Genomic DNA, 72,089 nt, shown 5'->3' on the forward strand with positions numbered 1-72,089 from the left:
TCATCATACACCCATATGCATACTCGTGCGTAACTAAAAAAATTTACTCTCCCTTTCCCTACCACTTCTATATGGTGACTTCAGCAGAAGTGGAGACAGGTTGCTCAGAGCCCCTCTTTGACTCTCTTCATTGCTTTTCCTGTGACCTCTGAGTTTTAGAGCTCTTGAGGGCGCTTTCAAAGATTGCTCCAACTGCACCTGTGCTGGGGCAGGCTCGGCCATCAGAGGACAAAGTAGTTTGTTGGGTACTGACTGAATGGAGGGCAATGGGTGGAAAGAGGAAGCACTTTGAGTGGAGTCCCACTTCCATGGTCCCTTTCAGCATCCTCCCTCCCACGCAGTATTTTACTGCTACCACTGCGCTGGAATGCACTTTGGTGCAGATCAGTTAAAACCAAGGCTAAGGTATCTGTCATCCTATTTAAAATGGCACAGATGTTGTCATCTAGCATCTGCATGGCCATGGCCCAGGCATGCATGAGCTCATCCGATTGCTGTGATTGATGTTCCACAGAACTGGCCTATCTTTTTATAGAAGAACACATCATCGCAATGTTCTGGATGTATACCCTCTACTGCATGCTCCCTGCTGCCGAGCCTACCCCCATCATCTGCTCTTGCTCATTTGTGAAGTGAGTCACCAGGTGAAAACTCAACTAGCTGTCTAAATGATTAAATACATTCCATGATTCCACTGAAGTGTGAGGATCTGAGCTGGTACATGCCCTGAATGAGTTCTATGATGCACACTGAGAACGATTCAGTTACACGTGTTAGGAACTAGAGATAGTTTAATTAAGTTACATGTGTGTTTGTGTGTTAAGGAAAAGGGGAAGATGAGTTTTAGATGAGTTAAAATATGCCTGCATTTTTAATGAGTTTTATGGCCCTTGGAGTGGAGAGCTGTGCTTTCAAGGGGGGTAGTACATTATGAAGGTTAAAACAAAGAAGAAAAGACTGTGCTGTTGCCTAACAGCGGGGGTCCAGAGAGGGCCCCCCCATCACACACACACACACACACACACACACACACACACACACAGAGAAACCAAAAGCAGTTTGAGGACAGTTGGTCAGTGTATGCTCCAAGGTTGAAAGGCGTTGCCAGCAGAAGCAGCACAGCAGAGGGACAGATAACAAATCCCAAACTAAAGTTAAAGCCAGGATTCCAGAGAGGCTGGATACTGGGAGAGGGAATTGCAGAGACAGCAGATTTTCCAAAAGAACTGAAAGGTCCCAAAATCAAGGAGTGAGGCAGAAAGGAGGGGTCCCAAGAAGACCTTCTAGTCATAGAAAGAGCAAGAGTCTGGAAAAGGTCCTGTTCTGTGGAAGTGAAAGCAAGGTGCAGAGAGGAAGCTAGCAAGAAACCGGAAGGTCCAAGGAGACAGTTGAAGATCTGTAACCCTTTACTATGAGCATGTGAAGCAGTGGTGTTCTGTTGGCATCTCTGAGTCAGTGATAGAGAGTGCATGGAAGAAAGCTGGAATGCACTTGGCGATACAGGGGAGAGGAACATCAGAAGAAGAGTTCTAAACCCTGGAGGTGGACCCTTGTGGAAGGCATCTGAGAGAAAGCATCATTTGGGAGAAAATTCCAAAGCGGGCTCTTCAAGAGTGGAGATTGGAAATCCTCATGTGAAAGACAGAGTTCAGTGAGAGCGCGTTTTAGTAAATACCTTGTCAAACAGGTAATTCTGTTTTTGTTTCAGTGAGAGCAGTTGGCTCATGGTGTGACAAGCATCTGGGGGGAGTTGAGGAGGGATCCATAGCATCTGTTTGGGGTGGCATCTGTCACTTGGTTTCAGAGAGTGGTGCCTGACCGCAAGTCGCCTATTGGTTTACCCGGACTGTGTACTTATTGTGAACATTAGAGTATAAGATAGCTTTTGTAACTTGTGTTATCCTTACAAATTTGTATATATCTGTAAAAGCATAGATGCGGGTGAAGGAGTATTGTAATATAGTTCATTCTTTCTTGTTTAATAAATATTTTATTCTTTTGTTAAAAGTTCATCAGCTGACTCCTGTGACTCTGTTCAGTAGCCACTCTTCATGTATCTAAACAAAAAATAAAAGTTAGTATGTATTAAGCCGGGTTCCACTCTGGGATCTGGCTTGTCTAATAGTAACATCAGCTGGGATCATAACACTCTGAGGAAATGTTATCCTCCACCAACTCCTATTGCATACCTGAAGGCCCTATTGGAAATAAAAGACATAAATTAGCACCGGCAAGTGCAACTCATCATAATGAAGATGAAGATTTCACTCACTGTTAAAGTCAAGTCAATGGGTCTGAGTGCCATATGCCATATGGATGCCGAAACTCCAGTTACCTCCAGCAACTCCTATGCATTTGTGACTTGGGAAACGTATGGAGGTGCACCTCTGGTTCTCTCTTTCCTCAATTCTGTACTCTCATCTCAAGAAATGGGAGAAAGAGCAGATCTATGAGTGTCTGAAATGGCAGGTGTTCACCGATGAAAGAAGTACATTTGATGAGGGTGGCAATTGGAGAGAGGGATGAAACGGCATAAGGGTGAGGGTGATCAGCAGCAGTAGGTGGGGATGTGAGGATGTGTATAGAAAGAGAGGAACGGTGCACCTGCAAGGTAAGTGGTTGTGGGGAGTAAGTTTGACAAGGCAGAGTGAGGGGGCGGGGTGATGCACACAGCCGGATGTTCACCCTTTCCTGACCTTGTTGGATCATTAAAGCTCTTCCTACACTGAATCCAGGAGCTTGGATCAATGTTCCTGCTGTACAGTTCCTCAGCCACATCCTGCCTTGCATTCTTAGTTTCAGCAGCAGGTTTCTTCCTTCAGTGCTGGGGAAAAGTATCTCCCTCATCATCTTGCAGCATTTCCAGGGAGGCATCCTTGAAGCGCAGCCTAAATCCGCTTCTCTTCTTCCCAACTCCTCCAAGTTGCATCTTCGGATTTGCCAGTTAATTACACATCATACCTGTTGCCATATAATCAATGTCAAACCAAGAAATAAAATGCAAACAAGCTGGTTCAATTAAAACGTCACTGTCTGATGTGCTTAACTATTTCTGGATTTCCTTTGCGATATTGGACTCCCCCATCCCCAAAGCAACTCCGAGTAAATATCATGGCCGTTGGTCAATTTTAGCCCAGAGGCATGTTCCATGTGGCAGGGTCTGGCGGCCGGGGGTGGGGGGGGGAGGGGTGGCAGGTGCGAGGGGGTTGCTGTTTTGAGGTTGGGAAACACAGAGGAACATGTTCCCCGAATGTCATGCATTATTAACTGCAGGGCTCTTTTAAATGCTTTTCATCAGTTTCCCACTGACAGGCAGCTTGATTGACAGGTTAGAGGTATGTTGGGTGGGGAAAATGGCAGGTTAAGTAGGGGATGGTTCCTAATCATGGGCTAAGGTTCCAATTTCTGAGGTGTGTTCCAATTGGGAGGGGAGTCCGATTGTGAGGCCAGGGCTCTAATGATGGCTGGGGGGCCAATTGTAGATAAATGTCCAATGGTGGTCAGGAAGTCTGATGGTGGGGAGCATCTGATAGTGGGATACAGTAGATGGAAGGGGTGTACTGTTTGCTGGTGATTAGGTGGAGTGAGCAGGCATATCGATGGGGTAGGGTTTGTTGGACCGGGAAGAAACACTCCTGCTCAAAAGCATTGCTGCAAAGGCAGTTACCTCATGGAATCAGCCCTTTTCATCTCCTTTCATCTGCCAGGTTTCCCAAGGCCTATAAAACTCAGCCAATGTGAGGTTAAAAATAGAATGATTGTTAAAAGGAAGGCAAGCAGCCTCATTGTAATATATCAATGCCCAACCTACCTCCTGCAGGCAAATTTGTCAATCCACCCTCATCTTGCCTGTATTAAAACCAAAAGTGGCCAGATTTGTTGGGCTCCTGTCTTAGATTGCTTGCATCTTGACATCTGACCTGACTCCAACTCACCCATTTTTGGGAGTTAAGATTCAACCCATTATTTCTACTGTGAAAGATTGATTTTTAACTGCAAATCAGTAGCAAGGAGGCATAAACTTACGATTATCACCAGACAAAAAAGGGGGAAGTTAGAAGAAATGTTTTCACACAAGGGATTATTTGAATGTAGAATGCATTACTATATATGGCTGTTGAGGCAGACACTGTAACATCATTGAAAAAGGAAGTCATTCATTATTTGAACAGAAGACAATAAAAGGAAAAGGGGAAGGAGAGGAAAGTGGCATTAGAGTAGCTCCAATTGATGCACTGGCACGAGCACAATAAGCTGAATGGCCCCTTTCTATGTTAATTTTCAGGTTCTATTAGAAAATAGCTCTCTGCTTCTTTCTTGACTGATGTTCTTTCTTGCTTGTCTGATAGACAACATCAAAGACACCACCATGAATTCCTTCTGAATGTTGCCGTAGGATGATTGTCTGATTAGTGTCTTTGCTGGATTTTACAGAATGGCTGTAAATGTGATAATCACAGGACTGGGACTTCCTTTAGCTGTAAAATTTCACCCTGGAAGCAGCTGTTCTGCACATGTGCCAATTGCCACTTTTCACCTTCATACACTGTGAACCAACATTTCTCTCCTGGAGAAACCTCAAAAGCCAACTTTCCCTGGGCTAATCTCTTAGTTTATATAGGAATGCAAAAGATTATGTCTTTGGCAGAGCAGATCAAATACTTGTCTCTCCATGGAATACAGTACTCTGAGGAATTCTAATGGGAAGCAAATGTTAAAGTGACTAAATATGGAAATGTAGGCTTTTCCAGAAACTTTTAGATTAAGTGGTCAGTAACATTGCTCAAATAATCTGATAATTTTATGTATTTGCTGCTTATCTATTGAAATAAGGCAAAAACCTTCTATTACTTTGATGTTACTGAGATCTCCATAGCAATATATGAACATGCAAATTAGGAACAGGAGTAGGCCACTCAGCCCCTCGAGCCTGCTCTGCCATTCAATAAGATCATGACTGATCTGATTGTAACCTCAACTCCGCATTCTCAGCTAGCCTCAATAACCTTCCACCCGCTTGCTGATCAAGAATCTATTTACCTCTGGCCTGAAAACATTCAAAGACTATTTCTACCACCTTTTGAGGAAGAGAGTTCCAAAGACTCAGACACTCTGAGAAAAAAAAAATTCTCCTCATCATTGTCTTAAATGGGCGATCCTTTATTTTTAATCAGTGACTCCTGATTCCAAATTCTCCCACAAGAGGAAACATCCTCTTCAAATCCACCTTGTCAAGACCCCTCAGGATATTATTCATTTCAATCAAGTCGCTTCTTACTAATAGTCGTTTGGTAGTACAGAACTTCAGTATTGCAGTAAAAAGAGACATGTCTCTTTTTACAGCAATACCCACCTCTTACTCTCCTAAGCTCCAGCGATACAAGCTTAGCCTCTCCAACCTTCCCTCATAAAACAACCCTCCCATTCCAGGGATTAGTCTGGTAAACCTTCCCTGTACTGCTATTGATATTCATATTTGAGGCTATAGCGATCTCAGCTGTGGGCAGGCAGTGGTCTGTTTGAGTTCCATCCTGAATTGGAGATGGAATATCTGCTCAGCCAAACAAAGAGACAAAGAGAGGTGGAAATGCATTATCGTTAGTTGAGATTTCCCAGTAACATGACTTCACTCCAAAATCTGGACCATTTCCTTCCTTATCTGGAGAAAGTTAGGAAAAATGAGTATGGGAGAGACAGAAATTGCAGAAAAATATTAAAATTAAAAGATGAATTACAGATATTGATTCCTGTGGTGCATTAGGCAGTAATTTTCAGGCACAGGCACGATCCAAATATTCTTAAACTGTTCAGCATTTGCAGTGAGACTGTAAATATTACAGATGCTGCATGATTTATGATAGGTTTGGCTGGCTTCCACAGAGAAGGGTGATGGAAGAAAACAAAACCAATCAATGTCATGCTTATCAAACCAATGCTGCCCATAGCTGAAGCTCTATAAACGCAAGCACTATTATCGTCTTGGAGATCGCAGTAGCTCCAAAGTATGCAGCCTTGTCGTAAAACAAAAGCAGGCAGGATTATTCATAGTCAGGCATAATTTTGATCACATATACTAGTCGGAAAAGGTAAGAGGCATTAAACACAGTTGTAATGATGACCTATAGCTAAAGAACTTCAATTTGTTTCAGAAATCCAATTGCTCCAAATTGATCCTTGTTTTTACATGTAATCCAGCTATGACATGTCACAAGTAAAACATGTGTCTCTAAAGACAAGGATTTCCACTTTAAATATAACACTGTTTTATTTCAATTGCTCAGCTACAGCATGTGCTTGGAAGTGATCAATGTCAAAATTCCAACAAAACATTGAGCAAGTGATTTGAATCTGTCATTTTAATGCATGTGACCAATTCTTACTTTATAATTAATTGCAGAATCTGCTACTTGCAATCTATCTTCAGGGGATGGCCAAGTTCAAAGAGAAAATGAGAGCATTTTTTTTTCTTATTGGCAATGATCTCTATCACTAGCCCAAAGAAGAAGAGGCTGGGGTTTTCCCAGCATGGGGCGGGTCTCAATTTCAGCACCATCTACAAGTCTCAAGCCTATGCAGGTAGCCAGCAGGGCCAATTGAGAGGCTGTTGCCAGAACTGCCAACCAATTAAGGACAGCAGGCTGGCCCTCAATATTTACTGCCCAATCAGAGGGTTCTGCAGCCTCTGCAGCACCACCAGGAGAGGCGGCTGATGCTGAGGATGCAAGGAGAACAAAATGGCACCTCCATTTTGAGGTGACCTCACAGGGGAGATAAAAACCTTGTTCCTGTGCCAAGGCCAGACAGGTAGGCCCTGGCATTCGGAGGGGAAACCCTTTCAGTTGTGATGCAGAGGCAACCATTGCCCCGGGAGCCCCTTTTTGGGGGCTCAGGATATGATGCTCCACACCCCCATCCCCTGGGAAGTTCCTGGGAGGCTGCCTCCATGCAGCTGGAAGCCTACCGCTAGCAAAATGCTGCACTTCTATATGCTTCAGAAGCCTGGTCAACCAACAGCAGGCACCTCAAAGCACTGGAAAAATACCACCAGTGGTGCCTTCTTAATATCCTTAAAATCCAGTGGCAAGAAAGGCGATCCAACAGCAGCGCCTTCTCCCAAGCCAACATGCCCAGCTCACCCAAAACCAACTCCGCTGGGCAGGGCATGTAGTTTGTATGCCAGACTTCCAAAGCAACTGCTCTACTTAGAACTCAGTCGTGGCAGGCATCTCCTATAAAGTGAGCAGAAATACTTTAGGGATATCCTCAAAGCGCCCCTAAAGAGGTCAAACATCCCTTCCAACTCATGGGAGTCCCTGGCTTGTGGCTGACCACAATTTGCTTAGAAAAGCACTGAATGCATCACGAGACTTCATCGGGAACATACAGAGATGAAGTCGAGGCACCGGAGGGAGCGCACAAACCTCCAAACAAACCACCTACCCAATCTGCCAAGCACGTGGCAGAGTCTGCAGATTGTGCATTGGATCTCAGAACCCATCAAATTGGAGTAGAAGCAAGTCATTCTCAATCCCAAGGAACTGCCTAAGAAGAAGAAGCAAAATGCCAGCGGCCTGGGAAAATCACCGTCACTTGGCCCTTTAAATTGGCCACCCGCCTCCTGTCAGTGGGCAACTGAACCACTGCCATTCCTGCCACCATAAAAAATGTCCCAGTGGTGAGACTGCATCTCTCCTCATGTAGTTCCCTGGCATTTTACTAGCCACCCCTGCCTCATAGCTTGCCAGCCAGGAGCTGGAATATCCAGGATATCATTACAATTCAAGCTGTGAGTCTTCATGAGAAAGTTACCAAGCATTGAGGAGATCAGATGCTGGATGACTGTTCAGTTGCAGGAATGTTACGCTCTGCAAAGTAATCAATAATGTGAGCACTTTAGATTTGGGTGAATGCCAGTTTTTGCATTTGCCAAGTTCTGATGCCAACTGTGATGTAGCAGTTATTTATCTATAAGGGAATTGTGCTTTCCTTCATTGTTACTGTGTTTGGTTACTTTACTATGGCTCTTCATATAATTTAAATTTACATTGTTGTACGTTAAACCTAATCATGTGATGAATTTGCTCCATCTTTGCAATCAAATATGACTTACAGAAGAATATGTATCACCTAAGAGATCTGTTGCAATGACATAATTTCAGAGATGTTGTTATTTATGCAGGGTGTACCATGTATTACCATGAGCTGTGTCAATTATTACAGCATCAAATGTAATGGGAATGTTTAAGAACAGCACTTTTCTGCAGCTCAGTAGCCTGATGCCCTCAGCATTAAATCACTGAAGTGCACGTGGATGATTTGAAGTTGTAATCAAAAACCTACATTTTTTTTAATGCTGGATACGTGCAGTACTTGGTAATAAGATACTGTGTAAACTTTAAAACAAAGGTGCCCTTAATGCCAACAAAACTCTCCACATCACACTCCTTTCTCTTTTGCCTGGAAATTACCCAGTATATGTGAAAAATGAACTACTTGCCATCTTAAGGTGTTGCTTCCAATGCTGAGATTATACCCGCTTTCAGGTTTCTTCATTACACCATGTGGTTCTTCCAATTCCAATCATGAAATTCTCAGCAGTCAATCTGAATGCTACTTTACTGAAGCCCTATAACTGACTCTTAAACTTATACATTGGAAGATGTTGGGAGAAGATAAAGTGTAGTTTGTCATTCAAATCTGTGCTTCCATAAACAATGGGACAGATTTTCAGCTTCACCCCCCTGGTTGTCTTCTAATGGAAATCAATGGCTTGAAAGCCAGCCGACTTCTACAAAGAATGGGCAATCCCTTCCACCAGAAATCTTGACTGCGCAGTTGTCTTCATGTGTCATACCTCTTATGTTTGTACAAATTATGCAGTTGGGGTACTTTTCATGGAGGGCGTCCTATTATTTTTGAGATACCGGGAGAATAAAATCCAGGATGCTATTGCCGTTGCTTTAGCAGATTTAGAAATGATTTGTGGAAAATATTTGCCAATTATCTCGAGACATTATGAAAATGCAGCGCTCCATGCTTACAGAGCAACATACTGAATCAATCTCAATGGCAATACTGCCATTCATGAAGTAGAAGAATAGGCATCTGCTTCTCAACTTTGTGCTAGGCCTGTGCCATCAGCAGGCTCTTTACAAATAGTACAAGACATACCTAAGTGTAGTGTTATCCCAAGGTCTATAATACAGGACATTGCTAGACCAGCTGCTGGCTCTTAAAAAAATAAGCACAGGTCAAGTGCCAACACAAATTCTAAAATCTTACTTAGGACACCACACAGGCATCTTTCATGTTCGTCTCTTCTATTAGAAATGGTTTACAGTATAGAACGTGTGGTAGGTAATGTCACAGCAATGCATCATATTGCACATACCAGCGATGTTTACTTTTCCACCAATAAACAATCCTTCACTGAATCCTTGCAGTACCATATTTATTTACCGTTTATTTAGTCTGTCTCAGCTTTTGTACTGAAGATAGTCTTTCTGCACTACAACATTTGCAGTCAATAAATGCAAGACTGGTGTAGAATATCAGGTGTTCTGCTGCTCATCCACAGGTTGGGCCTGGTGCTGCCTCCACTGATTAACCAGTGATCACAACCGGGTCAGCATTTCCTGTTGAGAGAACTCAACCCAGTACTGACATGTCTGATGTTCCCGTAGGAGTTGACGATACAGAACTGCAGGTGCCCACCGAAGCAACTGATGTTCAGGCAACTCCAGAAAAGGAGGTTCCTGCCAAAGCATTCGAAGTTGTAGAGCTGAGATGCTCTACACACATAAGGAAACTGCCAGAAAGGCTGAACTTGTAAATTACTTACCAGTGTAAATATTTTGCTGTCTTGAGGAAATTGTAATTGTAAATATAACATGTATATCCGAGTAAAAAGGGAGGGATGTGGTAATTATGGTTTTATTTAGTGTGTAATATACCTTTAAGAATAATGCTTGTTAAGGAAGGTCACATGATCTTTAGTACCCAATAGGAGAGTAGCGCGGGCTACCTCTGTAATTAGTAGTCAGTAGTGTAGAGACAGAGTTTGAGTAGAAAGCACACGTGTAGTTGCTTTCTAAAACGAAAAGTTTCCACCTAAGCTGTGTCTACTGATCAACTCTATCAATAGTACCAACTCGGCCACCTCTCACAACAATGCTGCTCTTTGTCAAGTTCTGAAAAATGCCTAAAAAGGGGTTTATATTGTAAATTGTACAGTTGCATTGTAGAAGCATTCAGCATAATTACTTTACCAATTCTTTCTGAGGTTTACTGTAAGGTTCCACCATAACAGTCCAAATAGTCAAAGGTCTACTGGATGACTTATAGTAATGGTTCTCATCGGGTTCTGAAATCTCTGCAGTTGTCTTAGAAGGTAAGTCAGTTCTCTGAACAGAATAACTGACTCTCTAAAGGCCCTATTCTAACAGATGGTATATGGCAGTGACACCCTTTCTTAGCCTGAGCTGTCATTGGCACTTTTCCATTGAGAGTCTAGGATAGTTGGCCTTGGGCCAGTACACTCCATGCTCCCAGGCTGTTGTCTGCTCCACTTTTGCCAACTCTTAAGTGACATTAGGACTGGCTGCTTCCCCCATGTTCTGTGATCAAGAAAAACAAACTGTGACTTAAACTGACTTGCCAGTTGGATCGGTAACCAGCACAGTTCTTGGTGCCAACTCTTATTTGAAAAGAAATACAAAGTAGCCATGATCAAAGAAAGGCCACTGAATGTACCTAGATTTCCCGTTAATTAACACTTCATGGGAATTTAACAATCATAAGAAGGTTGACGAAGCAAACTATTACATTAGGGCTGAGATTTTCCATAACCGCCGGCGTTGGGCGTGTTTGATGGTGAGAGCGGACAATATGGCATGATCAGTTTCACGATGGCGTGCAACCAGTTCGCGATTGTCTGCACAGCCCACCGATGGCGGGCTGTGTTCTCCACCATCGGACATCGGGAACCTCATTGTAATACATCAGCATATCCTTATTAGGCTTGCTCACTGTAATCGTTCCCCTGCCCCCACCACCACACCCCCACCCTGCTTGTTGGATCATCCACCCATTTGGGTGGGAAAACACGCCAGTGTAAAACATGTCTTGACAAGTGAGACGTACAGAAGTTGAGACTTACCCCAGGGTCTTGCTCACATCGCGAACATCCAAGGAGCAGAAGATGCTGGACCCCGACAGCAACGGCACACTGGAGGAGCACCAATGGCATGCTGGGCGGATTCTCATTCTCATGGACATGTCTCTGCTGCTCACGGAAGTTGGATAGTCATCACTGACGCTCACAATCGAAGGCGTGAGAGAAGAAGGTCTAGAATTGGCTGGGAGAGGAAGAGGTGTCGGGATGAGTGAGGTTGGCAGGGGGGAGTGAAAGTCTCAGGAGGGGTGAGGTTGGGAGGGAGGAATGAATGTGTCGGGGGGTGAGTTTGGGAGGGGGGAATGAATGTGTCAGTGGGGTGAGGTTGAGAGGGGGGAATGAAGGTGTCGGGGGGAGGTTGGGATGGGGGAGGGAGAATGGGGGTGGAGGGGGTAATGGGGGAGAAGACAGCAACTGGACAGTTAGGTGTAAGGGGGGGTGTGGAAGGTGGAAGGGAAGAAGTGCAGCGAGGGGAAGGAGTGTAGAGAGGGGAGGGTGTCCAGGAGGAGGAAGGAGTGCAAAGAAGGGAGGGTATCCAGGGGGAGGTAGAAGTGGGGAGAGTGGAGGATGTAAGAGTGGAGGAAGGAGTGTGGAAAGGACATAAGGATGGTGGAAGAAGTAAGGGTGGAGGAAGGAGTCAGGTAAGGGGTAGGAGTAAGGCTGGAGGAAGATGTGAGGCTGGAGGAAGAGCTAAGGGTGGAGGAAGGAGTTGGGAGGGGGAAAGGACTAAGGGTGGTGGAAGATGTAAGGGTGTCTGAGGGAGTCAGGAAGGGGGAGGGACTAGAGCGGGGGGTTGTCTTGGGGGGGCGGGCATGGGAGGGCTAAGGGAAGGGTGCGAAGGGAGGAAGGGGTTGCAGGGGGGTAGGGGTGTATAGGTGAATGTGCACGGGAGGGGTCGGATAGGTTGATGTCAGCTGGACCAGGGTCTCCATGGCATCCACCATCCTCCCCATGGAGACTTCCATGCGCAAACATGTGAGCACCACAGGAGCAGGCAGATGCACTCCTCCAACTCACATGACACACTGTTGAGGGCTTTCAACAGATCTGCATGATGTTCCCCCGCCTTCTGCTGACTCTCCAGGATTAGTTATTGTTTATAGTTTAAGGTCTTTTTTGTGGTTTAGTTATTGCTTATAATTTAAGACCTTTTTTGTGGTTCACAGTATGTATATTCTGTAGTAACAAGGATCAGGAAAGAAGGGCCCCAGAGTAATTGATTTAAAAGGTTTAATTTAAAGGGATAAGTCATGGCAGGAGAGCTCAAAGCCGTGGTGTGCTCTTTGTGCTCCATGTGGGAAGCCGGGAACATTTCCAGTGCCCAGGACCAGCATGTGTGCAGGAAGTGTGTCCAGATGCAGCTCCTGGAAGCTCGGGTTTCAGAGCTGGAACGGCGGCTGGCGAGTCTGAGAACATCGTGGATAGCACATTTAGAGAGGTGGTCACACCGCAGCTGAAGGGATGTGAGGAAGGAAGGGAACAGGTGACCACCAGACAGTCCAAGAGAAACAGGCAGGTAGTTCAGTAGTCCCCTGGGGTCCCGCTCGCAAATCGGTATTCCATTTTGGAGGCTGATGAGGGTGCTGGTTCCTCCAGGGAGTGCAGACAGAGCCAAGCTTCTTGCACCACAAGCAACCTGTCTGTACAGGAGGGGAGGAAGAGAGTAAAAGCAATAGTAATAGGTGACTCTATAGTCAGGGGAACAGATAGGCGCTACTGTGGCCGTCTACATAACTCCAGGATGGTGTGTTGCCTCCCTGGTGCCAGGGTCCAGGATGTCACTGAACGGCTGCAGGGCACCCTGAAGGTGGAGGGTGATAAGGCAGAGGTCATGGTACATGTTGGTACCAATGACATAGGTAGAAAGAGGGATGAGGTCTTGCATCAAGAATTCAGGGAGTTAGGCAGTAGACTGAAAAGCAGGACCTCTCATGTTATAATCTCTGGATTACTCCCAGTGCCACGTGCTAGCAAGCACAGAAATAGGAGAATAGTGCAGACGAATACGTGGCTTAAGAGTTGGTGCAGGATGGAGGGTTTTAGATTTCTGGATCACTGGGACCCTTTCTGGGGAAGGTGGGACCTGTACAAGCAGGATGGTCTACATCTAAACCAGAGCGGGACTAACATCCTTGTGGGTGGGTTTGCTAGTGCTGTTGGGAGGAGTTCAAACTAATTTGGCAGGGGGAGGGGACACAGAATGTTAGCAGAATAGGGACACATCATAATATAGTAAAACAATCAAGTCAGAGGGAGTACAGCTGCATTAAGTTTCAAGGGAGTAAGGCAAGGTTGGACGGCCTCTACTTTAATGCCAGGAGTATTACAGGTAAAATCGATGAGTTAAGGGTGAGGATTGACACGTGGAATTGTGATATAGTAGCCATCACAGAGATGTGGTTGAGGGAAGGGCAGGATTGGCAGCTCAACATTCCAGGATATAGAATCTTCAGGTGAGACAGGGGAGGAGGTAAAAGAGGAGGGGGCACTGCATTATTAGTTAAGGAGTCAGTTACTGCAGTAGGGAGAGATTATATCTTGGAGGGGACATTGAATGAAGCTTTATGGGTAGAGCTTAGGAATAAAAAAGGGGCAGCCACATTGTTAGGTGTTTATTATAGACCCCTCAGATAGTCAGCAGGAAATTGAGGAGCAAATATGTGCACAATTTGCGGAGGTGTGTAAAAACAATAACAATAGGGTAATTATATTAGGTGATTTCAACTTTCCCAACATTAATTGGGATAGACATAGTGTTAAGGGCTTGGATGGAGTGGATTTCTTGAAATATGTACAAGAGAACTTTTTAGGTCAACATGTATAGGGTCCAACAAGGGACGGTGCATTGCTGGACCTAATTCTGGGGAATGAAGCCAGACAGGCGGCTGAGATGGTGGTGGGGGAGAATTTTAGTGATAGCGACCACAACACGGTACAATTTAAGCTTGTTATGGACAAAGAAATAGACTAGTTGCATAAAAATGTTTTGGATTGGGCGAGAGCCGATTTTAGTTAAATAAGGCAGGATCTGGCCAAGGTAGACTGGGAAAAGCTACTTGTGGGGAAATCCACAGAAGAGCAGTGGGGGGCGTTCAAAAAGGAAATGGGGAGGGTACAGGCTCAACATGTTCCCTCTAGGGTGATAGGAAGTAGCAACAAGCTCAGAGAACCATGGATGACCAGAGATATTCAGGATACGATGAGAAGGAAAAGAGAGGCTTTTAGCAGATACAAGGGGAGCAAATCAGCAGAGGCATTAGTGGAGTACAGAAAGTGCAGGGTGGAGCTTAAGAAAGCAATTAGGAGAGTAAAGAGTGGATATGAGAAAGCTCTGGCTGGTAAAAGTAGAGAAAATCCCAATATATTCTATAAGTATATCAAAGGGAAGAGGATAACCAGGGAAAGAGTAGGGCCCATTACGGACCAAGGGGGTAGTCTATGGGTGGAGCCAGAGGACATGGGTAGAGTGTTGAATGAATAGTTCACACCCGCCTTCACCCAAGAGAATGAGGATGAAGGTATCAAACTCGGGGAGAGAGATTGCAAGGTTCTTGAGTACATTGATATAGGGAGTGACAAGATATTGGAGGTGTTGGCAGGCTTAACAGTGGACAAATCTCCAGTTCTGGATGATTTGTGTTCCAGACTGCTGTGGGGGGCAAGGGAGGAGATCGCAGGGGCTCTGTCCCAAATTTTTAATTCCTCTCTGGCCATGGGGAGGTGCCAGAGGACTGGAGAACAGCTAATGTGGTTCCACTATTTAAGGAGGGTTGTAGAGATAAGCCAGGGAACTATAGACCAGTGAGTCTCACATCAGTGGTAGGGAAACTATTGGAGAAAATTCTGAAGGAGAGAATCTATCTCCATTTGGAGAAGCAAGGCTTGATCAGGGATAGTCAGCATGGCTTTGTCAGAGGGAGGTCATGCCTAACAAATTTGATTGAATTTTTTGAGGAGGTGACCAGGTATGTAGATGAGGGTAGTGCAGTTGATGTAGTTTATTCGGATTTTAGCAAAGCCTTTGACAAGGTCCCACATGGAAGACTGATAAAGAAGGCAAATGCACATGGGATACAGGGTAATTTAATAAGGTGGATTCAAAATTGGCTTAGTTGTAGGAGACAGCGGGTGAGGACAGAAGGATGCTTTAGTGACTGAAAGCCCGTGTCCAGTGGCGTACCACAGGGATCTGTGCTGGGTTCCCTATTATTCGTCATTTATATAAATGATATAGATGACCATGTGGGGGGTAGGATTAGTAAGTTTGTGGATGACACAAAGATTGGCCAGGTGGTTAACAGTGAGGTTGAGTGTCTTGGGCTACAGGAAGATATAGACGGGATGGTCAAATGGGCAGATAAGTGGCAGATGGAATTTAACCCTGAAAAGTGTGAGGTGATACACTTTGGAAAGAGTAATTTGACAAGGAAGTATTCAATGAATGGCAAGACACTAGGAATTCTGAGGAACAAAGGGATCTTGACATGTGTGTCCATAGATCTCTGAAGGTGGAGGGGCATGTTAGTGGGGTGGTGAAAAAGGCATTTGGGACACTTGCCTTTATCAATCGAGGCATAGAGTACAAAAGTAGGGAGGTCATGTTGGAGTTGTATAGAGCCTTGGTGAGGCCACAGCTGGAGTATTGTGTGCAGTCCTGATCGCCACATTATAGGAAGGATGTGATTGCACTGGAGATGGTGCAGAGGAGATTCACCAGGATGTTGCCTGGGATGAAACACTTAAGTTATGACGAGAGGTTGGATAGACTTGGGTTGTTTTCTTTGGAGCAGAGAAGATTGAGGGGCGACCTGATCGAGATGTACAAGATTATGAGGGGCATGGACAGGGTGGATAGGGAGCAGCTGTTCCCCTTAGTTGAAGGGTCAGTCACGAGGGGACAGAAGTTCAAGGTGAGGGGCAGGAGGTTTAGGGGGGATGTGAGGAAAAGCTTTTTTACCCAGAAGGTGGTGACAGCCTGGAATGCGCTGCCTGGGAGGGTGGTGGAGGCGGGTTGCCTCACATCCTTTAAAAAGTACCTGGATGAGCATTTGGCATTTCATAATATTCAAGGCTATGGGCCAAGTGCTGGTAAATGGGATTAGGTAGGTAGGTCAGGTGTTTCTCACGCGTCGGTGCAGACTCGATGGGCCGAAGCGCCTCTTCTGCACTGTGAGATTCTGTGATTCTGAGTTAGAAGGCTGAATCCAGAGGCTCATCATCTGACTTGGACCTCACGGATGCCTCCTCTCCAGCAGTCCTCCGAGTGCGGTACAGCTCGGCTGAACCTGCCTCCCCCTGCTGCGGACACTTGTCCGTGTGGTGACCTCCAGATTGTGAACCCAAACCTGCTCTAGATCTAGGTCCCGCCAACGTGTGGGACTTTACGCTAGTGGTAGGTGTGGGTAAGCGCTCTGACGGTTCTTCCAGGCTGCTTATTTCCAGCTCTTCAATGAGGAGGTGTCTCCTTGGCTGGAAGTGAGGACATGGATGGAGCTGATGGACTGACTGACTGAGGGTGTCGGTCCCTTGGCAGAGCTCCCTGTGAACCAACATAGAGATCACTAGTACATGGCAGCAGAGTCAAAAGCAGGAGAGAGAGCACTCACATTTGTGTTGAGAGTGGGATAATATGATGCAGGATCCTCAGATGGGTGTTCGCCGCCGACCTCACCATCGTCACAGGCAAGTTCCACATCCTCAGCAGTCAGCACAATGGCATGCTCCTCAAAGTGAGTGAGGGGCCTAATGTGGGCTACCCCACCCTCGGTCTGGGACCTCTCCCTGCTGTTGTGAGCCCGCTTCTCCTGTTTGGGAACAGATGGAAAGAGTGTGAGCAGGACACCTGGCATTGCATGGAATGTTTGTGTGGTGAGTGGAGCCATGGACAGGAATGAGCATGTGAGTTTGAGAGGATATGAGCCTGAGAAAGATGTGAGTGCGTGTGTGAAAGTTCGTGGTGTTGTCCCTTGAAGTGTGAGATCCCTGTGGATGTGTGATGGGCTTGTGAGTGTGAGAGTGATGAGAAGAGCGAGTTACCCTGGTGGAAGGGATGAGAGCATTCATCCTGTAGCGGCACTGGGTGGCTGCCCTCTTTTGTACAGTATTGGCACTGGCCATCGCTGCCACCACCTGCCATGCTGGATTGGTGATGCCGTTGCCCATCCTGTGGCCAGGGCGAGGGTAGAGGACATCGCAGTAGGCCTCCACGGTGTCCAAATAATTTCCAGTAACGCGTAGCTAAACCTGGGAGCTGGAGTCTTTTTGCCCATCATGGACATCTTCCCTGTAATAGTCGTGGGCTGGAAGCACTGAGATATGTGCGCATGGCTGGACTTTAAATATGGCGCCTGGTGTGATGAAGCGGCGAGGTGATGGCGCGGCGGGCAATGAGAGCCCGCCCACCATGGAAACGGTGTGTTTCCCAGGAATGCAGAAGTAATGTGAGGGGTTTGGGACGATATGGCATGAAAAGCCACCATCGCAGCTGGCGGTTAAAACATCGTTTTACCCACCCACCACCACACTTAGTACAAATCTGGGATGATTCCACCCGAGGAAAAAGACTTCAACAACATTAATATTTATGTTATGAATAAGATCAACTTTACGCTGTTACAAAATCTTAACATTATGTAGATGTAATGCTGAAATGTTTTGTTAAGTGTAATAAGAATAATTTCTAGTCCTCAATCTTTTGTTCTCACGTGTTCCCATTCAAACTATTCAAGCCTGGAAATTAGTTGTTTGCCATATTAGCATTTGAATGCTCAACACGTTCATGTGACATTCCTTTGTCTTCAACTTTAGCCAAAGCCTTCATTTTAAATGAGTTAATACCTGTATTAAAATAACACATAAAGGAACACTGCAAGAACTCTTCAAGCGCTCATGCACTAATGCGACAAACTAATTTCTACTTTTCTAAGGTCTCTCTTTTTATTACCTGATATTCTTTCCATCATTTCTACTTCATGCTTCAAATTAACTGATTTCAGTCATCCCAGTTATTGTTCATGCCGCCTCTTTATTAACTTTCCTAATTCCCCCCCTTCAGAACAGTCTTTTCCTCAAATGGTCAGCATGGTGGGCCTTTCAATGAATCTCCCTTATTGAATTTCAGTCTTCCTCTTTCATTCTACTCCAACTAATGCATTTCTGAGATCACTGCAAAAAGCAACGTTTCCCTGTGGTTAAGGTACGTTGGCATTATCCTCTGGCCAATGGAAATCCAACCTGTCATCTGTCTGGGGTTGTCATTCCGAATGAAGGCCTCAGGAACCAATCATAATAATGTGCCACTGCAACAGAGTTGCAATAAAACAATACTGCAATTTTGTGGCAAAGCCCCTTTACAATCAATGCACTATCAATAAGCTAGTATTCAGTATTCATTTGATTGCATTGCCCACCCACACTGGCAAGAGAACACCTGAGCAAAAATTGGAAGACAACCATTAGGGCTGTCATTACTAAAACAGAGGTAGTATATATGGCAGCATCTGCGGAGAGGAACACAGTTAACGTTTCGAGTCTGTGTGACCCTTCAACAGAACTAAGTAAAAATAGAAGAGAGGTGAAATATTGCCTTAAACCAGCTTATATTTCACCTCTCTTCTATTTTAGTTCTGTTGAAGGGTCATTCGGACTCGAAACGTTAACTGTGTTCCTCTCCGCAGATGCTGCCAGACCTGCTGAGTTTTTCCAGGTATTTTTGTTTTTGTTTTGGATTTCCAGCATCCGCAGTTTTTTGCTTCTATTATAGAGGTAGTATATATGTTTGTTAGATCCAAGGAAATTACACAAGTTTTTGTCTATTTTTCACCAGCAAAAGAGCTGGCTACAGTAAAGAGTGCAGTGTTAGACCCAAAAAAAATGAATATATTTTAAAAAACTAAGTATACTAAGTCTAAAAAGTCAAAGATATAAATTTTCCACCATGCAGGTGAAGAATGTTCATTATGCATATTCCAACCTGGCCTACAACTGTAAAATGCAGAAGCTCATTGTTTGGATCTAAAAGTATTCATCACTGACTGCTAACATTAGTTAAATTCATAATTTGGTTTTTGTTTCATGTTCCCGACACAAAGGCTTTGAACTTGTAGTCTGTGATACAGTTAATAACATATATAACATGTTTATCATGTTTTTAAAGAATGCACTCAGAATATATCTAACAGCGAGAGCATTGGATATGATTCCACCTCTACTAGTGAATAGCTGTATCAGTAATGGTCATTATTATTGCTAAAGAGATAAGAAACATTCCAGAACTTTTATCTTCAAAATAAAATATATACTAAAAAGATGTTGAGTACCAGAAATACGCCACTCATGACCTTCATAGCATAACTTTACAGAGGTAAATCAATGAATATTTCGTGTACTCAGTGCTTCAATGAGACAAATTCTTGAACACCAAGAAAATGTGGCATTAATTGTTTAGACATATCACTCAGTGTTTTAAAATTTACGACTTTTTCAGGTCTAATTGGAGAAGAGATCAAACAAAATTCATGTACCACTGTCTGCATTATATGGAGCAGCCTTCTGAATTAGAGGCCAAACACATCAAAGAAAGATTCAGCTTTAAATTTAAAAGTAAAGTCTTGATGGAGCACAAATGGTTGTCAGTCATGAGAGAGCTGAAGTTCAGATTTATCTTGTCTCTTTTGGTGACTGATCCATAGGCCTTTGGTGTGCTGTGCTGATTCAGTGCATTTGGCAATCACAGGGTGATCACAGACAAAAGCCGGTGCTAAAATTTTCAGTAATGCTTAAAGTTCATTTTTCTGATACTGAAGAGGTGAGTTTAACTTCCCCTTCAGCCCAATGGGATCAGCACTGTAGCTGAGTTAAAACTTGGGGAATTATCACCCCATTCCCACTTGATTTCTTCTCTAGCTGCCATCTTACCTACATGATTCTTTTAAGTGTCCAAGGTGCCCAGCAGAAGCAGGTAGGAGCCTCATGAATACTTCCAAATCAGGATGTTTAGACCCTGATGCAATTTCAAAATGTGCAAACAGAGGACAAACCCAGCACCAAATCCACTGAGTGAAGCCTAATAGTATTTGTTTCCAAAGGGTCATTGGAAGCAGTATTTAAAGAGGTGTTCACATGCCAGCATTCAGACTATGGCTATCTGTTTCCTGTTGCTTTTTTTGAGAGACTCCCAGCAAACAGTTTGCCATTGCTTCTTCCAAATTCACCTGCTTCCATATCCTCAATAAGCACTCAGGTTCTGAGAGATGTCAATGCTGGAATTTCGCTTTGATCACATGAAGAGGATGAGCAGCAGTGGTAGTACATTCCCCTACCACAGGGAGCAGCAGTTGGCCTGTTAAAAATCAATGGCTCCCCCAGCCCATAGGGTGCTTAGGCCTAGAATGAGTTAACTAAATTTGTCTGAGGAGGAGTGCATGATGAGGCGGCAATTGTCCAGACAGTTATCCAGACACTTCCACAATCATCTATTGCATGCTGTGGCAGGTTGCCATGCTTTTTCAGTGGCAGTGCAAGGCACCACAATACTCATTTTTTTGCTTCAGGATGCATTTTGTGAATCTTTCAACCTGCAATTCATAAATACTGTATATCAAACAGGACGTCAATGCTTTCTTTGCCAGGTCCAAAACCTACTTTCATTTCTCAGTAGCCAGAATGAAATTGCTATATGGATTCACTCTATAGTTGGTTGTTTCCCTTTGAAATCAGTTAAAACTAATTGAAATTTTCAGCTGGTTTGATCTGTTTTTTTTTCCTTGAGGCATGTAGCTATTAGGGCACCAGACAATGAACAAGAAGCATTTAACAGGTAAGGATTTTATTGTGGCGCAGTTGGTCACTGAGCATTGTCACAGAATAATTTAAATCGGTGCCAGGTTTCCAGCTACTGTCATGATTGCTTCATTCTACAGCAGCCAACCATTCCCTCACTATAATTTACCCATCATGAACATTACATGATGGCTGCTAGGGAACAAGAGTTATCCCCACAACATGTGGCTTTAGCCACTACTCCACAATCCCAGCGTGAGTTGATACACAAGGAGAGCTATGGGAGCTCCTGTATCTTCATTGAATACATAATTGGACTCCTGTAACATCAGTTTAGGTGCCTGGTTAGGTCTATGGGCTCACTTAAGTACAAGAATTAATGCCTTCTGAGCTGCATATTCCAACATTTGTTTTCTGTGAATTTCTAAATTCCTAACATATGTCAGTTGCAGAAGCCTTACACAGAATCTTAGTATGGCCTTTCGACCTCCAGGTATCCAATTTAATCTAATAGAATTGTTTCTAAGTAAAGGAATTGCTGAGTAACACAGTATTGGAAACAGGTGAATATAACAAGGATCTGTCTGTAAGGAAAGTCGAGACTAGTGAGTTTCACAAAGTACAGTAATGCCAGATTAGATTTGAACTATTTGTCAATTAAGAAGTTTAACTCAGTGGTTCCCAAACGGTGGGCCATAGAGACTTTCCACAGGGCCCACAAAATAACATGCTTGTGAAATTGATAGACTTTTGTTAACTAAAGGATATGGGGCAAGGGTGGGTGTGTATATGGAGTTAGGTGGTAGATCAGCCACGATCTAATTGAATCATGGTACAGGCTTTAGGATCTCAATGTCCTTACTCCTCTTCTTCTGTTCCTAACATGAGTATCAAGTGAAGATGTGGCGGCTGCACTGCCTCCTGCCTCCCGGCTCACACCAAACCTACCTCCGGCCTATATAACACATGCATCTAAAATATATACAAGTCAGACGAGCAGTTTGTTCATTTTTTCTGTGCATTTTTTCTGTGACAGTGAACAGAGCACTCTGACAAATAGCGAGAGACAGCAGGTAGCCTGATTAATCACACATTTTAAAGTACAGCTGGAAATGGTTTTGAACTTAATTTTATATCCTATCTTATATAATATGGCTATAGAGTGGAACCTCAATTATCTGCATTTCAATTATCTGCCTTCATGATTGACTGCCAAAATTTTAATGCAGAAAAAACTTTACATGATGCATCAAAATTACAATATTTTTCAAATTTGTCTTATAATTGGCTTTACTTTCTTGTATAGGGGATTGATATACCTTATGTGTAAGGTTACAATATGGAGATTCAACATTCTGCCAATTTGAAGTTAAGAGCAGATAAAGAACATTACACTGGATGTATGGGTATAATATGAAATATTTTCCTCACATTATGTGTGAATTAAATGTATGCATGTTATATATGTATAATTATATGTGTACAATTAGTCTATGTCCAAATACAGCAAGACCTGGACAATATCCAGGCTTGGGCTGACAAGTGGCAAGTAACATTCACAACACACAATTGCCAGGCAATGACCATCTCCAACAAGAGAGAACCCATCCATCGTCCCTTGACATTCAATGGCATTATCATTGCTTAACCCCCCCACCAACAACAACCTGGGGGTTACCATTGACCGGAAACTGAACTGGACTAGCCATATAAACACTGTGGTTACAAGGGCAGGTCAGAGGCTAGGAATCCTGTGGTGAGTAACTCACCTCCTGACTCCCCAAAAAGGTATAAGTCAAGTGTGTGATGGAATGCTCTCCACTTGCCTGGATGAGTGTAGCTCCAACAACATTCAAGAAGCTCAACACCATCCAGGACAAAGCAGCCCGCTTGATTGGCACCCCATCCACAAACATTCACTCCCTCCACCACCCATGCACAGTGGCAGCAGTGTTACAAGATGCACTGCAGGAACTCACTAAGGCTCCTTAGACAGCACCTCCCAAAACCCACAACTACTACCATCTAGAAGGACAAGGGCAGCAGACACATGGGAACACCACCACCTGGAAGTTTCCCTCCAAGCTACACACCAAACTGACTTGGAAATATATTGCCATTCCTTCACTGTCACTGGGTCAAAATCCTAGAACTCCCTCCCTAACAGCACTGTGGGTGTACCTACACTACATGGACTGCAGCAGTTCAAAAAGGTAGCTCACCACCACCTTCCCAAGGGCAGTTAGGGATGGGCAATAAATGCTGGCCTAGCCATGTGCGCCCACTGTCCCATGAATGAATTTAAAAAATCAACACTTAAAACAGTGTTTTGTTTTTGAATTTTCACATTTTATTTTGCAACTACTGCACATGAAGGCAGTTACACAACAAACCAATGTATAAGATCTTCTCATGACCAGCATCTGAAGTGCCTCTAAATTGTTGGTCTTAGAAAAAGATGTATAAACAGAAGTGTCAGAGTCCATTTGCCATGTAAGATTCGACAAAGCCTGAGGTATTGCATCTTCAGCAGTTGTTCACCTGGACCTGTATCTCATCTTTCATCTTTTACGCTTCAGCCTGCACAAACGCTTCTTCCGCCACTTAGCTCTCATGCCGACAAGGATCTCAAAATCCCAGAACTGAAGTGTTAATGGATCCAACACAAAGGGCACATTTATTAGCACCTGCTGTTTAATTCAGAAAGACTTGTTTAGTGAAGGGGTACTTTAAACCAATGAGTCCATTATTCACTGTGCATGGATAAACGCTTTCTGGACCTGTGTAAGAGATGAATAAATTTACATGAACATAGAATATGTCTTAGCCAACATGTCGCATTGGCAGAACAGAAGTTCAAAGTGACTAACCCATTATATGCAAGTAAAAATACAGATTACAAGTTTGTGAAAAACAACTCCATGTGTTCTACAGTTTGTATAAGTCCTAAGTAGCATTATGATTTATATGGTGCAGGTGGGACAGGGTGGGGGGGTGGGGGTCATTGTTGGGGGGTCCATGGTTACCAATCATTTGAAAAGGGAAAAGGGGTCCTTCGACCAAAAACTGTGAGCACCACTGGTTTAACTAGTAGTGTTATGAAAACCTGTGTCAACATGCTGTAACATTTAATTTTCTTCCCAGCTGTACCTGTATCAGATCAGATTACTATGCTTTCATCTAGTTATTGACAAAGCCTTCAATTTGAACCAAAGGACATAACCAAATCTCCTTTAAAGCTGTATTCCATTTCATAACTGAAAAGTGAGTGCAGAACAGTGAAACATAAACTGACACTGTATGCATAGTAACATATTATTTTGCCTGAAGTGATTGCTGTAATCCTTCTGATCCTCGTGGAACTCTCAGCCACTGGAAACAATTGCACTGTCTCTAGAAATCCTTTGAATATACACATAGAACATAACTCATAAGATTTAATCAATGGCAGGTTTCTCTTGAGAACAAATGATTCTTATTTTGAGTTTGTTTTGTAAAAATGCTGCTCACTTTTAACAGATTAGGAGAATATCCACTAGGACTTCCATGAATCTTGAAATTCCCAGAATATATGGGCTAGAAGAGGATCTCAGCAAATTGATCCCATTCTGATTAATGTCATAGGAACATAGGAACAGGAGTAGGCCATTCAGCCGTTCGAACCTGCTCCACCACTCAGTTAGGTCATGGCTGATCATCTACATCACTACCTTACTTTCCCGCACTACCTCTTGATATCATTGGTCACCAGAAACCTATCAATTTCTGTTTTGAACATGCTGAATGACTGAACCTCCAGAGCTGTTTGGGGTAGAGAATTCCAAAGATTCACCACCCTCTAAGTGAAGAAATTCCTCCTATCTCAGTCTTAAATGGTCTACCTCTTATCCTGAAATTATGTCCCCTGGTTTTAGACTCACCAGTCAGGGGAAACATCTTATCTACATCCACCCTGTCGTGCTTGTAAGAATTTTGGTAAGTTTCAATAAGATCACCCCTCCTTCTGCAAAACTCTAGGAAATACTGACCCAGTCTCCTCAATCGCTCCTCATAAGAAAACCCCGCCATCCCAGGGATTAATCTGGTGAACCTCCATTGCACATCTTCTATGGCAAGTATATCCCTCCTTAGATAAGGGGACGAAGCTGTACACAATACTCCAGGTGAGGTCTCACCAAGGCTCTATACAACTGCAGCAAAACATCTTTACTCCTGTACTCAAATCCCCTTGTGATAAAGGCCAACATACCATTTGCCTTCCTAATTGCTTGCTGCACCATGAACAAGAACGTCCAGGTCCCTTTGGTCACCCGCACTTCCCACCCTCTCACCATCTAAGAAATACTCTGGCTTCTTGTTTTTTCTACCAAATTGAATAACTTCAGACTTATTCATATTATATTCCATCTGCCATGTTCTAGCCCAGCCACTTAGCCTGTGCAAGTCTTCTTGAAGCCTCCTTGCATCCTCCTCACAACTTGCGTTCCCACCCAGTTTGGTGTCATCAGCAAATTTGGAAATATTACAATTGGTCCCCACATCCAAATCATTTATATAGTTGTGAACAGCTGTGGACCTAGCACTGACCCCACTAGTGCCCCACTAATAACAGCCTGCCAACCTGAGAATGATCTGTTTATTCCAACTCAATGCTTTATGTCTGGTAACCAATTCTCAATCCACATGAATATGTTTCCCTCAATCCCATGTGCTCTAATTTTATTTACCAACCTCCTGTGTGGGACCTTATCAAAAGACACCTGAAAATCCAAATGCACCGCTGGTTCTCCATTACCTATGCTACAATTAACATAATCAAAAAACTCCAACAGGCTTGTTAAACATGACTTCTCTTTCATAAATCCATTTTAACTCTGCCTAATTTTACCATTCTTTCCTAAACGTCCAGTTATCACATCCTTAATAATAGATTTTAACATTTTCCTTACTACTGATGTCAAACCAAAAGGTCTATAGTTCTCCATTCTCGTATTCCTCCCTGCTTCAATAGTGGGGGTACATCTGCTACTTTCCAGTCCACAGGAACCTTTTCAGAATTTAAAGACTTTTGAAAGATAACCATTAATGCATCCACTATCTCCCTAGCCACCTCCTTCAACACTCTCAGATAAAGCTCATCTGGTCCAGGAGATTTATCAACCTTCAATCCAGTTAATTTTGCAAGTACTACCTCTTTCCTAATACAAATTTATTTCAGTTCTTCAGCTGCACAAGTCCCTTGGTTGCCTAGTGTTTCTGGGAGATTTTTTGTATCTTACTCCAGGAAAACAGGCACAAAGTAACTGTTTAGTTTCTCTGTCATTTCCCTGTTCCCCACTATAAATTCTCCCATGCCCACCTGTAATGGGCCCACATTTGTCCTAGCTAATATACCTAAGGAAGCTTTTACAGTCTGCTTTTATGTTCCTTGCTAGTTTGCATTTGTATTCAATTTTCCCTTTCTTAATCATTTTCTTGATCTTCCTTTGCTGGGCTCTAAATTGCTCTCAATCCTCAGGCTTACTATTTTTTCTGGCATCCTTGTAAGCCATTTCCTTTTATCTAATGCAATCTTTAATTTCTCTCATCAACCATGGTTGATTTACCTTTCCCTTTTGGTGTTTGTGCCTTAGAGGAATGTATGTCTGTTGTAGACAGTGTAGTATTTCCTTAAATACTAGCCATTGCCTGTCTACCATCAAATTTTTAGTGTATTTTTCCAAACCATCATAGCCAACTTGCACCCCATACATTCATAGTTTCCTTTCTTCAGATTTAAGACACAAATTTCAGAATGAATTATATTGCATTCAAAGTTAAGACAAAATTCGATCATATTATGGTTACTATTTCCCAAAGGCTCCTTTACAGCAAGGTTATTAATTCGCCCTTTCTCATTACACAACACTAAATCTAAAATTGCTCAATCCTTGGTTGGGTCCTCAATGTACTGCTCCAGAAACTCAATTTGTACACACTCCAAGAATTCCTTCTCCAGAGTATTAGTGCTGATTTGGTTAACCCTGTCAATATATAAATTGAAGTCACCTATGATACTGCATTACCCATGCTACATGCATCTCTAATTTCTTGATTTATACCATGCCCAACATCACCACTATAGTTTGGTGGCCTATAAACAACTCCCACCAATTGTTTACTGCCCTTGCTATTTCTTAACTCCACCCAAAATGATTCTAAATCTTGATCCTTCGATCTAAGATCCTCTCTTTCCAATGTACCGATCTCATCCCTTATTAAGAGCGCCACCCCATCTCCTTTTACTTTTCATCAATCCCTCCTAAATGCCGAATATCATTGGATATTTATTTCCCAATCTTGGTCACCCTATAGCCATGACTCTGTAATGGTAATTATGTCATAGCCATTTACCTCAATTTGTGCATTCAAATCATCAACTTTTTTGCAAATACTACATGCATTCAGATACAGTGCCTTTAATTCTGCTTTTTAAAACGTTATTCTCTATTCCGATCCTATTTGACGCTTGCCTATGCTTCGTCTGTCTTCTATTTTTACTTTCTATTTTTCTACCTCCTTTTATCAGTTTTGCTTCCCTTGAATCTGAGCTCCCTCTCAGGTTCCCATCCCTCTGCCAATCTAGATTAAACCCTCCCCAACAGCACTAGCAAATCTCCCTGCAAGGATATTAGTCCCGGTCCTACAAAGATGCAGGTCGTCCATTTTGCACAGGTCCCACCTGCCCCAGAACTGGTCCCAATGCCTCAGAAATCTGATGCCCTCCCTCCTACACCAGCTCTCCAGCCATGTGTTCAATCACTCAATTCTCATATTTTTATGCTCACCAGCACATGGGACTGGAAGTAATCCTGTGATTGCTGCATTAGAGATCCTACTTTGGAATCTGCTTTCAGGACCTCATCCCCTTCCTACCTAAGTCATTGGTACTGACATAGACCACAATTTCTGGCTGTTCACCCTCCCCTAGAAGAATGTCATCAATAAAAAGATTTAGAAAGGTGCCTGGTTAAAAGTGAACAATGAGGATATCATGGATGATCAATTGGTTTCTGTTCTGTTGGAACCATGGAAATGACACCTACAAAAGGTGACTGGCCAGAACTGGATAATGTAGGGTACGGTACTTTCCCATAGGTGGCAGTTATAGCAAAAGTTTGCAGAACCCATCTTGCTGTAAATATATGCATGTGAGTGGACTCGGGGCATTAAGCAAGCTGGGTCGAGTCCATGACAAAAGTGAATTATGCGTTGGCTGCGGAAGGAATGGTAGTTCAGTTCATTTTGTGTAGTTCATCTGTTTCTGAATAGTTGAATTGCTGTATGCATAGTTAACAGAAACTATATTTTTTCATGTTTTACATGGACTCTGTTTGAAAAGGTAGAATTAGTGTGTTGTGAAGAGACCCATGCTTTGTGGTGATGAATTTACTCCAGAGGTTAACATAAAAATGAAAACAGGATCAATTCTGCATCCCTTCAGTTTATGAAGCTTCACCCTACATCAACATTGTACCATGATCAATGTCTTAAACTAATAACAATGCACTTATGGCAACTACTTTAAATGTCAATGCAAAGGTAGATACTTGGGTATTTCAATCATTTTGCAGCAAACGTTCATGCAATGTGTGCAATATGGGGCTGAAATAATGACATTGTTGTTATGAGTGCTCTTTCAAGATATGCATCAATGCATGGCTTTGTTCTGCAAAAGAAAGACTGCAAAAAGATGAGAAAGGTAAATATCAGGTAAGGTCAAAAAAATCAAAAGAAATATACCATACCATTTATTATCTGTCTAGTAGGTTGGATAAGTAGACACTTCATTTTTACTTGAGGTATGTTTTGTAAAATATGTTCATATGTGTTGGAAAGGAAATATCTCATTCAAAGATGAGTGAAGCCATAACAACTATTTTGAATGGGTGAAAATTGATGAAAACTGGGTAATTGAGCTAGCACTGTGTTGACAAATGGGCTGACAGTTTGGATGTTATCGGTGCAGCTGATGGATCTCAGCCTCAGGTCCTTTTCAGAACTAACCACTTTAAAATGATCTATGGCACCTCCTCAGCAATGTGGAGGCCTGGGTTCATTCCTGCACTCTTTACAGTATACAAATGGTCAGAAAGGTAAAAGCCCAGAAGATCTAAGGGAATGTGGCAAATTGGATCCAAAATTGAGAGGCAGCAAACAAAGGGTAATGGTTAACAGTCACTTCTGTGACTGGAAGGTGGTTTCCAGTGGGTTCCTCAGAGTACAGTACTAGGTCTCTTGCTTTTCATGGTATATAATCAATGATTTAGACATAAGTGTGGATGACATGATTAAGAAGCTTGCAGGTGATACAAAAATTGGCTGTGTAGTTAATTTTGAGGAGGGAGGCTATAGCCTGAAGGAAGGTATGAAGACCTTCACTGATAATTGCACAATTTTCAGTCCCATTCACATCTCCTCAGATAATGAAGCAGCCCATGCCCACATGCAGAAAGACCTGGGCCAGAATTTTACGTTCCACGGGTGGGCGTGCGCCTGACCAGGGCGGGCATAAAATCCATCTAGACAGTATTTAATGCTCACATCAAAGGTCAGTTTATCTTTGATTAAATGAATAGCCACTGTCAAGCAGGTTGTAGATAGCATGGAGGGTATCACACAACATTGTTTGACTCAAGTCCAGGTTTTGAAGGCATCTGTTTCAGATCTCTCACATCTTGTTGGGTGAGCGTCCCAATTTTTGCCGATATTTCGCTTGGTGGGCGCGCGCAAAAGCCGAAGTGCCCGCCGGCAATTAAGCGGGCAATTAAGCCCATTAACGGCCCAATTGTCAGTGATTTTTCGTGGCCCACCCAACCTTACTGTTGATGGATTGGCCTAATCAGCCAGGCGGGCTTTACATTTTTGATGAAACCTCACCCAAGGGCAGGATGAAATCTCTGTTAGGATTTAAAATAAAAAGAAATATCTGGGGACTGTTTTTTATGGGCTCTGCTTTCAGGTGCTTGATTATGCTCCATGGACATTTTTTGCAGCATTTTTGCGCCTAATTTTCTTATTTGCAGGTCTGCAGCTCCCTGAGGCAGCTGCCTGCCTTCAGGGAGCTCCCTTGAAGCATTCACCCGCATCCACAGTGATGTCGGCGCCCGCCCTCTTCTTGCCCCCAGCGGCCGTGCTGAGCCTTTCTCCAGCCGCGTTTCACACTGGCTGGCTGTTAATTAGCCAACCAGCGCACAATTGCGGTTGGGGGCCGATCGCAGGTAAAAGTGCATTTCGCGTCTGCTTCCTGGCCCATCAATTGCACGTGATGAATGAGGGGAAAGTTCAGGCCCTTGACAACATTCAGGCTTGGGCCGTTAAGTGGTAAGCAACATTTGTGCCATGCAAGTGCCAGTCAATGACCATACCCAACAAGAGAGAATCTAACCACATTCCCTTGACATTCAATGGCGTTACCATTCTGAATCTCCCACCATCAATATCCTGCAGTGACCATTGACCAGAAACTGAACTGGACCAGCTATATAAATACTATGGCTTCAAGAGCAGTCCATCGGCTGACTATTCTAGGCGAGTGATTCACCTCCTGACTTCCAAAAGCCTGTCCACCATCTACAAAGCACAAGTCAGGAGTGTGATGCAATACTCCCCACTTGCTTGGCCGAGTGGTCTCCAGCAACACTCAAGAAGCTGAACACCATCCAGGACAAAGCATCCTGCTTAATTAGCATCCCATCCACCAAATTACATTCAATCTCTCCACCACTTGTACAACATGACAGCTGTGTATACCAGCGACAAGATGGGCTGCAGCAGCTCTACAAGGCTCCTTTGACAGCACTTTCCAAACCCACAACCTTTACTACTTAGAAGAAAATGGGCAGCAGACACATGGGAACACCATCTTCTCCAAGTTCCCCTCCAAATCAGATATTATCCTGACTTGAAAATATATTGCCGTTCCTTCACAATGATGGGTCAAAATCCTGAAACTCCCTCGTTCATTGTCATCAGCTATCCCTCGATTTGAGGATGACGTCTACTCTGGGTCACAAGTTTCTGCCATGGGTCTTCACATGGCTGAACAGGCCGATTCTCAACCCACAGACCTTCAGGCTCATGTGGTAGGACATCCCAAAATGTAGTGGGATCTGGGTGCAGGATTTGCTTCTGCTTTTTTTTTTCCTTCTCTACTACCAGAGCAGCATCATTAAGCCTCATCATTAAGATGCTGTGACAAAGTGAGATGCAGCTTGATGGACAAGTTGTCGCCATTCTGAACAATTGATAGCAAGCTCCTCCCAGTCATTAATGTCCATGCTGCCGCACTTCAAGGACAGCTTCAGATTTTCTTTGAAGTATTTTCTTTGTCTTCCCCTGGTATGTTGGCCATTTGAGAATTGAGAAAACAGGGCCTGACAGGCAAGAAATAGTATTCAGCAATCAAGACATTGTTTTGCAGGATTTTGCTTGATTGCTTGTGGAGCTGACTTCAAGAAGGACACCAGTGTTTGTTCGATGGTCCTCCCATTGAATCCAGAGGATGCGGCAGAGACATTGCTGATGGAATTTCTCTAGCACTGTTGTGTGCCCTTGATATATAGTCCAGGTCTCACTGCAGTACTGCTATGTACACTAGGACTTTCATTGACTTGTGAAGGTATTTGTTGTCAAACATTCGCTGCCATAGTCTGTAGAAGGCTGAGCTGGTGCAACTGATCCAGCATTAGATCTCCTCGTCAATGGTGGCCTTTTGAGAGACCTGGCTGCCAAGGTATGGGAAGTGCCCAATATATTCCAGAGTGTCTCCTTCAGCACATGAGAGGGGGGATATTTGTCTGTCCAGGTGTGGGTTGATTTATGAGTTTTGTTTTGACAACATTCAAGGACAGGCCAATACAGTTTCTAGTATGCAGAATTGAAGAGGCTGACAGTAGCTTATAAATCTGGTGCAAAGGGGCAACGACACTGCAGTTAGCCACAAACTGTAGATCGTGTCCATCTATGAAAGGCTGTTTAGTTTTGGTGCGGAGGCAACTGAGGTTAAAGAACTTTCCATCTAGATAGTATTTAATACTCACACCAAAGGACAGTTTATCTTTTATGAAAGGAATAGCCACTATCAAGCAGGTTGTAGATAGCATGGAGGGTATCACACAGCATTGTTTGGCTCCATTCTAGGTTTTGAAGGCATCTGTTTCAGATCTCCCACTCAGGACAGTTGCAGTTATATCATCATGAAGCAATTGCAGGCTTGTGATGAAGTCTGTGATTTACTAAATCATATGCTTTTGTCAGGTCAATGAAAGTAATGAAGATCTTCTGGTGTTGTTCTCAATTTCCTTGGATTTGTCTGGCAACAAGGAGCATATCGGAGGCTGCCCTGGAAGGTCTAAAGCCACACAGTGTCTCTGGAAGGATTTCCTCAGCCACAGGAGGCAAGCCATTCAGAAGAATCCCTGTCAGAATTTTCTCTGTTATGGACAAGAGGGAAATGCCTCGGTAATCTCCAGATCATGATTTGCCTGCTGTCTTGAAGATAGTTACAATTGTCATATTTCTGAAGTCGGGTGGTGGCGGTGAGGGAATTTCACTTTCCTCCCAAATCCGTAAGATGAGTGCGTGGAGTCTTGATGTGAGCAAAAGCCCACCAGCTTTGATTACCTTAGCTGGAATATCATTGGGGCAACATGCTTTGTTGTTTTTCATCCGTTTGATTGCTTGTTGCAACTCTTGATGGTGGTTCACCCATGGATTCTATTAAAGGGTACTGGAGGATAACTTGGAGAGTACCATTTGCCACTGTGGATTCACGATTGAGGAGTTATTCAAATATCTTCCCAGGGTTGACAGATGGCATTGTCATCCTTAGGAAGAGAAATGCCATCATGTAAGTGAAGGGGATTTTGTCCATTTGACTTTGATCTATAGATGGCTCTAGTGGTTTCTAAAAAGCTTTGCATGTCATAATGGTCAGCACATTGTTGGATGTCTCGGGCTTTCTTTTCACACCACATGTCCTTTATTTCCAACAATCACAACCATCTTCCTATGTGCTAGGTATGACTCCAAACAGTGGAGAGTTTTCCCCCTGATTTCCATTGACTCCAGTTTTGCTAGGGCTCCTTGATGCTACACTCGGTCAATTGTGGCCTTGATGTCAAGGGCAGTCACTCTCACCTCACCTCTGGAGTTCAGTTCTTTTGTCCATGTTTGAGCCAAGGCTGCAATGGGGTCAGGAACTAAGTGGTCCTGGCAGAACTCAAACTGAGCACCAGTGAGCAGGTTGTTTCTGAGTAAATGCCGCTTGATAACACTGTTGATGACCCCTTCCATCACTTTGCTGGTGATCAGAGAAGAATGATGGGGCGATAATTGGCTGGGTTGGATTTGTCCTGCTTTTTGTGGACAGTTCATAGCTGGGCAATTTTTCACATTGCTGGGTAGATGCCAGTACTTGTACAGGAACAGCTTGGCTAAAGGTGCTGCTAGTTCTGGAGCACAAGTCTTTAGTACCATTGCTCAAATATTGTCAGGGCCCATAGTCTTTGGAGTATCCAGTGCCTTCAGCCATTTTTTGATATCATGTGGAGTGAATCGAATTGGCTGAAGACCAGCATCTATGATGCTGGGGACCTCAGGAAGAGGCCAACAGGAGCTGTAGGTGAAATGTCATTAGTATTTCATTTCTACAATTGAGAAGTCCTAGTAGTGCATCCAAGGTGCCATTCCAGATGGCAAAACCAACTCCATGGACACAAGGGTAACTGTCAGCCGTTCCTTTCCAGTAGAAGGTGTATCTGCTTGCTTGTCCCTTCAGCTGCCCCCCCTCTCAGAAAGGCAGATCTCACTGAGGACAGCAATATCATTTTGGAGTCTTGGTAGCTCACGCGAGATGATTTGATTTCTTCTTTCTGGATGGTCACTCTTGAGATTATTTGTGAACGTTCTAACATAAGTTGCAAACTTATGTTGCATTATAAATTGCATTATTCCTAACAGCACTGTTAGGATGGGCCTACACCACACAGGCTGCAGCAGTTCAAGCAGGTGACTCAGCACCAATTTCTCAAGGGCAATTAGGGATATGCAGTAAATGCTGGTGTTTCCAACAATGCCCGCATTCCGTGAACGAATTGAAAAAAATCGATGGGCTGGTCAGGTGGACAGAAAAGTGCTAAATGTAATTTAATCTGGAGAGGTGTGAAGTAATGCATTTGAGGAGGGCAACAAGGTAAGGAGTACACAATAAATGACAGAATACTGAGAAGTGTAGAGGAACAGAGGGACATTGGAGTGCATATCCAATGGATATTCCCAGGTCCCTGGTTTATTATCAATGAACTTGCAGTGATTAAAACAACATGATCAATTACAATGAATAATCCTTCAATGATGATTTTAGTCAAAGGGGGTTGAGTGTGCAAATGGCTCAGGCTCATCTATGTTAATATCTTAGAAAGGAGGGCACTATAAAGTTTAAAATGGTAGTCCTTTCTGCAAAATTTAATAAGCTACTGATACACGAGAAAACTATTAAAAGGCTTCAAGACATTTGATTTGAGATCATAAAATTCACCTAGGCAACTGCTCTTAAAGTATTATTGCTTGCAATTAAAGAGGAAGTTATGGATGTGGGAAACCTTGCAACCTTTGATGCTGAAGATTTGGAGGCCCTACTGTAAGGAGTGCAGCCAAAGAAGGGTAAGTCATTTGTCACTGAAGGCCATCCTCCAATATAAGCAAGGTGAAGCCTGCATAGTAGGATGTCACAGACTGAGTCCAAATGGTCAGCAAGTTCTTCTGTATCTTATGCCCCTGTACCTGGCTTCAAATGAACAAAATGTTTGCTGGTACTAGGAAGAAAATGAAGTGAAGTATTTTTCTCATAGAGGTACCTGTTATGAACCGAAAAAAATTACTTTAAGTTTAAATCGGAGTCATTGTTCAGGAACTACAATTCCTGTCGATCCTCAGGACTTCTCAGGAAAGGGCCGCATATGAGCAGTTCATCCATTTTTACATTTTTAGGCCGGGAACCAGCCCTTTGTACATGCGCAGAAGACAAAGAAAAGAAGTGAAATGGCATGAAACTGGGGGTCAGATGACTTGAACAGGAGTGCGATTTGAGAGCAGGGCACAATGAGGCAGACAGGGAGAAGGTACCAAGCAAAGAAGAAGATCCAAAACGAGAGAGTGGGACAGAAACAGGTCCCAGAAGAAGGTCCCAGGTAAGGGACAGGGACAGAGATCAGAAAGAGATCTTGTTAAGTAAAGGTGAGAAAAAGGAGCAGAGCAATAGGCTACACATTAAAGGGAGAGAGTTGCAGGGATCAGACTTGAAGCAAAGCAGGTTCAAGAAAAGTCTAAAGACCCAAGAGGGCAGCCGAAGGTTGGTAACTTGGTGCTGCGGGCCATAAGAGCAAAGATATCCTTTTGGAGCAGTGGTGTTCTACTTGGCACAGCCGAAGATCTGAAAGTATGCTTGGAGTGAAGCTTGAGTGTATGGGGAGATCCAGGGGAAAGAATTTTTGGAGGGTGAGATTGAAATCCTGGAGGTGGATCCTTGTTGAAGCCATCTGAGCAGGAGTGACATTTGGAGAGAATTCCAAGGCGAGTTCTTCAACTGTGGAGAATGGAAACCCTCATGAGAAAGACCAAGTTTCAGTAAGACTGGTTGGCTCACAGTGTGACAAGCCTCTGGGTAGGCTGTTGAGAAATCCTTTGAATCTGCTTTGGTCGCATCTGTCATTTACTTTGGAGTGTGTGTGTTTGTCCACAGTTCAGCAGTTGGTTCACACATACTGCATACATAACCTGAATATTAGATATAAAATAGATATGGTAAATTATTTTATCTTTCCAAATGTGTATGTTTCTGTAAAGACATTGCTAGGGTGAAGAAATAGTGAATATTTGAATCATTTTCTGGTGTTGGTATTGAAATCTTTCCACTTTTTGTTTGGTGCAATATAGTTCATTTTTCTTGTTTAATAAATGTTTTATTCTTTCTGTTAAAAATTCTTTAGCAGAATCCTGTGAATTTGTTCAGTAACTGTCCTCCATGGTTTCTAAAAGATAAGTTAGGATCTATCAAGCCAAATTTCACTCTGGAATCTGACCTGCCTAGTATTGACATCAGCTGCGATCGTAACAGTACCATTTAAACTTTGTACACAATCATTGCTCTTCACACATAAACTACAGTTTTCTTGTAGGTGAAAGTGACAAGGGAGGAAGAATAAATAGATCTGCAGGTTCCCAGGCTCTGCTATTAGGAGGCTTCTCGGTACAGGCAGAAAATATGGATGAAGAGTTAGCCCTGGCCCCTCAGAGTTATATTTCCTTTCTCGCAAGCACTTTGAACTGCTGCAGAATGAAGCCGTGATCATTGCTTCCTGGATAATGTGCATCATATTTTTTTAATGATCAGTTTAACTCTTTCTGTTCACATAGGTCATGGGATTACTATGAGAAACCTGATGTGTTATGTTTGATACCTTGTGCGCAAGGGATTCCTGGCAACTGGTGAAAATCCTGCACTGTGTCTAGCTAATGTCACCTTTCCATAGGTCTCCTGCCGTGACTTTGTCTGGAGAATGACATACACCATTCTGAAGTTACTGACAGATCATCTGCAAGATCTTATGGCCAAAATGTGTAGCGCTTGCTTAATATATTTGTGCACTGAAGACTGCCTGATTTAACAGAAATGTTCTGAAGCATTTTGAAAGTGTTTATTAGTATGAAAGCTTTATGCTATGGTAAACTTCCCTTCCAAAGGAATAACCATCCATGTTACTGAAGTTGTCTGCAGGTTATTATGGAGTAGAGAAGGCAGCAAAGATAACAACAATTTGCATTTAGCATTGATAAATATCCCAAGACACTTCACAGAAGCATAATCATACAAAAATGCACGTCAAACCAAAGTAGGAGATATTTATAAGATGTGGCCAAAAATCTGTTCAATAAGATGTGTTTTAAAGAGGATCTTAAACAAAGAGAGAGATGTAGCAAGTAGAAGAGGTTTATGGAGAGAATTATAGAGCAAATGGCTAAAACAACTGACAGCACAGCTGCCAACAGTGGGGCAATGGTTTCTGGGGTATTTCTTTCTCGTCTAAATCCTGCAGCAGTAAGGAGCCTTTAAGTGAATTCTTCTCCTCAGCATTCTGATGTTATTTAAATGATTGGAGCAACTAAGAACAATAAAGTAAAGCATGGGGTGAAAACTGAAAAACTACGCTGACTATGTCGCAAAATCAACACCGAGAGAAATGTGCAGCACTGTAAATGCAAAAACACAAACACTGGGAGCAGCAATTCAAAATCCTTTGAAGGAGCCGACTTGAACTGGCCAGGTGCTGGGCTTTTGCTTACTTTTTGTAGTGAAGGGGATCCTTCACTAATGAAAGTTATAAAATTTAATGTGCTGCCTAACTTTAGTCCTTCCTTTGATATGCATGTTGTCAGTGCCTATGAAGACAAAGGAAAGAAGCTGCTCATATTGCTCCCGAATGTTTCCCACAATGGTTGATTTGAAAACACATAAGAGTGACTTAGTGAAGACTCTTTGACTTTCTTTCCACCTAATTGTGGGCTACATGGGCCGGAATTTTCCAACCCCTCCCCCCTCTGCAGGTTTCCCTGCGGCGGGGCCGGCGAGCCATTGAAATCTCTGTTCACATCGGGGGGACCGGAAGATCCCACTGGCATGAGGGGCTGGAAAATTCCGGCCATGGTCTGACTTGACACTATGTTACAACAACTTCTGGGTTAAACTTACCTTCCTGCTATTTTCTTGGCCACTGAAAGGCAATGAGAGTGAACCCAACATCTTTTTCCTAGGCTGTACCTCTTACAGTTTGAGAGCAGTTTTAATTCCATATTTTAGTTAATAATATACTATTTTGAAATGGAGACACATCACATCACTGAGAGGAGAGTGCTTCTAGATTTTGGGAAACATTATTTCTCAAGAACCTACTATAGGTTCCCTCACCCAAGCACCTATGGTTCTTACTGAACCATAAAAATATACCACTGTATTCCTACAGGCTTTTTCTGATTCTGGAGCTGCAAGTGAGCAATGGCATATGAAAGCCCACTGTCATTAAATGGTCAAATTTGTGATCATCGATCATTCTGACCGGTTGGGGGGGCTTACACACAAGGATAAACATTTGTGACCCTCGAATGAACTTTACATGCACGTATAGTGAATTGAAAAAATGTGTCTATAGATGTTTCATTTTATTTAACGTTTAACTGAAGTGGAGCTTGAATTACAGATACGATCGCTAGCTATACATGATTGACTTTTATTTAAATCAAAAAACGAATTTTCATGCATTGAAAATGGATTGACGTTTAATGTTTATGAAAATGAAGCTCCCAATTGTTTCCAGTGAGAAAATGATGTATTGAAATGATGAAGTATTGAAATGATGAAGTATTGAAATAATGAAGTATTATCAAGCTTCACTCTTCCAATAAAATGCTCTGAGCTTGAGCATAGGAGGATGGCAGAAAAATATTGTTCAGAATAATATCGGTTTCAAGAGAATGCTTTACAAAAGAAAGTGCTCAACAATTAGCTATTCATTCTACCATCCTCATTCTTTTGGAAGCACTCATGCAAACAGTAATGGATTTTTTTCTAAAGGAAATCCCATGGAGTTCTGTACATGGCACATCATTCTCTATTCCCTTTTTAACACTATGTGCACTGAATTCAGAGTTTTTAAGGCTGTGTTTCTCACCCTTGGCCCTTTTTATCAAATATTAGACAGCAGACCTTCACACTCTATTCAGCTGTATCCTCCACACAAATGTGTGAGACTGCACTTGAACCCACACTGATGAGATCAAGTTTCAATCCAGTTTCAATAAGACAACGGAAATGCTCAGAACCACTTAAACATTGCACTGGTCAGTCAAAATCAAAAAATGATGTGGAGACAGCAGCCTCCAATAGCTCTTCATAAACAAAGCTTTACAAAGTAACACTCAAGACTGTCAGGAGATACTACATCAAGGGAAATTCAGTTAAAGCTGAACCAAACTGTTCCAATGTGACTGCTTTATTTAATCCCTATCAGAATTTCAAGCATGCTGCTGAGTAACAGGGATTATGATATATAGCAGAACTGATACAGTATCAAAACAGATAATGTTTTCTCTTTCAGGTAACATTTGTCAAAACAGCAGAACCAATTTTAATTTGTTCCACCTGCAAAGAACAGCAATGGCCTGAAAATGGAGTTAGGTCACTTATCACTCCTACTAATTTCAATTTCAATTTCAATTCAAAGGTTTATTTATTTAAATATCAATTTCCGTCACAGCTAAGGGCCAAATTAAGGTCAAATTAAGGCAAGCTTTAAAATCGATCATTCCAAGCAAATTAAAAAATACAAAGGGCGGAATTTTCCCAGAATTGAACTAAGCGCGGGAGCGGGGTGGGAGGTATATGGAGTCCCACCCGCCAACAAAAATGACGGGTTTACACATGCCGTATCTTCCCGAGTCCACCTTATTATTTATTCATTCCCGGGAAAAACACAGTTTCCATGGCGGACGGGCTATAAGCTTGCTATACAATAAGAATGACACCTACATCCCATTATCGATCTGCTTGGATATATATACACCCAACAATTTTGACGGTGTTGTGATTTTGGATTATGAAGTCACTCAATGACAAATTTGGAAGGGCAAGTTGTTTTGAGCAAAGTAGATGTCAACAACCTGTCAATAATTTTAGGGTTAAGACTTCCCTACTGACCAGTTGTGAAGTTGTTCAAGAGCAGCTGGAATGCGGGATTCAGTGTGGACACTAAACTTATCGATGACTGTCAGTTGTCAACATATTTAAAGGAGCGAATGCCAGTGTCAACTTCCCTGCAGCCAGCTCGGCTCAGCATTAATGCTGCTGTGATTGCCACTATCTTGGGTAGAATCCTGATAAGGGTGATCAGTTTCAGGTGGGAGGTTACTTGTAACGTACAGATTAGAATTCCATTCATACATTGAATCCTGATTGCAATTGTGCGGCAGAAATGGGTGGACCAGACCCAATATTTTTTATTTATTCTTTCATGGGATGTGGGGGTCACTGGCAGGACCAGCATTTATTGCCCATCCCTAATTTCCCTTGAACTGAGTGGCTTGCTACACCATTTCAGAGGGCAGTTAAGAGTCAACTGCATTGCTGTGTGTCTGGAGTCACACGTCGGCCAGACCAGGTAAGGATGGCAGATTTGCTTCCCTAAAGGACATTAGTGAACCAGATGGGTTTTTAATACAATCAATGATAGCTTCGTGGTTGCCATTACTGAGACTAGCTTTATATTCCAGATTTATTAATTGAATTCAAATTCCACCAGCTGCCATAGTGGGATTTGAACTCGTGTACCCAGAGCATTGGCCTGGGCCTCTGGACCTGGACCACTACATAATCATCTCCCCAATGGGGACTGAGCAGTCTCGACAGCGGTGTTAGAGGGATTGCAGGAAACTGCTCATAAAACAATGCAGGAAACTTCTGATTTTTTTTTTATTGGGGCCAGGAGGAACGGGAGAGCTCTGACTAAGCCCACTAAAAGGCTCCAGGCTGCTGCCGAACTATCCAAGTCGCTACCCTGGAACTGCCTCACCCTCCCAGGACTGAACTATCAACCAGTCAGTTTCTTGCCCTCCCTGAGCTGACAGGTTAGCTGTTTGTTGATGTAGCTTGACTGCACCTAGAGTTGGCAAGAGCAACCCACCTTAACAACAGCCCTTTCTTTGACTGTAATTGTGCATGTTCACAAAATCAGTCAATCTTGTCATGGGAGGATGGTGGGTTCTAGGAGGATGAGGTCAAATACGTTGAATGTAATGACTCAATGGGGCAAACAGGTTTCAACAAGAAACAGCTAAACTTTATCACAGAGAGCTTTTCAGGTGCTACATGCTCGATCAGGACTCTTGTCAGGGAGCCCCACCCCACCTTATGGGTCACTATTCGGAGCCTCCACAGAACGTCACATGACCCCTGATAGACAGCAGGAGGGGCTGTACCCTCAGTTACCACATTTCCTCCGCCTTTGGTTTTTTACAATTTCTATTTACAGGGAAACATTTGAATGTCCAACAACATATACAAATAGGCAACTTCAGGTGATTAAAAGTCAAGTCTCTGAGGTGCTTACACAGCTAAAATGGTATAGCTCTACCACTTGAGCTACCTCAACAGGATTGACAGAATCTGGAACTGCAGCATGAGACACATGATCAGAAAGTGGCAGTTCCAGGGTTTGGGAACTCCACAGAGACATCGGGTATGTCTATTCTAGGTTAATCGGTCACTTCAGGAATTGATAGCTTGATGTCAATCACAAGCAGAATAGTTTGTTGTTGGAATTTCCCTCTAGCACGAATATGGTGTATGTGCTTACAGACGATTCTATCTTCCACTTGTACTTAGAAAGATAATGGACTAGTCTCTGACACAATGGCTCCAGGAACCCAACAAGTTCCACTTCCGAAATTTCACACGAATAGTCTCACCTACACTGAATGTGCGAGCTTTGCTGTGTAAGTCATGGTTAAATTTTTGATGACTCTGATTCTGCTCTACCTTCCTCTCTAAATTTGGAAACACCAGGCTTAACTGTGAATGTAGGTGATATTTCATCAATAATTCAGACAGAGTTGAACCAGTAACTGAATATGGTGTTGTACGATAACTGACAAGAAAGTGGGAAAGTCAAGATTCTAGAGTACCTTCTGATAACCTTTCATACTGGACTTGAAAGTTTGTACAGCTCTCTCAGCTAAACTATTCAATGAGGGATGGTCTTTATACGCCGGATTCCATTCAGATCCATGGATTTCTGATGCTCTGTGCTGGTAAAGGCTGTACCATTATCAGAAATGACAATTTCAGGGAAGCCATCTATGCTGAAACAGTGACGCAACTTTGATAGTTGCGCTTTATGTTGGAGATTTGACTTCGTATGCATCCATCCGTTTTGAATCAACGAAAACATGGTACGTAAGAATGGTCCTACATAATCGATATGCAGTATAACCCAGGGTCGACCAGGCCATTCCTATGGATGCAGGCGAGTTGAAGTAGGCAACTTCTGTTGCTGACAGTGGAGACAGTGCTTGACCATGCTTTCAATGCCACTGTCTATGCCTGTCACCAGACATAGCTGTGCGCAAGCGTTTTCATCTTTGATATGCCTGGATGCGCGCTTTAAACCTCTGTCAAGAGTGTCATAGAGTCATCATAGAGTCGTAGATGTCTACAGCACAGAAAAAGGCCCTTCGGCCCATCGAGTCTGCGCCGGTCAAACAAGTACCTAACTATTCTAATCCCATTTTCCAGCACTAGGCCCATAACCTTGTATGCCATAGCATTGCAAGTGCACATCCAAATGCTTCTTAAATGTTATGAGGGTTTCTGCCTCTACTACCCTTTCAGGCAGTGAGTTCCAGATTCCCATCACCCTCTGGGTGAAAAAATTCTTCCTCACATCCCCTCTGAACCTCCTGCCCCTTACCTTAAATCTATGCCCCCTGGTTATTGATCCCTCCACCAAGAGAAAAAGCTCCTTCCTGTCTGCCCTATCTATGCCCCTCATAATTTTATACACCTCAAACATGTCCCCCCTCAATCTCCTCTGCTCCAGAGAAAATAACCCCAGTCTATCCAATCTCTCCTCATAACTGAAACTCGCCAGCCCAGGCAACATCCTGGTAAATCTCCTCTGCACTCTCTCTAGTGCAATCACGTCCTTCCGATAATGCAGATTCCAGAACTGCATGCAATACTCTAGCTGTGACCAAACCAGCGTTTTATACAGTTCCAGCATAACCTCCCAGCTATTATATTCTATGTCTTGGATAATAAAGGCAAGTATCCCATATGCCTTCTTAACCAACTTATCTATCTGTCCTGCTACCTTAAGGGACCGGTGGACATGCACACCAAGGTCCCTCTAATCTTCGGTACTTCCCAGGGTCCTACCATTCATCGTGTATTCCCATGCCTTGTTTGTCCTGCCCAAGTGCATCACCTCACACTTTTCCAGATTAAATTCCATTTGCCACTGATCAGCCCACCTGACCAACCCATCTATATCCTCCTGTAATCTAAGGCTATCCTCCTCACTATTTACCACTCCACCAATTTTCGTGTCATCCACGAACTTATTGATCAAACCTCCTACATTCAAGCCTAAATCATTTATATATACCAGAAACAGCAAGGGACCCAACACCAATCCTTGTGGAACCCCACTGGACACAGGTATCCAGTCATAAAAACACCCCTCGACCATCACCCTCTGCTTCCTGCCACTCAACCAATTCTGGATCCAATTTGCCAAATTGCCTTGGATCCCATGGCCTCTTACCTTCATTATCAGTCTCCATGTGGGACCTTATCAAAATCCTTGCTGAAGTCCAAGTAGACTACGTCAAATGCATTGCCCTCATCTACACACCTGGTTACCTTGTCAAAAAATTCAATCAAATTGGTCAGACATGACCTCCCCTTAACAAAACCATGCTGACTGTCCTTGATTAATCCCTGCTTCTCCAAGTTTAGATTAATTCTGTCCCTCAGAATTTTTTCGAATAGTTTTCCCACCACTGAGGTTAGACTAGCTGGTGTGTAGTTCCCTGGTTTATCCCTTCCTCCCTTCTTGAATAACGGTACCACATTGGCTGTCCTCCAGTCCTCTGGCACCTCTCCTGTGGCCAAAGAGATATTGAAAATTATTGCCAGCGCCCCTGCTATCTCCTCCCTTGCCTCATTCAACAGCCTGGGATACATTTCATCCGGGCCTGGAGATATATCCATTTTTAAGCCTGCCAGACGACTTAGAACCTCCTCCCTTTCTATGCTGATTTCTTTAATTGTATCACAGTCCTTCTGCCTGCTTTCTCACCTGTGAACACTGACACAAAGTATTCATTTAGAAGCCAACCTACGTCTTCTGTCTCCACACACAAATTACCACTATGGTCCTTAATGGGCCCTACCCTTTCCCTAGTTATCCTCTTACTCTTAATATAATTGTAAAATAACTTTGGATTTTCCTTCATTTTATCTGCAAATGTTTTTTGATGTCCCCTTTTTGTTCTCCTAATTCCCTTTTTAAGTTCCCCCCTACACATTCCATGCTCCTCTATGGCTTCTGCTGTTTTGAGCCCTCGGTATCTGCCATAAGCCTCCCTTTTTCTCTTTATCCAATCCTGTATATCCCTCAACATCCAGGGTTCCCTGGATTTGTTGGTCCCACCCTTTGTCTTTACTGGAATATGTTGGCCCTGTAGTCTCCCTATTTCCTTCTTGAAGGAGTCCCACTGCCCTGATGCAGATTTACCTAAAAGTAGCTGTTTCCATTCCACTCTGGCCAAACCATATTTGATCTTATTAAAATCAGCCTTCCCCCAATTTAGAACTCTGATTTCTGGCCCACCCTTGTCCTTTTCCATAACAACCTTGAATCTAATGGAGTTATGATCACTATGTGCAAAATGCTCCCCCACTGATACCTCTACCACTTATCCGGCTTCATTCCCTAAAATTAAGTCCAAGACCGCCCCCTCTCTTGTAGGACCTTCTATGTACTGGCTTAAAAAGCTCTCCTGGATGCATTTTAAGAATTCCGCTCCCTCTAAACCTATCACACTATGGCTAACCCAGTTAATGTTGGGGAAGTTGAAATCCCCCACTATGACGACCCTATTATTTTTACACTTCTCTGAAATTTGCCTACATATCTGCTCTTTTATTTCTCTCTGACCAATTGGGGGCCTATAGTACACTCCTAGCAATGTGATTGCTTCTTTTTTGTTTTTCAGTTCTACCCATATGGCTTCATTTGAGGAGGCTTCTAAGATGTCATCCCTCCGTACTGCTGTAATTGATTCCTTAATCAATATTGCGATACCCCCTCCTCTTTTACCTCCTTCCCTGTCTCACCTGAAGACCCTATATCCTGGAATAATGAGCTGCCAATCCTGCCCCTCTCTCAACATGTCTCTGTGACATCAATGACATCATACTTCCATGTGTTAATTTGTGCCCTCAACTCATCTGCCTTATTCGTCAGACTCCTTACATTAAAATAAATACCATCCAACCTTTCCAAATTCCCTTGTGCCTTAACTGGCCTATAATTTCTATGCCTTCCAGACTCACTTGCTCTCTCTTCTAATTTTGGCTGTGCATCTCCCACTGCTGAACCTCCTGTCAGGATCCCATCCCCCTGCCAAGTTAGTCTAAACCCTCCCCAACAGCACTAGAAAACCTCCCCACAAGGATGTTGATCCCATTCCGATTCAGATGCAACACTTGAGATGTACCCTTGTACAGGTCCCACTGCCCCCAGAAATGGTCCCAATGTCCCAGAAATCTAAAGCCCTCCCTCCTGCACCATCTCTCCAGCCACACATTCATCTGGACTAACCTCCTATTTCTATACTCATGAGCACGTGGCACCGGAAGTAATCCAGAGATCACAACCTTTGAGGTCTTCTTTTTTAATCTGCTTCCTAGCTCCCTAAATTCTGTTAACAGGACCTCATCCCTTTTTCTACCTATGTCATTGGTACCAATATGTACCACGATCTCTGTCTGTTTGCCCTACCCCTTTAGAATGCCCTGCAGCCGTTCAGCGACATCCTTGACCCTGGCACCAGGGAGGCAACATTCCATCCTGGAGTCACATCTACAGCTGCAGAAACACCTGTCCGTTCCCTTTACTATCGAGTCTCTTAGAACTATTGCTCTTCCCCTCTTTTTCCTCCCTCCCTGTGCAGCTGAGCCATTCACAGTGCCATGAGCTTGGCTGCACTCTCCAGAGGAACCGTCATTCTCACCGTTTTCCAACACACAACAATGGTTCTCAAGCGAGATATACCCTGGGGATTTCCTGCCTGACACCTTTCTTCTGACTGATGGTCACCCATTCCCTCTCTGTCTGCACTTCCGTAAGCTGTGGGGTGACCACGTCTAAAAACGTGCTATCTACGAAACTCTCAGCCTTGCAGATGCTTCAGTGCTTCCAACTGCCGCTCAAGCTCCGAAACCCGGAGCTCAAGTAGCTGCAGCTGGTGGTACTTCCTGCACACGTGGTCAGTCAGAGCACAAGGAGCTTCTAAGACTTCCTACATTTTGCAGGTAGTACATAACATGGGACTGAGCTGCCTTGCCATGCCTCTAGTTGAAAAAAAAACCCTTACTAAAAACATTAAATTATTTATGTACTTTAAATTAAAAATAGAACTCTTATCTTTCCTTCATTTAATCTAATTTTAAACTGGAGAAAAACTGGAGGAAAACACTTACCCACTATTCAGCAATTAGCTCTCTCCTTTGTGCTGACGTCACTTTTTGAAGCTTCCCCGCACTCGCACTGGTTCTGATCTCTCTGCCGCTCTCTTGCACTGTCTTGTGATGTCACTCTTGTTATTTTCAACAAGAACTGACTGCAGGACACTCTTCCCAGAGTGGTTCTCTACCTTGTGATGGGATGACAACTCTTGATCCCCATAACAAAATTCCATCTTAACAGTTTAACTCTGTGGCCATCCTTGCAAAATAAAGTCTCTGACTTTCAACAATATTGGATCTCTGTTCATCCAATTTCTAATTTGCTTCACACATACAGGTGAAGAATCCAAGAAATTCAGTAATAGCACTACTTCTTGTAACAATACTATCTGGTAACGAGTGACGATGGTGTGTGTCTGCATTTGCAATGTATAAACCAGGGCAGTAAATAAAAGTATACCAATACGCAGATAATGTCAGAGCCCAACATTGTATTCTTGCTGATGTTATTGGCCTTATCCTCATTGAATAAAGCCATTACTAGTTTATGGTCCAACACAATGATGAAGTGTCATCCATATCGATGTAGTGGAATTTTTTCACCCTGAATACCACTGATAAATCTTTCTTTCTAGCTGGGAATAACCCTTCCCGGCTGTGGAGAGGGTTCTCAAGACATAGCCATTGGGCCTTTCTGATCCATTTCCCATTCTATGTGATAACTCAGCTCCTACACAATAAGGAGAGGCATCACATGTTAATTTCAACTCTTTTGATGGGTCATAGTGTACCAATAAACACAATGAATGCAACAGTTTTTTTACTTTCACAACTCCCTGTTGTGAATTCAACAACCAACTGTAATACGTTTTTAACAACAATGTAATGGTGCCAACACAGTTGATAAGTTTGGTAAGAAGCAGCTATAGTCGTTGATCATACCCAGGGAGGACTTGAGTTCGGTTACATTGGATAGTGAGGATGCATCTTCTATTGCTCGAACTTTCTCTTCTACCAGATGCAAACCCATGGCGTCCACCCTGTGACATGGGTAAGTGACTTCTGGCACATGAAATGTGCATTTTCCCTTCTTTAACTGTACGCCGGCTCCCATGAGCCTTCTTAGCACCTCCTCCAGTTTGGCTAAGTGTTCGGTCTTGGTTGACCCTGTGATTAGAACATTATCTAGGTATACTACCACTCAAGGAAGCCCTTGCAAAAGACTCCATTGTTCTCTGGAAGATAGCGCATGCAGACGAGACTTTAGTGTACTGATAAAGACCCTTGTGTGTGTTAATAGTCACGTATTCTCTCAATGTGCTATCCAGTTCAAATTGTTGATAGGTATGTCTCATTTCCAATTTTGTATAGGACTTGCCTCCAGCCAGCTTTGCATATAAGTCATCTATCCTTGGAATGGGGTACCTGTCTAGTTTTGCTGCCTTATTCAGTCAATTTATCGTCCCCACAAATGCATATAGTTTAGTCAGGCTTAACCACTGGAACTATGGGTGCTACCAATTCCAAGAATTGGACAGGTTGGATGATGCCCAGCTTTTCTAACCGGCACAGTTCTGCATCCACCTTCTATTTCAACATATAAGGCCCAGGTCTGGCCTTAAAGAAACGTGGTGTCACCTGAAGATCCACATATATCTTGGCATGCTTACCTTTTAACTTCCCTAATTCATTCTGAAAACCATGTTGTATTTCCTTAGAAGTTAAGGAACTCCTGTTTTCAGGTGAAAAATCTCAGATCAATCGAGACTGGGTCCTTCTCCTTTCACTATTATCACAGGCAGCCAGGCTGTTTGTTGCCTATAAGATACTGGCACTGTGGCGATGCCCTTTACCTGAATAGATTCTCCTGTGTATGTTCTTAATTTAGCCGTTGTCTGCTCCAGGTTTATTGGCCACCTACCTTCAGTAAAGTATTTGAAAGTGTGCTGTCCCACCATTGTAGTTGAGGCACCCGTAACCACCTCCATTATTAGTGGCTTCTCATTAACTTGGATTGTGACAGTGATAGGTTCAGTTTACACAGCGGTTGCATTATACAAGGGAATAAATGTCGGTGTCGGCAGCTTCAGGTTCTGCTGCATTCTTTAACTCAATCATGTTGTTTTGCTGTTTTGCAGGCTGCTTCGACTTTACCTGGCATTGCCTTACCACGTGACCTTTCTCATGGTAGTAATCATATTCCGCCTCCTTGAATTTACAGCTGTCCGCTCCGCGGTCACCTCCACATCTATAACAACGTTATCTTGAAGTCGCCTCTACACGGCTTTTTCATGTTTCTCACAGCGGGCACTGCATCTCGCTTCGATGCTTTGGCTCTGGTTTTCGCACCACGGTCGGCGGTAGATTCCTGCCCCACATGAAGAATGCGCCATGTTCTATGTGTTGCAAAGCCTGCGAGTCTCTCACAGCACTTTCCATGGCGAAGGAGATTTCTAGGGCACGCTTAAAGCCAATGTCAACCTCGGCGAGTAAACAGCACTAATTGGTCAGACAACATATCATTGATTGTGTCCCTGAAGTCGCAGTGTTCTGTCAACTGCTTGAGGTGCACTACATAGATTGCGATGGACTCTCCCGGGGCCCTAACTCTGGAATTAATTTAAAATACTGCATTATTACGGATGGCTTCAGCTGGAAGTGCGTTTATACGAGGTCCGCTAATTCATTATAGGACTTAGAATTGGGTGCGGTCAGGACCGTCAGGTTGCGAATGAGATTGTGCGCCTTACTGCCACATACACTCAAAAGGATGGCTTTCTGCTTTTCCTCTGTGGTAATCTCATTCACTACGAAATAAAATCTGAGGCTCGTCTTCCATAGCCACATCATAAGGATCGATTTTGCCGAAGAGTTACATGACTGGTGAGTAGTGTTTTATTTCTTAAGATTCAATGTACTCATGGTAACAGGATGAGGTGCAGAGTTGGAGCTATTTTACCCTCATCGCCAAATGTAATGAGTCGACAGAGCAGGCAAGTTTCAACAAGAAACAGCTAAACTTTATTACAGAGAGCTTTTCAGTGCTACACGCTCGATCAGGACTCTCATCAAGAAGCCCCACCCCCAGGTTGCCCACGCTTAGGGCTTACTGATCGGAGCCCCCACAGAACATCTCATGAACCCTAATAGACAGCAGGAGGAGCTACACCCTCAGTTACCACAGTAAACCTAAATGTTGCTTGTGCTCTTGCGATGTGAAAGGTAAAATCCCCAGTCACTGTTTTGCATTTTTAATTCTGTATTGTAAATTTGAATAAATATTTAAGGAGGAACAGTTCCCATCAAAGGACCTCAGGCAGACATTTTGGAGGGGATTTTAAGCCCTAGCTGTCTTGTAGAAGTTGGGTAGGTGCTCTGGGTTTCTTATGTAGCAGATAAATGCCCAGGTCCCACTGTTTCAATGTTAACAGACACTTCATATTAAGTTGTCGGAGCAAAACCAGCAGGGTCTTAACTCACACATGTTAATCAGAGCCCGATGACATGTCCTGAACTGCAATTTTAACTTCAGCCTGAGTGGTGGCTGTTCAGTAATTTGTTTTGGATAATGTTGTTCTGGATCCAGCAATAGTTCCTCTAATGAGGCAGGGACTCTCAATTTAGTCTTTTAATTCTATTGACATTCCTATTTTTGCAGAGTTTATCTCCTCTAACCTAAGCAAATGTTCTAAATATAAATCCAAACTGCTGTAGAACATGGCAGAAGTATCAAACCTAGTATGTTTGGGCTGTACCACCATGTAGGCTGGTTCCAGAGTGTTCACTCTAGGCTGTTTTCTCAGTCTATTGCCATGTGACTCTATACATCATACCATGGGGCTATTCTCTAGTCCTACATTAGCCCTTGTTCTACTGAGTACCTTTACATTACAATGGGGTGCAGACACATACTCCAACATCCCCCTTTCCAAAGAAAACTTTCCTTTCCAATGTAGTATAACTATTTGTAGTACAGTCTTTATTTACTGTCCATGCTTCCCCTTCTCAAGTCTCTGACTTTATAAATGCAGACAGTTTTGAGGCATGATAGTTCTTCCACATCTTGGCCTGTCACATTTGGAGGAATGGTAGTAGTACTCTATGCTTCTGGTACTTGGCTATCTCCATTTGATTCACTTTTTGCACTCCTTCAAGTTGCGTTTCTCTTTACTAACAACTCGTCTGCTTTTTTCAGACACTATGAGTTTGTCCTGTTCCTTCCGAATGAAATGTGCTCTCCATTCATTCCTAGAGTTGACTCAAATTTTCCTTTTCCGTGGTGTCCCCCATGTTCTTGCTGAATGTTGACATTTTGCAAATGGGACCTTCATTTCCACTTGTTTCACATTCTCAGTCAAACATTTCTTTGCTGTTTTATTTTCAAACCATTTTGAAACTTCGGAACCTTTTCATTCAGTTCAGCTTTTTCTCCCGCTAGTGCCTTGTGCTTCAGTATCGGATTTATATTTTCCAATCTCATTTCTGTCTTTTCCTTTTCTGTTTGCAACAGAACTTTGTCCTTGCCCTTCATTTTGGTTTCACTGTTGGCCAAGTCTGTCTCCAGCAACGTCTTAACTTATTTCAGTTCTGTAATTGTGCAATTCATGACTTCATTATCCGTTCACAGCTTGGAAAGTTCTACAGCTTTTCCTTTCAATGCTTCCTCTTTTCCATTCAACTGCTTCTTCAGCTCTTCAGTCTGTTTCTTGTAGCTTTTGGCTTCCTCCTGGAATATTGAACACTGCTGAGTTTTCTCTGCCAACTGGTTCTTCAGTTTGGTCAGAATGCTGTTAAATTCATTTCCTTCTCTTTGTAATTTTCCAGAAGAATAAACTTTGTCCTAAGGAATTCTTGTAGTGTGTGAAAATCTGACAACAGGTTAGCCTTTTCTTTGCGAAGCTTGCTTGCTTCATCTTGAGTTTTCCTTTGATTCAATAGATTCTCTTCGAGTTTCTCCTGCTGTGCTTCCATTCCGCAGTTTAAAACAGTCTTCATTCCATCATGTTACTGAGTGGTTATGCATTCCTATTGCATTTGTTCTTGAAGGACAACCAGTTGTTCTTTCAACTGTTTATTTCCTTGTTGACCTCTTGCCAACTCACCCTGGGCTTCAGTGCATCATTTTTTTGCTAATGATAATTCCAACGCAGCTTTTTCTGAACATTCTCAACATCCTTTTTAGCTCCTCATGTTTTCCATGGCTATATATTGATTTTTCAAGGAGTCTTTCAGGGTTGCAACTTCTTTGCTTGCCTTTTCTGCCTGCTGTTTTTCCTGGTTGTACACCTGGTTGAGTTTTCCCAACTCCTCCTTTGATTTGCCAAGCATGGAATTGAGGGCTATCTCCTCCTGATACCTTTGTGCCATCTCTGAAATTTGTTTGTTCAGATTTTGAACAGTTTAGTTCATTGAAGACTTCAGTTTATCATGTGTTCTAAGAGGTGTTGCAGGCTTCAGTATATCATGTGTTCTAAGAGGTATTTACTCAGCTTGAATCTTGTGCTTCAAATCTTCCAGTTCAGCTCTGATGCGAACATTTTTCTGTCGAACAGTTTCATTTACTTTTTGCATGTTTTGCTTCTTTTGAGTTACCTCAAATAGCTTTCCTTCATTCACAGCCATCCTCTCACTCTGCACTGCCATCTGTCTCCCTCGCTCTGGGGTCTTCTGTTGCCTTTTCTCTGAAGTCATTTGTTGCTCTCTCTCCAGGGTCTTTTGTTGCTCTTGCTGTAGGGGCTTTTTTGCCCTTGGCACTTTATTGGGGGTTGCCCTCTCTCTTGTTGCTGTCGGTACTATATTGGGGGCATGCTAGACCTTCTTCTATGGTCTGTGCTGTCCTCCACTTGGAGTTGAAAATATCTATCAAAGCCATTTAATATCTCATCAAATATTGTTGAGTATTGATTTATATGTTGGCTGTGAAGTACTTCACCAGAAAATAAACCAAACATGAATAGAAACTTATAAACTGTTACTTCTTCTGATTCCTTATTTAGTCTTGTTCTTCTCCTGAACACTAAAAACTGTCTTCTCCAAGACTCCCACTCTTGGGTCTATTTTAGCCCTTTCCATAGCACAAATGGACCTGGCTCTTCTAATTTGCTGTCCATGGCTGTTTGTTTTTCTTATAATTACAGCTTTAAATTTTGTTACCCCTTTAAGGCTATCAGTGCAGTAACCATTTTTTCCACATAAGCTGTAGTTGCTATTATACCGTTGGCTTTTCTCTGCCGTTTTTTTTTGAGTATCGTTGCTGGTGAGATTTCGGGTTCATTTTTTAATGCTCTGCAGGTGTTGTATTTCACAACAAATTTGTCAAACCAGGTACAGAGTGTTCCAGCTTTAGCACTGCACTGGGCTTGAAGCTTGGCTACCCCTTTTCTTTCATTTTGGACAAAATATACTCTCCTCATTTTGAAGTGAGAGTATTTCAAGCTATTTCCTTTCAGTTTTGAGTGCTTTTAAAACTAAAATTTCAGCATTTTACTCTGTGCAAGAAGAAAGGTATCCAACTGAAAAGGGCTCCCTTTCTCTTAAACTCTGCAGGCTTTTCCTTTTTTCTTACTGTGCTCTGTAGGTTTCTCTATTTAACTCTGCCAGCCATTTTCTCAGGTTGTCTTTTTAAAACCTTTCATTTTTACTTGCAGCTCTCTTTCAGCTGCCCTCAGGATGCTGAGCCCTTGGGACTGCTATCTATTCTAAAATGCAGGTACAGCTACTTTTTTTGTATTTTTGTTCATATCTCGTGAACTGTGTCACTCAGGCTCTTGCAATTTTCTGTAACGGACTTCCACTCACTCTAGTGACTTCCAAGTTGGCAGGGCAGAATTTTCTGTGCCAACTAGTGTTGGGCATGATCAGTGGCGTGAGCAGACAATATGGCGCAATCAGCTTTACAACGGCAGGAGACCAGTTCTCGATCGCCCGCTCAGCCCGCCGATGGCGGGCCACATTTCCCACCATCAGACATTGGGAATCTCATTGTAATACATCATTATCAGGCCAGCCCGCCAGATTCATCGCCCGCCCCCCATTGGATTGTCTGTCCACATCGGCCGAGCGGCACCCAGCATCTATAGATGCTGCCTTTCATTCCTGCAAATGACCAACAACCAGTGTCGCCGAAGAATGTGCATGACTAGGGAGCTGGTCCGTCAGATCTGCCAGCTACTGCAGGATTTGGCGCCAGGAAGCCATGGAGGGAAGTCCAGTTAAATAAAACATCAGAACTCCATGCGAGCATCACACCTTGTTCAGGAAGCTTGCTAGTGTGCAATCCTTGAAAAGCTGCTAGAAAGTTAAAGGCATGTAGCTAGTTAAAGGCAAGTGGTCATATAGGAAAGCTACATTTTATTATTCTTTATAAAGGCTCCAAATGCATTTTAAAAACTTAGCAAAGGCTGTATATGGGAAGGGAAATGGAGACTTGTGCTGTGTCATGCTCCTCTGAGTCCCACAAGAAAGCCTCCAATGTGCCCCATGGCTTCCACCTCTTCCGTGATCACATTCTCTTCTGGAACATCTACGTCACCACTTAGCTGACTGTCGGATTTGGGCAAGATTCTGAGCATAAATATGTAAATTAAACCCAAGATTTCAAATCTCTTCAGGCCTCAACATGTTAGTCTGTCACTTGCAAAGGCGTCCTGCACGCACCAATCCCTCCCAGAGTTAAAATCGAGCCCAAGTTTATACAATCTGTACTCTTAGTTTAACCCCTTGAGCCCTGGTATTATTCTGATGAATCTGTGCTGTACCACCTCCAAGGCCAATACATCTTTTCTAAATATACTTGTCTGAAACTGTACACATCTCCGGGGCTTACCCATCTGAATAACTCAAGCATTATTTCCTCAATTTTTGTAAAATATCACCACTTTTTATTTCACCTCTCTTCTATTTTTACTTAGTTCTGTTGAAGAGTCATACGGACTCGAAACGTTAACTGTGTTCCTCTCCGCAGATGCTGCCAGACCAGCTGAGTTTTTGCAGGTATTTTTATTTTTACAACTTTTTATTACTTTTTGCACTTGTAATGATTTATGTAATTGGCAAAAGAAGCCATGGAGATGTGAGGAGAAACTTTATCGCGCAGTGAGTGGTTAAGATCTGAAATGCGCTGCCGGAGAGTGTGGTGGAGGCAGGTTCAATTGAAGCATTCAAGAGGGAATTGAAATATTATCTGAAAAGGAAGAATGTTACATGGAGAAGGCAGAGGGCAGAGGAATGGCACTAGGTGCATTGCTCATTTGAAGACACTTTCTTGCCACAGAATTTGGGGGATCTTGTGAAGATACGCTGGTGGTACTTCTCCAGTGCTTTGCCTGCTGTAGATTGTCCAAGTCTCCGAAGCATATAGGAGCCTCACTGCTGCCCAGAAAACCGAGACCTTAGTCTCGTGTCTGGGATCCTGGTCCTCAAATACTCGTTTCCTCAGTGGCCGAAGACTGAGCTGGCATATTGGAGGTGATGATAAATATCATTTTCTATGCTGCCTTTGTTGAGCAGAAGCACCCAAGATATGGAAAATGGTCCACATTTTCCAAGGTCTCACTGTTGATCTTAATTGACGGGGTGGAGGTGGGGGAGGGTTTGTGCTGTGGGAGCTTCTTGAAAGAAGACCTTAGTTTTCTGGGCCAAAAACAAAAATTGCTGGAAAAACTCAGCAAGTCTGACAGCATCTGTGGAGAGAAAGACAGAGTTAATGTTTCAAAAGAAGAGTCATATGAAGTCGAAACGTTAACTCTGTCTTTCTCTCCACAGATGCTGTCAGACTTGCTGAGTTTTTCCAGCAATTTTTGTTTTTGTTTCAGGCTTCCAGCATCCGCAGTATTTTGCTTTTATCTTAGTTTTCTGGGTGTTTAGTGAAAGGCTTTTTCTCACATGTTTCAGAGAAGGAGTCGATAATAACCTGGAGCTCAGTTTCTGAGTGAGCGCATACACAAACAGCAACTGCATACTGAAGCTCTGTGACTGATGTTGGAGTGGGTTTAGTTTTGGATTGAAGGTGCCATAGTTTGAACAGTTTTCTTTGTAGAACATTCTGTTTTGTAGATTATCTCTACACCGGTGGGTAATTTGCTGGAGGTGAGGTGCAGCATTGCAGTGAGAAAAATGGAGAAGAGAGTTGGTGCAATGACACAGCCTTGTTTGACCCCAGTATTCAGTGAGATAGGGTTTCTGGTGGTTCCCTTGATGAGGATCATGGCTTGCATGTCATCGTGGACTAGGCGGAGGATGGTGACAAAGTTCTGAGGACAGCCAAATTTGAGAAAAATACTTCAACCACTTTGCAGTTGATAGAATCAAAGGATTTCATGAGGTCGAGAAAGGCCATGTACATGGTTGGTGCTGCTCCTTGTCCTTTTCTTGAAGTTACCATGTGGTGAAGCTCATGTCTGTGGTGCCTCTCAATGGGCAAAAGCCCATTGAGACTCTGGAAGGAGTCCCTCGGCCAGTGGGAGGAGGTGATTGAGGAGGATCCTTGCAATGATCTTGTCTGAGAGAGACTCTTCTGTAGTTACCACATACGGACTTGTCCCCATTCTTGAACAGATTCGTGATCACAGCATCCCTGAGATCCCTTGGTGTGGGCTCATCTTCCCAGATGTTCGATGAGGTTCTGCAGACATGCCAGGAGTATATCTCCACTGTGTTTCAGATTTTCAGCAGGGATTCCATCTGTTCCAGAGGTCTACTTGTTTTCCATCTGTGGAATGGTTTTTTCAACCTCACCCTGGACTGCGGTAGTGCTGAGACAAAGATCGTGGGGTACTAAGAAATAGAGTTGAGAACATTCAAGTTGAAGACAGAGTCTTGATTGAGGAGCTCTTCAAATTTTCTCTCCAGTAGACACTGACTGCCTCCCTGTCCTTGATGAGCTCCCCTCCATGCTTGCCTCTCAGCAGGGTAGGTCCTTGAGTGTTTGGATTGTCTTGTCAGTGCTGAAGAAACCATGCACGTTTTTGGTGTCCATGAGTTGTTGAATCTCTAGTGCTCTTTCTACCCACCTTATTTGTTCCTTACGCCACAAATTTTATGCTGTCCGCTGCCTTTAGCCACCTGTAGGATTGCTGCTTTTCTCTCGAGTCATGGTGAAGTTTCCAATTAATGAAAGCTTTGCCCTAGGCTCAATTCAATCCTGTACCTCATGATCATTTTTGTCAAATCAAATCACGATGTTTCCTGGTTGACAGACCAAGAACCTCTTCAACAGATACTTGTTATGGTGGACATTAGGGTTGACCAGGCACTATAGGCGTGAGCTTCACCACACGGCAACTTCAAGAAAAGGACAAGCAGCAGCACCAACCATGTACATGGCCTTTCTCAACCTTATGAAAGCCTTTGATTCTATCAACTGCAAAGTGGTTGAAGTATTTTTCTCAAATTTGGCTGTCCTCAGAACTTGGTCACTATTTTTGGAAGGTGCTGTCTAAGGAGCTTAATGAGTTGCTGCAGTGCATCTTGTAGATGGTACCCATCTACCCAGCAGTGTGGAAAATTGTCCAGGTATGTCTTATCCAGAAAAAACAGGAGAAATACAACCCGGCCAATTACCACTCCATCAGTCTACTCTTAATCATCAGTGATGGAAGGGGTCATCAACAATGCTATCAAGCGGCACTTGCTTAGCAATAACCTGCTCACTGACGCTCAGTTTGGGTTCCGCCAAGGCTACTCATCTCCTGACCTCATTACAGCCTTGGTTCCAATATGGACAAAAGAGGTGAACTCAAGATGTGAGGTGAGAGTGACTGTGCTTGACATTGAGGCAATATTTGGCCAAGTGTGGCAGCAAGTGTATCACTTGCTGCTTGAAGAATGCAGGAGGGCATGCCAGGAGCAGCATTAGGCATATCTAAAAGTGAGGTGTCTACCTGGTGATGCAACAGCACAGGACTACTTGCGTGCCAAACAGCATAAGCAGCAAGTGAGGTCAGGAGATGAGTGGCCTTGGTGGAACCCAAACTGAGCGTCAGTGAGCAGGTTATTGCTAAGCAAGTGCCGCTTGATAGCACTGTTGATGACCCCTTCCATCACTGATGATTAAGAGTAGACTGATGGAGCGGTAATTGGTTGTATTTCTCCTGTTTTTTCTGCACAAGGCATACCTGGACAATTTTCCACATTGCTGGGTAGATGGGTACCATCTACAAGATGCACTGCAACAACTCATTAAGGCTCCTTAGGCAGCTCCTTCCAAACCCACGACCACTACCATCTAGAAGCACAAGGGCAGCAGACACATGGGAACGCCACCACCTGGAAGTTCTCCTCCAAGCCACTTACTATTCTGATGTGGAAATGTATCACCGTTCCTACACTGTTGCTGGGTCAAAATCATGGAACTCCCTCCCTAACAGCACTGTGAGTGTCCCTACACCACCTGGACTGCAGCGGTTCAAGAAGGCGGCTCACCACCACCTTCTCAAGGGTAATTGGGGATGGGTAATAAATGCTGGCCTAGCCAATGACTCCCACTTCCCATGAATGAATAATAATTTTTTAAAAACAGGTGCAGGTCCAGTACCAGCAGGAAAAGGAACAGCACCAGCAGCAGCAGTAGGTGCAGGAGCAGCCACAGCAGCATCAGCAGCAACTGTAGCATTAGCAACAGATAGCAGTTCATAGACCTGCAGGTCCACCATGAGAGAGTGGATCAACAAAGAAGTTCAGCTCACAGGAGACCATATTTGGTAACAGAGTCAGAAGAAGAGGATTAACATCTTCCACATGTTCCTGGGCCACCAGTGTTTCAGGAGGCTCGGGCTGTCATGTCAACTGGTGACAGACATTTGCAGGCTGATGGAACAAGGCCTGTTTCTTGAACCTGATGGCCACACTGTAAGTGACTGTCAATTTCACCACCATCCTGAACATTTTTGCCTCTGGATCTATCCAGGGCCAGGATTTTCCAGTCCTGCCAGCCCGCAATGGGTCCTGCTGTTGGCAGGACTGGAAAATCCTGGCCAAGGGCTCTTCAGGACCTCACAGGCAGTGGCACACAAATGCTCAGAACGGGTAACTGATGGACTCTGTCAGGACCAAAAATTATGTCAATTTTCCTCTGATAACAGTAGTCAGAATGAACGGGTGTTCAAGTTTACAACTCTGGCTTGTGTTCCCTCAGGTGCAGGGCATCATCAACTAGACACATATGACAATTAAGGCAGCCACAGATCACTCAGGGGTGTTGGTCAATTGCAAGTACTTTCCCTCCATCGATGTGCAGTTGGTGTGCAAGCTCAAAAAGATCTTTATGCAGGTGTGTATGTAGTTGCCATGATGTTTCATCCTACAGCAATCCACCCTCCCACAACTCTTCTCATCCAGATACAGACTTACTGTTTGCTCATCAGAGACCAGAGCTACCCACCTAAAATGTGGCTGCTGATACCTCTCAGAAGCCTGAGGAATGAAACCCAAGAGCGATACAATGACTGTCACATGCCGAAAGTGTGCTTCAGATCTGGACAGATCTGGAGACACCTTGCAGTACCTGCCGGGAGACGCCTTGCAGTACCTGCCGGCAGGCGCCTTGCAGTACCTGCCGGGAGACGCCTTGCAGTACCTGCCGGCAGGCGCCTTGCAGTACCTATCAGCCAGAATGTTCGGGTTGCTTGTGGTGTGTCTTCATTCGGGACAAAATTGTTCAGTAGGAATATTTGGACCTGTAGGAGGTACAGACAATTTTCAGAAGGAAGAGGAAGAAAAGGAGGGAAGGAGGAGGAGGTATATGGTGAGGCAGGTAATACATCATCTGTAATGCACATTACTGTATGGAATGCTTTCATTGTTACGAGCTTCACGAGGTTCCTCCAGTGTACCCATCTGCCGACCAAATGCAAAGCCATTTTTGCCATCCCTCCCTCAATACCGCAAACGCAAAGCAGAGCTACGAACATCTCCAACACCATTTCCTTTCCAAAATTCCTGAATTAATTGTCCCTCGCAAAAATATGCTTATTTTTCCAAAAGCTTCGTGCTTGAACCTCTGCAATCAGGTTTTCATCCCTCCTGCTGAAATGGGACTAAACAAAGGCCATAAATGAAATCCTATTGACCAAGAGCATAATGCACCCTTTCATCCTTCTTGATTTCCCTGCAGCCTTTAAAACGCTGAACCACACTGATGTATTTAAAGATTGTGGTGCCCTAATTGAGCTGTTGTCATGGAATGTGTAAGATGTGTGAAGAAGTGAGGGTTGCAGCAGTGGGTAGCCTCTGGGTATGAGGAGTAAGGGTTGTGTGAAATGTGGTGTAGCCAGGTCCTATATATTTGTATTATCACAGATGCTTCAAAAGGTGTTTCCCCAAAAGGTGTTCAGCTGTGAACAAAGTCTTTGTATCTGTCCGTGTGTATTTTCTTACCCGTGGAGTGAGAAATTCAATTTAAAATAACCCAACAGCAAAGTCTTTTCACTTAAAAAAGAAAAGGTTAGATTATTTCACTCTATTGTTCTAGAAGTTACCTAGGAAAAGATTAAGTTACTGACACATAACATACAAAAATTAGTTAAATATGAAGATAAAACAATACTTATAAAAATTGGATCAGTTTAGTCCATATTCAGTCCAGGCCTAATATGTTTTGACAGAGATCTTGCATTGTCAGACATAAAGGTCTTGAGCATGCAGAGTCATCCCTGCATCTGTGATGGCTTCCACTGTTGAATTGCCATAGGTTGTTTTAACGTGAGTTTAGCAGGTGGAATCAGGGTTTACAGGGAGGAAAGAAGGTTCCTTTCTTCTAGGTCTGCAGGTGTGGCACTTTCAAACTGCTTAGTTACTTACAGCAGACGTCATGGCTGTTTCTAGATGCATTTTTTTGTCTCTCCCTGGGTTGGAGCATTTTTCAAGGTGGTCCAAGATAGGTCTGCCTTTTTCCTGCCCTCTTCAATTTTACAGTTTACAATTTTTTTTGCAGGTAAGGTAAGATGGCCTCTATTATCATGTGACCTGTACAGCAATGTCGAGTCATTTTCCATATAAGGCAAGTCGTAATTCCATTACAGTTATCTGAAGTCTCCTTACCCCCTGTAGTGATCAAAAGGGCCAAGGATGCTCACACCTTACAGTGACTTATCCGTTAGTCTCTTTATGTTTGGAGAAAAACCATCAAGTCAATGAGTTTTTGTTTACTCTTTTAGGACACTTCTTGAATGTTAAATGTATATACCTGAGGAATGCATCCTGCTCTCCTCGGGAGGTAAGAGAAAGATGAGTGTAATCCACACTTTTGTCTGGTAGCCTGGAGCCATTTTGAGAAAAGTCTTTAAACTTAGTCCAAGGCTTTCTTTTTTAAAAAAGTGATCCCCAGAACAGGTTTTCTAAAAAATTATAACATCCATAACAGTATATATCTTAAAATGATTGCAATTGCTAAGCAAACCTGCTGGTTCACCCATAATGGCTAACTGGATGAGGTAACAAAGTAATGCCAGTGCTCAAGTGAGGATTCAATACCTTCAAGCTGGAGGGGAGAAGGTTAGGAAAAAATTAACAGTTGCACCTTTCATTAAACTCACACAAAAGCTTCATACAAGATTTGAAACAATTCGATGGGTCCATTGTTAAAATTATTAGCCAATTGCTTAGTTTTGCTGCCTCTTTAATCGAAGAATTATCAAGTAATTTAAGTGAAAGCTGATAGACAATCTAGAATTTAAAAAGGTGTTACTATAAATATTTTTACTGCCATTATTCTATTTGACAGTAATGCAAGTTTATGTGAACTGGAGTTGTTGCTTGGAGATAATGTTCTGGTGCTAATCCTTCCCTCAAGGCTCTAAGACCGGGTCACAAGTCACCTTGGTTTTAGAATCCAGTTACTCACACAGGATCGATGTCATTTAGAAGAAATATTAGTATTAGCCTTCCACTAGTTACTTCCAGTCACGCACATCGCATCAGCACTTTATTTGAGTTGCTATGAAGCTGTAATTAGCAGGAGTTTTTTTAATCACTGTCCAAAAATGTTCAATATATCCTAAATTCAAAATACTCTACACAGTTGTAAAGCTATTTCGTGGAAAAAAAATAAGCTGCCAATAGACACAAAAGCCCTAGGTAAAACTACCTGTTCAAATTTTTTTCCCTTAAAAAAAGTTGTTCCCATGAGCCAATGATTCAAGGACTGGGGGACACAGAGTTAAGATTTTGGGCAAGAAATGCAGGGGGAATGTGAGGAAGAACTTTTACGGAGTGAAGGGTAATAACCTGGAATTCACTGTCAACAAGAGTGGTGGAAGTGGAGATGATTAATGATTTTAAAAGGAAATTGGATGGGCACTTGGGAGGAAGTGAATTTACAGGGAATAGAGCAGGAGAGTGGGCCTGAGTGGATTGCTCCACAGAGAGCCACTTAAACGTGAATAGCCTCCTTCTGTGCTGTAAATGACTCTATGACCCTATGTCTTAAACATGTGGTGTAACAGGGTTACTTTGTTGTTGACTTTTACTGGAAAAATAGAACACACAAATTAATAGCTGAAATCAACTTAGCGCTAAAGTCATACTAATGCCAGGAAAATTAGAGCTAGAGAAGGTCATTCCATCGACCAAACCCAATCCTTTCAGAGAACATGGTTAATCTTTCCTATGAAGCACTGTTGGAAGCAACATCTCTCAGAGGAGACATTTAGTCCACCTGTTCAAGTAGATACAAAGATTTCAAGACTTATGTTGCTTATGTTACCTGTTCCAGCCTCAAGCACAATGGAATACTTTCCACTTGTCTGGATGTGTGCAGCTCCAGCAACACTCAAGAAGCTCAACACCAACGAGGATAAAGCAGCCCCTTTGATTGGCAACCCATCCACCACCTTCAACATTCACTTCCTCCACCACCAATGCGCAGTGGCAGCAGTGTGCACCATCTACAAGATGCACTGTAGCAACTCACCTAGGTTCCTTCAGCAGCACCTTCCAAACTCACGACATCTACCACCTAGAAGGACAAGGGCAGCAGATGCACGGGAACACCACCACCTGCAAGTTCTCCTTCAAACCACACATCATTCTGACTTGGAACTTTATCGCCATTCCTTCACTGCCACTGGGTCAAAATCCTGGAACACCCTCCCTACACCACATGGACTACAGCGGTTCAAAGAAAGGTGGCTCACCACCACCTTCTCAAGGGCAATTAGGGATGGGTATTAAAAAATGTTGGCCTACCCAGTGATGCTCACATCCCCTGAAAGAATTTTAAAAATGACCATGATGGGCACTTGTTAACAACATAGATGATGGGATAGAAAGCCACATATTCAAATGTTCCAATAGCACAAAGGTAGGCATAATGTAAGCAGTGTGGATGGAAGCATAAAATTACAAAAATATATTGATGGATTAAGTGAGTGGGCTAAACTGTAGCAAATGGATTCAATGTAGGCAAGTATAAGGTCAACCATTTTGGACCAAAAGAATTTAACAGGCTACTTTCTAAATGGTGAAAAGCTGAAAACAGTGGCAACCCAAAGAGGCTTGGGGGTCCAGGTAAGGTCATTAAATCATTAAAATATCCTGAAAAGGTACAGGAAATAATAAAAAAAGGTCAATGGAATGCTGGCCTTTGTATCTAGAGAAATAGAATATGAGGTGGGTGGGGTGCAGTACAAGTCATGCTTCAGTCAGATAAAGCCCCTGTTAGGCCACACTTGTGTACTGCAAGCAATTGTAGACACCACACCTTAGGAAGCATACATTGGCCTTAGGTGGAAGTGCAGTGTAGTTTAAAAGAATGACAGAGCAAAAACAAAAATACCCGGAAAAACTCAGCAGGTCTGACAGCATCTGCGGAGAGGAATACAGTTAACGTTTCAAGTCCGAATGAATCTTCATCAGAACTAAGGAAAAATAGGAAAGAGGTGAAATATAAGCTGGTTTAAGTGGGGGATGGGACAGGTAGAGCTGGATAGAGGGCCAGTGATAGGTGGAGATTGCCAAAAGATGTCATAGTCCCCTTAATGTCCCCATTAGCACATTTCTTGACTAATATCACCACCATCAGCACCTCTTTGTCCTTTTGTCTATGACATCTTTTGGCAATCTCCACCTATCACTGGCCCTCTATCCAGCTGTACCTGTCCCACCCCCCCTTAAACCAGCTTATATTTCATCTCTTTTCTATTTTTCCTTAGTTCTGATTAAGAATCATTCGGACTCGAAACGTTAACTGTGTCCCTCTCCACAGATGCCGCCAGACCTGCTGAGTTTTTCCAGGTATTTTTGTTTTTGTTCTAGATTTCCAGCATCTGCAGTATTTTGCTTTTAAAAGAATGACACCTGGACTCAGGTGATCAAATTACAAGGAGAGATTACATGAACTGGTGGTGTATTCCCTGGAATTTAGGAGGTTAAGGGGTGATTTGATCAAAGTTCTCAACACGTTAAGAGGAACAGATAGGATAGATCAGAAGGAACTATTTCTACTAATTGGGCAGCTGAGGATTACAGAACACAATCTAAAAATTAGAGCCTAACCTTTAAGGGATGAAATTAAGAAATACTTCTTCATGCAAAGAGTGGTAGAAGTTTGAAACTCTCTTCTGCAAACAGCAACTGGTGAAAGATCACTTGTTAATTTCAAAACCGAGATTGATAGATTTTAGTAAGCCAAAGATTTTAGGATATCGGGAAAAGGTAGGAATATGCAGTTAGGTCACAGATCAGTCACAGTCTCCTTCGGCATTGCACCTTGGACATATTGAGATAACTGCATCGCCGCCTATAAACCCTGGCAGCAGGATAGTGGCGTCTTCTGCAGCCCCTAACACCTTGGACTGCCAGCTGGCCCTGCGCCCCCTGTGCCTGCGCCTCTCCTCCCACATGTCACTCCCCTGAAGGCTGCATTGGGGCACCTGGCCTCCTCAGGGGAGGTACCACCAGCAGAGACCACAACCCCCATTACCAGGGTAACAGAAGGCTGTCTGATACCTGGAAGGGTCCACATGGTTTGAATTCGCCATGGACACCAAGGAGTCCTGAAATGAAGCCTGGAAATGCTAAGAATGAAGCCCCAAACAAAGATGATGCTACCATATACCAATAAGTCACCAGCGGCAAACTATCTACCAAACTCCTCACTACTCACACTGGCAATGCTGCTGATCCTTTTTATCCAGCCTGTGGATGAGATTTTTGAAGTTGTCGGCTGGCCACCTGCCCGTTTTGCCCGTGCGACAAGTGCGAAATCGCACAAGCAATGAAAAATCGGCATCAATTGACTTTTTAATGGCCTTAACTGGCCTCTTAATTAATGGTGGGCGCAGCTTCAGCACACCCGCGCACCCACTGAGCGAAATATCATGCGAGTGTGCGATGATGTCAGATAAGCGTCCCAACATCATCGCGCGCTATTCTATGCTCGAGTGTGTCGTTGCATGCCTGCATGCCGAGTGAAAAATTCTGGTCTTGGTCTTTCTTTGACTCAAGAAAACTTCATTATTGCCCCTTATTGTTCCCTGCATAACTAGTGAAAAATACATTTGGGATTTGGAAAAGGCATCCATGGGGAGAAGAAATTTAAAAACCTTTGCTGTGATCACCTGGGGAGGCTGAATAAAGGGGAGGCAGTTCACTCCTCCACACTTGGTCATAACAAACTGAACACAGAAGGATCATCAACGAACATCCCCATTTCTGACCTTATGATAGAGGAAAGTTCATTGATGAAGCAACTGAAGATGGTTGGCCTTAGAACATGAACCTGAGGAAGTCCTGCAGCAATGTTCTGGAGCTGAGGTGACTGACTCCAACAGTTTGGTATGACTCCAACCAGTGGAGAGTTTTTCCCCTGATTGCCATTGACTTCAGTTTTATTAAGGCTCCTTGATGGCACATTCGGTCAAGTGTTGCCTTGATGCCAAGGGCAGTCACTCTCACATATGGAATTCAGCTCTTTTGTCCATGTCTGGACCAAGGCTGTAATGAGGTCTAGACTCAAGTGCTCCTGAAACTGGGCACCAGTGATCAAGTTATTTATGATTGAGTGCTGTTGATAGCATAGTTGACAATACCTTTCATGGCTTTGCTGCTGATTGAGAGTAGATTAGTGGGACAGTAATTTTGTGGATTGGGTTGTCCTGTTGTTTATGGACAAGTATACTTCAACAATTTTCCACATTGCCGGGTAGATGAGAGCATTGTAGTTGTACTGGAAGATCTTGGCTACAGGGATAGCTAGTTCTTGAGTTTGTCTTCAGTACTATAGCTGGCATGTTGTCAGGGCCCATAGCCTTTGCTGTGTCTAATGTGTTCAGCCATTTCTTGATATCACATGGAGTGAATAGAACATTTGTAATGCAGGGGACCTCAAGAGGAGGCCAAGAAATGGATCATCCACTTGACACTTCTGGATGAAGATGGTCACAAATGCTTCAGCTTTATCTTTTGCACTGATGTACTGGGCTCCCCCATCATTGAGGATGGGAATGTTCATACAACCTCCTCCTCTGTCAATTTGTTTAATTGTTCAGCACCATTCATGACCAGATGTGGCAGGACTGTGGAGTTTTAATCGATATGTTTGTTATAGTGGTGCTACTGAGCCACTCTTGGTGATGGGCATTGAAGTTTTCCACCCAGAGTGCATTCTGTGCCCATGCTACCCCAGTGCTTCTTTCAAGTGGTGTTCGACATGTAGGAGTACTGATTCATCAGCTGAAGGAGAGTGGTAGTGATAGCCAGCAGGAGGTTTCCTCACATATGTTTAATCTGATGCCACGAGGCTTCATGGGATCTGGCATCAATGTTGAGAGCTCCCAGTATCATTCCCTTTTGACTGCACATCACTTTGCCACCATATCTGGTTGCTCTCTCTTGCTGGTGGGACAGGGCAGGATAGTTATAGAGGAGCCTGGGCTGTTGGCTGAAAGTCACCCAATTCAAATGTTGGCCAGCACACTTCTGGAAGAGATAAATGCAGAAGGTCACAACTCAAAATCCATCATTTCACACCCAAAAATGAAGTTGAATTAATCAGCCTGCACAAAAACATGTGGATATGCTTTTGTCTGTACCACCTGGGCACAGTTCATTGCCTGGATGGAGTGCAGAACAAAGTTTCAGGCGGGGAGAAGTAGACACTAATTACAAATCCTGCACAAATTTCACTCCATTTAAATTAATGGCCGTAAAATCAGACAGGTTTTACTACCAGCGGGTAACGGCCAATTTTTCTTCCTGTGCTTTTCCCAGACAATAATTCACATCCTGATCATAGAGAGAAAGGTTTACCTCATGCCTCCAACCCCCACCCCACCCCCAAAACAGCAGATCTTGTCTGATGTTGCATCAAAGCAACCCGGGAGCTTCCCGAGATCACAGACGACAGCTCAGATTTTTTAACCTTGCACTAGGAAAGGCAGTTGCCAGACCTTTACTGTGCAAACCCTGCATGTATTTCCAGGATCACATTGCCTAGAGAGAGCAGGTGCCAGTTTCCAGTCAGGGAGATGCAGAAGCAATCTTACCAGAAAGGAACATGCTTTTTTTTTAAGAATTCAGATGGAGGGATGAGGAATCACTGCATTGCTGCAATGCGATAAGTCTTGCATCCTGACTTGGCAATGCATATCAATTAGAAGGATGAAAATGTCCAGTGCACAGTGAATGATATAGTCTGCAGGCAGGATTTTAAAACGTATTGATCTTTGACTTGCTTGAAGTTTTGGGCCAGCTGCCAAAAAAGGGAATGTTGTATGGATTGAGAGTGTTTATTGCAGATGGAAAAACTTAGCAGTACACATATCTGCTTACAGTGTGTGGGCTTACTGCTGACTAATAGCACCACAGGTCTTCAGTCTGACCTGGCTTACATCTTTCACACTGATTTACTCCTAGATGTTGCAGTAAGGTCAGGAGTAAGTTCAGTGCAACAGCACAGCCAGAAATCGCATAATTTGCAGAACAGTGCGAACTTTCAACAGCCAAACCTGGCTACCAGCAAAACTTTCTGAAAACATTTGGTTAAATGGGATCAACAAAGTTCAACTATCTTCCTATTAATACACACTTTATGAGTTTAAAGCATTACAAACCCTATTGTATTTATGAAATTAAAGCATTTATTCCAAGCTGACTAACTGTATCCCCTGGGATGCCTGCAAGTGTGCTGATACTTGCAAAGGATGGTGAGAGGGACCTTGGGGTCTCTGAGATGCTGTTCTTTACCTGGCCCACTGGTGGCACTGGAAGCCCATTGTACACCTATAATGACAGAAAAAGGACTCTTGTTACAGTAAGATAAAAGCAAAAAACTGCGGATGCTGGAAATCCAAAACAAAAACAAAAATACCTGGAAAAACTCAGCAGGTCTGGCAGCATCTGTGGAGAGGAGCACAGTTGACAGTATTTGATTCAAGAGCCATCTTTCAACAGGGGGTTCCACAAAGAAAAATGCTGAGGGCATTGTAGATTGAGTCTGTTCCTGTATAGCAATAAGTGAGAAGGCAACAAGTTGTAAGAGCGGGGTGATGCTAACCCACAGCTCGGGGAGGTCTGTGTTTTTGTTTTCTCATTTAATTGATGCTCTTATAAATGAGGTTGTCAGGACAGCCTCCTCTTTGGGATCCAAAGATTTGCAAATTCAGAGTATTCTTCCAGTTTGAGTTTGTTTCCTTGTATGAGGCACAATTGCAAATTCAAGAATTACATATCCAGTGACAGACATGCTTGGAAGTTGCAGTCCATCCGGGTGGTAATCAATGGACATTCATTATGCAGGTAGGTTGTGTTACAACTCTGTTCTGTGTGTAACATTGTTAAGATGCAAGTGTGTCAAACCTTTCAATTATAATTACAGCTGTACTGTGTTAGTAGACAAACGATCGAAAGCTGAATGTGGTAACTGTTGCAGCATTATCCTTTTTTAAAGGAATTTGCTAATTTCCTTCTCAGTAAATTAAGAAGAGAGGAACCAAATGACTTCATTGCAGCCGAATCAATAATTAATCAGATACTGACATTCAATCTACCTCCACAGACCAGGCAAGAATACCCTCGGCCATTACATGTAGCCTATGGGGAGAATTTTCTGTATGTCAGGTGGGCCGGTCAGCAGCAGGTGCGGAGCTGATTGCCACCCGCGATTGGCTGCGCGCTGCCATTTTACGTGGGCGCGCCAAGTAATGCACTCAGCGCTACCTGTGCGGGCGGGGGGGGGGAGAGTCGGGGCCTCCAATCTTTCGCGCATGCGCACAGAAGAGTGCAGCAACCTCCCTGAGGCATAGAGCTGCCTCAGGGAGATTAGGTACCAAATAAAAGTTCAGAAATAATAAAGTTAAAAATTATTTAGATATTTCCCCTCATGTGACAGTGTCACATGAGCTGGGGCATGTTAATGAATTGTGCAAAAAATATTTATTTCATAAAACCTTCAGGGAACCTCATCCCGCCCGTGGATGAGGTTTCCTGAAAAATGCGAAGGCCGTTTGGGCTCTTTGCCTGCCTGCCAGCCTTAAGGTTGGACGGGCAGTGTTGATAAGTACTTTAATTGGGTTTTTGATGGCCTTAACAGGCCTTCGATAGTTTGGCGGGCGCAATGCCGCCTCCGGCACATGCCCGCCGAACGAAAGATCTAAATGACGCACGGTGACGTCGGGATGCACACCCGACATCACCGCGCATCATTTTACATGTCGGCGTGCCGGGCCCACCCCCGCTGCTGACATCAAAATTCTGGCCCATGTTGATTTTAAGTCAACGTTGATTCTGTGTACAGATTGGCCCTTTAGCAAATATTCTTCCTCCTTGGGTTTCCTTACAAGCTCATATGTGTGGTCTTAGACACTGACAGCTTGATGAGGATTGGAAGGGTGACAGTCTGCATTTTTCAAACAAATCTGGTGTTGGACATGGCTCCAAATTCCTTTGATGCAGTCATGGATTGGATTCTTGAGACTGGTAATGTCTCCATTGGTGGCAATTCCTTTGTGGATCTAGATTTTGGAAATGATGTTGCCTGATCGGCAGAAATTACTGCCACCCTTGTTTCAATACTTGAAATCTTTGTGGAAGAGGCTGGCCTGCAGAAATTGCAAGTCAATTGGCAGGAAACAAAAGTTCCAGTCACTTAGTGACTCATACCTGTGTCTAGCCAAGCTAGAAATTTTAGATGGGACCGTAGAAAGCATTGAGCAATCATTGATTCACAAGAAATATCAAAGCATCCCTGAATTGTGATAATGTACCAGGTGATGAGAAATACATATCAATTCTCCCACTCCCAACAACACCTTGCCCACATAATATCTGTATTACTGCAAATCTGCTTTATGCCTCAGAGATCGGTACAATTTTGCAAACAGACACGACAAAAATTGAAATAATAACAGAAAATGCTGGAAAAACTCAGCAGGTCTGACAGCATCTGTGGAGAGAGACACAGAGTTAATGTTTCGAGTTTGTATGACTCGTTCTCAGAGCTTTTCAGATGCTTTTATCTTATGGCAAAAAATGATTTCAGTAGACCAGTGGTGCCTGTGATGTATGTGCTGTGTTCTGTCGTGTGACAGTGCCGTTAATAGGTTACTCATAGATGAATCTACGACGAGTGCCACAATTTCCAAAAGGCATTTATGATTGTTTAGACATGTGGCCAGGCTCGATCAGTCACACAACATGGCCAGGGCAATCAGAGCCTGCCCTCCAAAGACCTGGACACACAAGATAAGCCTGGGCTTCTGCTGCCTTCAGCTCTCCCCTACCCATTCTCACTTACGAGATCCTGTTGATAACTTCACTTTACGATCCACCTGAACACCGGCAGGTGGTGACCAGGATGCCAAACTTCACCTTCCAGATGTGTCTTTATATCTGTACATCTGTTTCGGGCAGGCTGCTGGTTGCCAGATGTAAGTGAGCCCTGGCTGTTAAAATCCACTGGTTCCCCCATGGGGACACGCATGCATCTCTCTGGCTTCCCAGCCAGGGATTAAAATTCCCTCTTACATGGGATGTGGAAAATGAAAGTGATAACTCCTACCAAACCATACCAAATAATGTTGGCACTTTATGATCTACAGGCTGACTGGGAGCTTTACCAGAGATTTGCGCTGGCTGGGCAGGTGTGCAGCTGATACACTCGAACACGAAATGTGGTGTGATGATGTCGGAATGCCCTCCCAACAGCATTGTGCCCCCTCGTGATGTTCCCGTCCGCAGGTGCACATGGAAGTGGGAATCCCGCCTGCTGACAAATAAAGGGCCAATTAAGCTCATTTAACGAGCAATTGTCTGCGATTTTAAGTGGCCCATGCACTTCTATGTTTGGTGCACAAGCTAATCGGCAAGTAGGCCTTCACATTTCTCATGATTTCTACATCCAGGGCGGGATAAAAGGCGATCAGGATCCTGGCAACGTGGGTCATTAGGAATTTTGATGTGAGTTGGTTGGAGCTGGTTTACAGGTAGTTTCTGGCTTTTTTTTCGGTGTTCTGGAGAACTGTCTGATTTTTCCAGCACTTGTAGATGCTTTCTGCTGAGAGGAAGCTTCAGTGCAGAAACCTGTGCGACCATCTGTACAAAAATGGGGATTGTGTACTCTGCTGGAGGGACCTCCTCAGAAGAGGAGGAGAGGGCCGGAATGGAGAAAGGGCCACTTGCCCACGTACAGAGTCCCAGAGTCAGACTTTTGGTACGAGTGGTGCAGCCAGAAGGGGTGCAGGGCCAGCAGGAAGTGCAAGGCAGAAGGACCCGGAGAAAGCGCCATTACCCAGCAGGCAGAAATTATAGGCAGCATTCATGCTATCTTGACATGTCTGAGGTTCAGTGACAAAGAAGGCTCCACCTCTCCAGGGACATGGCCAACTCCATATGTGAAATGATCGGTTCCAAAATCACCTCCAACTGTGTCAGTGCCCACCCTATGCCATTAGCTTCTAAGGTGACAGTTGCCCTGAACTTTTATGCCTCCAGTTCTTTCCAGGGATCAGTGGGAGATCTATGTGGTATCTCCCAATCAGTTGCCCACAGCTGCATCAAGCTGGCCACTGACTCACTGTTCCGAAGGGTCAGTACCTTCGTTCACTTCAGGACAGACGAGGCCAGCCAGGGACAGCAAGACAGAGGATTCGCTGCCATAACTGGATTTCCCCGCATCCAGGGAGCCATTGACTGCACACTTGTGCCCATAAGGCGTCAGTGGGTGAGCCGGGTGCATTTGTAAATAGAAAGAGATTGTGCATAACCACAAGAGTCAGGTACTGCAGGTTTGTGCCAGGTATCAAGGAACCCGCCGTGATGCCTACATCCTCCGTCATTCCCAGCTACCAAGGCTATTTGTTGCTCCAGCACGCTTGGATGGATGGCTCCTGGGGAAGAAAAGCTATCCACTTAAACAGTGTCTCATGATACTACTGAGGCATCCAAGGACTGCAGCAGAGGAGAGCTACAAGCGCAGTCATGTCTCCACAAGGACTGAGAGGACCATAGGCCTACCCAAGATGCGTTTCGCTGCCTGGACTGCTCAGGGGGAGTCACTTCAATATCCTCCCGAATGTGTATCACTTATTGTTGTTGTGTGCTGCACCCTGCACACTCTGGCTTTGTAAGGGGGAACCTTTTGGAGGATGAAGACAGTCATCCTGCTCCACAGGTGACAGAGGATGATTCAAGTACTGAGTCTGAGGGGGAGATTGAGGAGCCAGAGAGTGGGGAGCAAGACCCCGATGTGAGGATGCTTATGGGAGGCAGAGAGGCCTTAATTCAGAGGACCTTCAGATAAGAATCCAAAGCAAGGAGTCAAGGTGATGGCAAGGGATAATTGATCATTACTGATGAGGCCCT

The sequence above is a fragment of the Cetorhinus maximus genome, chromosome 4 (assembly GCF_964194155.1).
Source record: "Cetorhinus maximus chromosome 4, sCetMax3.hap1.1, whole genome shotgun sequence".
Classification (NCBI taxonomy): domain Eukaryota; kingdom Metazoa; phylum Chordata; class Chondrichthyes; order Lamniformes; family Cetorhinidae; genus Cetorhinus; species Cetorhinus maximus.